The following is a 59,070-nucleotide window of genomic DNA, read 5'->3' on the forward strand; positions in this document are numbered from 1 at the left end:
ATACGTGTCCTTTAACTCTGTGTGATAAAACCAAGGCCCAAATGACGCTGTGCAATGTCTCTGTATGTGTGCAACCGAGCAGCCTGGTGGACTGGTGGATCACTGTGCAGTCACGTCCTCGTCTGTCCACGTCACACTCACAACAGAACACACACACACACGCAAATATTTACCCGTCAATTCAAGAGTCGACGGTGAAGCCTCGGTCTGACCTGAACAACAAACAACATCTGCTTTAGTTCAGGGATGTTAAAATCATTTTAGTTCAGGTTCCACATTCAGACCAGTATCATCTAAAGTCCATCAGACCAGTCAAATAATAACAGAATAACCTATAAATAACAACAACTACAATTTTTTCTTTGTTTTAGTGCAATAAAAACGTTAAATTATGAAAATATTTCCATTTACAAACTGTCCTTTCACAAAAAATATGTAAATAATCTGAATGAAAAAACTGCAATTTTAACAATATTGTGCCTCAACTTATCATTCATTCATGTATATTACACAAAATGTTACACAAACAGGCAGAATATTGTTAAAATTTCTTATTATTAACACAACTTACAGATCACAGTGGATCTACAAATACACAAAATATTTAGTAACAGGCAGAATATTGGTAAATTACACTTAATTTTCTTTAGACATTTCAGGTTGTTCAAATATTTTCATAATGTAATATTTTTGTCACATTAAATCAAGAAGGAAATTTGTAGTTGTCATTATTTATCGGATATTATTTTCCTTTCAGTCATATTGGTTTAAATGTGGAGCCTGAACTAAAACTACTTAAACATCCTTTACTGTTAATATCTTCAGTGTAAAATTTTGCACTTTCCAAATTCATCCCATGGGCTGGATTGGACCCTTTGGCGGCCGGTTTTGACCCACGGGCCACGTGTTTGAGGTTTTTTTTTTTTTTTTTTTAATCATCTGACTGTAATATCTGGACTTAAAGCTGCACTAACCTGACATTTTACATGAATAAAACCTCAAATGACTCACTTGTGTTATTTAAAGCGACAAACTCACAAAGAAAATTGCTTTTTTTTTTTTTGTTAAACATTTCAGTTTCCAATCTGAGGAATTTTCTCTTATTAAAGTCGTTTTAGCCATAACAGGAAAAAGTATTAATTATTCTACTTCACCTGCAATTAGTAGTGAAAGAGCCAGATGTTTTTCTGTTTTTAGGATCATTATTTGTCGTCACATGGCCCTAAATGTGTCAGAAAAACAGATCACTGCAGCATTAACATCCACTATTGGAATATTTGGACACTGAATTACTGTCTTTGAAAAAACTGCATAAACAGAGGGAGATTTGAGAGGACAAACTCAATGAAAATAAAGTCTGAACTGTTGTGTATTCTGGAAACAGTGCCTATTTTTATTTTTCTGGTGTTGTGATGATGACTGTCCTCTGTTTTATCTGTTGGATCTGAGTTCATGCGATTCCTGTGTCTGGACTGAACCTGGTGAACTTTAGATGGAAGTCAATGGGACTCAGAGAGCTGACGTGTATGTTTGGACTGTAGGGAAGTTCCATTTATTAAATATATTCATATAGAAATGATCCAGTTGGAAACCAGGACTTTACTCTTAAACTGGTTAAAGATTGTGAAATATCTATGCAAATGTGCAGCTGATTCTGATGATAATGGTCGTTATTTCAACTAAGAATATCACACTGAGACTACATTTCCACAAAAGTTGACACATTAGGTGCATTTCCATAAACATATTTAATGAAATTAGTGAAATTTCACACAGAAATTTCATTGGAAACCCAATTGTGTTGATTACTGCTATTTGTTCCAGGAGAGTAAATGCACACAGAGGGAATGAAAACGCCTTTTCAGAATAAATTCTGATATCGTGAACATTGAACTGATCAGCTGTTTAGTTGGTTTGGAGGGAATTATTCATCTGTGGAAAAATACATGAGAGCCACGTGAAATAGAAATGAGCAACACAGTTCTCTACTCCGTTTATTAAAATGAGAACCTTAACGTTAGGCAGTTTCTTTGTCAGACAGAAATTTGCATAAATGCGATTCACTTGCAAATAAATTTATTTGAAACCTATAAAATGCTTAGAATTGTTCATGAATGTGGAAATGTGGAGGGAAAAAAATTACATTTTTTGCTAATTTTTGTTTGTGTCACTGCCAAAACTGGTTTATTCCATTCTATGTGAGGTACTTTTCTTCTATCGTGGACTAAAAGGGTTTTGTGTTTTTCTTCTAATCTCTACTTTCTACTCTCTACCACTGTCAAACTATTTATACTGATTAGAAATTAAGCCTAATATTCATTCAGTATTTCAGCTGCACCTCCATCTTTTTGGATTTTATTTTTCTGTTTCGTGCCTTTGCTTTTATTCTCTGTCTAAGCACTTTATAATGATACTGCACAATTTTATAAGTTATAGTGAATCATTTTTCAGACCCCCTGGCTGTAGCTGGTGCCACTCTGAGAACCACCATCTGACAGCAGATACTAACGCAAACCAAAATCTAGGACTATTTGAGGTGGTTATTGGGTTTTCATGCAGGAATAAACTAAAGTGAATCAGAAGACTAAAATATTTTGTGTGTATTTTAGCTGAAATGTGAACAAAATACATCCTGAAGACAAAAGTAAAATCCACAGCAATGCCTATAATCTTGGCTTTTGATCCATCCTTGAAACTAATGGATTACTGGCCACTGTATTAGGTACACTTCCATAGTTCCATGTGTAGAGGCCACTATATTAGGTACACTTCCATAGTTCCCTGTATGCAGGCCACTATATTAGGTACACAAGGATCTATGGCGGCGTACCTAATAAAGTGGCCGATGTGTTTATAAATCCCCTAGACTTTTCTCTGAAGCTGATATCTAATCATTTAGTTCTCTTTCCACCTTAAATACCTTATCTCCCTTAAATACAAAAAAATAGTTATGATTCTCTGATCCGTTATGTTGCCTCCTGGTGCTGAACAGCATGTCAGCTCTCTGAGTCCAGCCACGGCAGGTGCACCACAGTAGGTTCTGATCCACCAGAAAGTGTCCTTTCTATGTGTTCCACTTCTGTGACTCTAACACCATGGGGATGTACTGTACATACGTCATCATCATAGATATATCCTGTATAGAAAGTGTATGTATGTTTGTATAGGAGTTATTATTGTTTGCTGTCAGTTTGACCTAAATCTGGGTGTAACATCGCATGATAATGATGTTGTAAAATGGAGACAAGATGCACAGAGTGGTGATTAGGATGAATATTCTTGTCAATAAATCACGTTTACAACTACAGGTGGAGAATTATCTTTAACCTTCCAGAATCCGGGTGAGCATATTATGCACACTTTGCACTTTATAAAACACGGGTTTAAAACAATTCCGACTCAACACCAAGTAGAAATACACAGTCTAAAAAATTACGAACCAATTCAATAATAAATATTGAAGAATAAAGGAGTTATAGATTAAGAATAAATAGCATAATTAGCTTTAGCATACGGCATTGTTTACTAATGATAGAAAAGTCATTTCCGGTGTTGAACGGAAGTTACGGATAATGGGACCGCTAATACTAATTTAATCAATAATTTTAAAAGTATTAAATTAGGATAAGATACGGTCCAAACAGGACGTCTGTTACACAATACCGATCATAAATACACAGTTTGAAAAACTACAAACGGACGTATTTTGTACATTTCAAATAAGATTTCTTAACGGATCACATTAACCGGGGAAGATTAGCCTTAGCTTATTGCATTTTTTACTAGCTATAGGAACGTCACTTCCGGGGAAGAACGGAAATTAGGGATAACGGGTAAACGGAGATTAATTATATTATAATTCTAAATTTCTTCAAAATATAGCCCCAAAAAATTCTCGATTCAATTAAAATTATTAATACACAAACCCAGAGACCGAACCAACTTATTATTCACGGCCCAAACAAAGAACTTACCTTAAATAGAACCTCTTCAAATCGAACGGCACGTGCGCTCTTAACAAGTCGGCCATTTTCTCTTTGTAAACGGGAAATTGATACGAGATCACATGATTAAAGAAGAGAGAGAGAGAGAGATCAAATAATAAAACGGGGTAAAGGAAATTAATTTATTTATATACTAAGAATAGCAATAGATATATTTTTTACACATATTATTAAATAAATAGAAATACGGAATTATTTAAAAAAAAATTCACAGATACCTTTTAGGAATCAATATTATTTATTTATTAATCTTTTAGAATTAAATATAATAAACGAAATGAATAAAATCCCGATTTTGACATTATAGTTACCATAGTTACTGTTTCTTAGCGACGCCAACCGGCCATAACCAGCCAACCCCCGGAACACGACAGGTAAAACAAATCTCAGCAGATTTCGGAAAAGTGATAATTATTTGTATAAAATATGATTATCTGACTAAAAACTGCACAATGATAGCTTGAAACACATTTTCATTCATTCCTAGATCCATCAATGAAAAGAAAAAAAAAGAAAAAAAGAGCATTTCAGGGAAGGGACCAACGTAAAATTAACAGCGCGAGGACATAACGGCTAAAATACGATCAAACCAAAGAAACGGTAAATTAGATATTTGAGTAACAACCCTAAATCTACACATAAAGAGAAATAAAAGAACGATCAAACATGATTTATTTTACATATTTACATATTTATATTATTACATATTTATATTACACATTTATTGCACGTTTAAAACATGTCACGTGACGCGTTATAAACGTGTAATAAACGTGTCGTCGCGTGACGCCTTATAAACGTGTCGTCACGTGACGCGTTATAAATGTGTAATAAACGCGTCATAAATGCGTCATCGCGTGACGCGTTATAAACGTGTCATAAACGCGTCGTCACGCGACGCGTTATAAACATGTCATAAACATGTCGTCGCGCGATGTGTTATAAACATGTCATAAACGCGTCATAAACGTGTCGTCGCGTGACGCGTTATAAACGTGTCATAAATGTGTCGTCGCGTGATACGTCATAAATGTGTCGTTGCGCAACGCGTTATAAACGTGTCATAAACACGTCGTCGCGCGACACGTTATAAATGTGTCATAAACGCGTTGTCGCGCGACGCGTTATAAACGTGTCATAATCGCATCGTCGCATTATAAACGTGTAATAAATGTGTCGTCACGTGACGCGTTATAAACGTGTAATAAACATGTTGTCGCGTTATAAATGTGTAATAAACGTGTCGTCGTGTGACGCGTTATAAACGCATCATAAACACGTCATCATGTGACGCGTTATAAACGTGTCATACACGCGTTGTCGCGCGACGCGTTATAAACGTGTGATAAACGCGTTGTCGCGCGTCACGTTATAAACGTGTCATAAACGTGTCGTCGCGTGACGCGTTATAAACGTGTAATAAATGTGTCGTCACGTGACGCGTTATAAACGTGTAATAAACGTGTCGTCGCGTGACGCGTTATAAATGTGTAATAAACGTGTCGTCGCGTGACGCGTTATAAACGTGTCATAAAAGCGTCGTTGTGCGACGCGTTATAAACGTGTCATAAACGCGTCGTCGCGAGACGCGTTATAAACATGTAATAAATGTTTCGTCGCGTGACGCGTTGTCAATGTGTAATAAATGTGTCGTCGCGTGACGCGTTTTAAACATGTAATAAATGTGTCATCACGCAACGCGTTATAAACGTGTCATAAAAGCGTTGTTGTGCGACGCGTTATAAACGTGTCAACGCGTCGTCGCGAGACACGTTATAAACATGTAATAAATGTGTCGTCACGTGACGCGTTATAAACGTGTAATAAATGTGTCGTCGTGTTATAAATGTGTAATAAACGTGTCGTCGTGTGACGCGTTATAAACGCATCATTAACACGTCATCATGTGACGCGTTATAAACGTGTCATACACGCATTGTCGTGCGACGCGTTATAAACGTGTGATAAACGCGTTGTCGCGCGACGCGTTATAAACGTGTCATAAAAGCGTCAGCGCACGACGCGTTATAAACGTGTCGTCGCGTGACGCGTTATAAACGTGTAATAAATGTGTCGTCACGTGACGCGTTATAAACGTGTAATAAACGTGTCGTCGCGTGATGCGTTATAAATGTGTAATAAACGTTTCGTCGCGTGACGCGTTATAAACGTGTCATAAAAGCGTCGTTGTGCGACGCGTTATAAACGTGTCATAAAAGCGTCGTTGCGAGACGCGTTATAAACATGTAATAAATGTTTCGTCGCGTGACGCGTTGTCAATGTGTAATAAATGTGTCGTCGCGTGACGCATTTTAAACGTGTAATAAATGTGTCATCACGCAACGCGTTATAAATGTGTCATAAAAGCGTTGTTGTGCAACGCGTTATAAATGTGTCATAAACGCGTCGTCGCGAGACGCGTTTTAAACGTGTAATAAATGTGTCGTCACGCGACGCGTTATAAACGTGTCATAAAAGCGTTGTTGTGCGACGCGTTATAAACGTGTCAATAACGCGTCGTCGTGAGACACGTTATAAACATGTAATAAATGTTTCGTCGCGTGACGCGTTGTCAACGTGTAATAAATGTTTCGTCGCGTGACGCGTTTTAAACGTGTAATAAATGTGTCGTCGCGTGACGCGTTGTCAACGTGTAATAAATGTGTCGTCGCATGATGCGTTGTCAACGTATAATAAATGTGTCGTCGCGTGACGCGTTTTAAACGTGTCATAAAAGCGTTGTTGTGCGACGCGTTATAAACGTGTCAATAACGCGTCGTCGCGAGACACGTTATAAACATGTAATAAATGTTTCGTCGCGTGACGCGTTGTCAACGTGTAATAAATGTTTCGTCACGTGACGCGTTTTAAACGTGTAATAAATGTGTCGTTGCGTGACGCGTTGTCAACGTGTAATAAATGTTTCGTCACGTGACGCGTTGTCAACGTGTAATAAATGTGTCGTCACGTGACGCGTTGTCAACGTGTAATAAATGTTTCGTCACGTGACGCTTTGTCAACGTGTAATAAATGTGTCGTCGCATGATGCGTTATAAACGTGTAATAAATGTGTCGTCACGCGACGCGTTATAAACGTGTCATAAAAGCGTTGTTGTGCGACGCGTTATAAACGTGTCAATAACGCGTCGTCGCGAGACACGTTATAAACATGTAATAAATGTTTCGTCGCGTGACGCGTTGTCAACGTGTAATAAATGTTTCGTCGCGTGACGCGTTTTAAACGTGTAATAAATGTGTCGTCGCGTGACGCGTTGTCAACGTGTAATAAATGTTTCGTCACGTGACGCGTTGTCAACGTGTAATAAATGTGTCGTCGCGTGACGCGTTGTCAACGTGTAATAAATGTTTCGTCACGTGACGCGTTGTCAACGTGTAATAAATGTGTCGTCACGTGACGCGTTGTCAACGTGTAATAAATGTTTCGTCACGTGACGCGTTGTCAACGTGTAATAAATGTTTCGTCATGTGACGCTTTGTCAACGTGTAATAAATGTGTCGTCGCATGATGCGTTATAAACGTGTAATAAATGTGTCGTCGCGTGACGTGTTGTCAACGTGTAATAAATGTGTCGTCGCATGACGCGTTGTCAACGTATAATAAATGTGTCGTCGCGTGACGCGTTTTAAACGTGTAATAAATGTGTCGTCGCGTGATGCTTTGTCAACGTATAATAAATGTGTCGTCGCATGACGCGTTATAAACGTGTAATAAACGTGTCGTCGCGTGGCACGTTGTCAATGTGTAATAAATGTGTCGTCGCGTGACGCGTTTTAAACGTGTAATAAATGTGTCGTCGCGTGACGCGTTTTAAACGTGTAATAAATGTGTCGTCGCGTGACGCGTTGTCAACGTGTAATAAATGTTTCGTCACGTGACGCGTTATAAACGTGTAATAAATGTGTCGTCGCGTGACGCGTTATAAACGTGTAATAAATGTGTCGTCGCATGACGCGTTATAAACGTGTGATAAATGCATTGTCGTGCGACGTGTTATAAACGTGTCATAAAAGCGTCGTCGTGCGACGCGTTATAAACGTGTCATAAACGCGTCGTCGTGTGACGCGTTATAAACGTGTCATAAATGCGTCGTCGCGTGACGCGTTATGAACGTGTAATAAAGGTGTCGTCGCGTGACGCGTTATGAACGTGTAATAAAGGTGTTGTCGCGTGACGCGTTATAAACGTGTCATAAAGGTGTCGTCGCGTGACGCGTTATAAACGTGTCATAAAGGTGTCGTCGCGTGACGCGTTGTCAATGTGTAATAAATGTGTCGTCGCGTGACGCGTTTTAAACGTGTAATAAATGTATCATCACGCAACGCGTTATAAACGTGTCATAAAAGCGTTGTTGTGCAACGCATTATAAATGTGTCATAAACGCGTCGTCACGAGACGCGTTTTAAACGTGTAATAAATGTGTCGTCACGCGACGCATTATAAACGTGTCATAAAAGCGTTGTTGTGCGACGCGTTATAAACGTGTCAATAACGCGTCGTCGCGAGACACGTTATAAACATGTAATAAATGTTTCGTCGCGTGACGCGTTGTCAACGTGTAATAAATGTTTCGTCGCGTGACGCGTTTTAAACGTGTAATAAATGTGTCGTCGCGTGACGCGTTGTCAACGTGTAATAAATGTTTCGTCACGTGACGCGTTGTCAACGTGTAATAAATGTGTCGTCACGTGACGCGTTGTCAACGTGTAATAAATGTTTCGTCACGTGACGCGTTGTCAACGTGTAATAAATGTTTCGTCACGTGACGCTTTGTCAACGTGTAATAAATGTGTCGTCGCATGACGCGTTATAAACGTGTAATAAACGTGTCGTCGCGTGACGCGTTGTCAACGTGTAATAAATGTGTCGTCGCGTGACGCGTTGTCATCGTGTAATAAATGTGTCGTCCCGTGACGCGTTTTAAACGTGTAATAAATGTGTCGTCGCGTGACGCTTTGTCAACGTGTAATAAATGTGTCGTCGCATGATGCGTTATAAACGTGTAATAAATGTGTCGTCGCGTGACGCGTTGTCAACGTGTAATAAATGTGTCGTCGCATGACGCGTTGTCAACGTATAATAAATGTGTCGTCGCGTGATGCGTTTTAAACGTGTAATAAATATGTCGTCGCGTGACGCTTTGTCAACGTATAATAAATGTGTCGTCGCATGACGCGTTATAAACGTGTAATAAACGTGTCGTCGCGTGACATGTTGTCAATGTGTAATAAATGTGTCGTCGCGTGACGCGTTGTCAATGTGTAATAAATGTGTCGTCGCGTGACGCGTTGTCAATGTGTAATAAATGTGTCGTCGCGTGACGCGTTTTAAACGTGTAATAAATGTTTCGTCACGTGACGCGTTATAAACGTGTAATAAATGTGTCGTCGCGTGACGCGTTATAAACGTGTAATAAATGTGTCGTCGCATGACGCGTTATAAACGTGTGATAAATGCATTGTCGTGCGACGCGTTATAAACGTGTCATAAAAGCGTCGTCGTGAGACGCGTTATAAACGTGTCATAAACGCGTCGTCGTGTGACGCGTTATAAACGTGTCATAAATGCGTCGTCGCGTGACGCGTTATGAACGTGTAATAAAGGTGTCGTCGCGTGACGCGTTATGAACGTGTAATAAAGGTGTTGTCGCGTGACGCGTTATAAACGTGTCATAAAGGTGTCGTCGCGTGACGCGTTATAAACGTGTCATAAAGGTGTCGTCGCGTGACGCGTTATAAACGTGTCATAAAGGTGTCGTCGCGTGATGTGTTATAAACGTGTCATAAATGTGTCGTTGCGTGATGCGTTATGAACATGTCATAAACGTGTCGTCGCGTGACGCGTTATGAACATGTCATAAACGTGTCGTCGCGTGACGCGTTATAAAACCAATGCAATGTATGTAGCACATGATACAAAAACCACATATAACCATCCACCTTCCACAACTGAGCACCAATAATCAACCATAAAACTGTAAGATAATGATTTGTTATTTATTGTGATTATTATAATTATCAGCTCATATGAAAATATTTATTATAGGAACAGTTTTTTCTGTATCTCCCAGGTGTTACATGTAAGACCAACTACAATCGACTGTCAACCACAGCTTCACATTAACCTTTGACCTCTGATTTTTCACAGATATCAGGATAACAAGTTCCATCTGGGTTCTTATTTCATTAGATGAAAAATTATGTAAGAGATGGTTGTTTGTGGTTTTACCTCATTTTTATCATCCAAACTAGAATTGTAATAATAAAATGTTAAACATCAAAGCATGCAAAATGTAAAATTAAGTAAAACAACAAAAGACTGAAATATTTTGTATGTGTTTTAGCTGAAATGTGAACAAAATACATCCTTAAGACAAAAGTAAAATCCATGGCATTACCTATGATCATGGCTTTTGGTCCATTCTTTAAACTAATGGATTTCTGGCCACTTTATTAGGTACACCTCTATAGTTCTTTGTGTACAGGCCACTTTATTAGGAACACCTCCATAGTTCTTTGTGCACAGGCCACTTTATTAGGAACACCTCCATAGTTCTTTGTGCACAGGCCACTTTATTAGGAACACCTCCATAGTTCCCTGTGTACAGGCCACTTTATTAGGAACACAGGGATCTATGGCGCTGTACCTAATAAAGAGGCCGATATGTTGTATATGCTCTAGACTTTTCTCTGAAGCTGGTATCTGATCTTTTAGTTCTCTTTCCACCTTAAATACCTTACCTCCCTTAAACACAAGGAATAATTGTGATTCTATGATCCGTTATGTTGCCTCCTCGTACTGAACAGACAGCGTTTGTGCTTCAGATTCCTACGCGCCTCTACACAACACTACTTCCGCCTCCCAGGCTGTGTACCTGACCTGGAGTCAGATTATACCACTTTGCTTTCAGTAGAGAAGAGCGGGTTATTGGATAAATATCTGATCCCAGGTCAGCCATTGCCATTGGAGTGATGACGTCATGACGACGTTGGAAGGCCCGCTGAAATTCAAAGTTGGAGGCGGAGTCTAAGAAGAGACGAAACTACAAGAAGCTCCGACCTGTTTTCTGTCAGTTAGTGTTCACCTGTCATTACTGTACATTTATTCAGACTGTTTCAGGTAAGAAAATAAACCCTGCTCTACTCTGATTCAAACGTATTAGCATGCTAGCAAGGGACGTTAGCGAAAAGTTGAATTTCATTGTGTTAGGCTAACGGTATGTTGATTTTAAGTACGCGAGTTAGCCTGAAATGAGTTAGCTAGAGTTTACTGAAAGTTTTGCCAAACGCAGATAAGCTAATTTAGCAGCTTGTTAAATAATAGACTGTCAGTGTTTTAGCTGAAGCAATGCAGAAATATTGTCGGGGTAGCAGTGACTAGAAGCTGTAATTGAAGCTAACAACTAGCTACGTTTAGTAAAATATGATGTAGGTTAAGCTAGCTGCTGTTTGAAAACACCTGACCTCAATCTGAATGTTAGCTGTTACACTGGGCGTCACCACCGCCTTAAGGATGTTTGGGTTAAACTGGAGCCATGTTTATCCAGTGACAGTGTTTCTTTGGGCTGTAAAATGACCAGCTTTTTACATCAGAATTATATTTTAACTGTATTAACTTTTGATTTAAACGGAACAGTTTTTGCAGGTGTGGAGAGATGATTAAAGTCTAGAGTGATGTCCTTTCAGACTAATCTGAGCAAATCAGAGGTGAAGTCATTCAGTTTATTTTGTCACTGTGCAGATCAGTATGGAAGCTGGTGAGGACAAAAGTGGCCTGAAGAGACAGAGAGCACCTCTGTCAGACTCTGAAGATAATGCCCCCACATCATCAGGTTTGCATTTGTTTTGCTGTTTTCCTGCAGGTTCATAGTCATAGCAGACATTGTAGTTGCAACGATTTATGACTTTCTTTTTCATTTGTCTTTCTGATCTCTCAGTGGCAAATGATGGCCAGAAAAGGCGACGTCTGGAGGTGACTGGTCAGGAGAACCGCAACCCTCAACCAGTGTCTTCTGGACGCTTAGCTGAGCGAGAGGCAAAACCAGACACCCCGATTGTTCCATCAGTCCGGTCCCGAGTCCAGCAGCTCACCCAGAGAAGAGAAGGTGCCAGTGGCTTCACCATTTAACATAAATTGTTAATATCATTGGATTAGATAAAACTTTATTGATCCCTCAGGCAGAGCCATTGGGAAATTAAGGAGGATTCACACATCAGAGAGGACAGAATCAATATCACACCTTATTTTATAACCATAAAATGGTACAACAGCAGCAAAAAAAAAAAATCCCACAAAGTTATTTGGTGAGATTTTATGGAAATTTGATCATCTGTAGGTAGGATGTGAATTTTTATGATGGTGTTGAGCAGTTTTTGTGTTACTGATACTTCTCAGTAACATCACATCTTTATTGTTTTTTCAGGAGGGGCTCTTGTTGCTCAGAGATGTGTGTCAGATCCAGGGACAGATATGGACAACAGACATCATCTGCTGGGTGAGGATGAATACACACTAATACTATTCTACTATTTTCTCATATTAAAACATCCTTTGCCTGGACATTGAACCTAAAGATTGAAATCAGTACAATGAATGTATGCAGGGGTCCTGTGGACTATGGAAATATGGACTGATTTTCAGAATTTACAAGAATGGAAAAAGAATAGAATATAGAAACAGGGTTGTGTTTTCAGATTGTTGAGAATTGGGAAAAAATAAGTTGATCACAAATGCAAGTGTTTCATGGTGTTGAGCAGGCAGCAAAGATACTGTCTCAGTAATTTTTGGCCAAATAATAGCATACTGAGTTGGAATGTAACATATTGGTACATGTTAATACTGCAGGTCATTTCTTCCCAAATTTATATACATACTTAAAAAACATTTCTTTTTTCTTTTTGTATTTTCTTTTTCACAAGTGTATATTTTCCGTCTTCTCTGCACTTTATTTTTGCATTACTTCTGTCAACTGTGTAATTTCCCCCATGATGGCATCTTAACTTAATTCAGATGGTTATTCTTGTGGCATATCTATTATTGTCTTGGTCTTAGTTGCATTAAAATTGAACATAAAATCTAAAAGATCTTTTATACATTTGCGTTTGCTGTATGTGTTTATACATACAGAATGCTTGATGTTGTTTTTTAAAGGTAATTTCTTTGCTGTAATGGCACCCTATCGCTGCATGAATACAGAGGAAACACTGTGTAGTCCGTTAAAGTATTTGCCACACCCAGGAGGAAAGTGCTCAGTTAAAAGAAAACAAATGAGCTGTGCCAAGAGGCGAACATGATACCAGTCTATAAGTAAGACTAGTTAGCATTTTAAGTGCGCATGTAACATTTGATTTTAGATGAAATGATAGAACTATAATAGCTTGTTTTACATAACAGCAGCACATTTTGCACCATTTAAACCTTTGAAAAAACTTCTAATACAATAAAAACTCTATCAGAGGCACTGGCCTGACCTTCATTAGAAGATATTCTGTGATTTATTTACACAAACAAAACAAAAATTAAGTGTTTTACAGGTCTGATGTACTTTTGGTCATATTGGTCTAAATGTGGAACCTGAACTAACATGAGTTTGACATCCCTGCAGTAAATGATGATGTTCCTGGTCCTTCTTCTATTTCTACTAACCTTGTTTAATTTGTCAGGTGAGGGAGAATTCAACCAACGAGTGGAGCGTTTTAAGACCCCGGTCTTCACGCCGAACCCTAACCTGTCTCCAAACCTGGGGGGCTCCTGCCCTCGGACCCGCTCTGACCTTGTGTCTGGGATTCAGCAGAAGCTCCAGGGCACCGCAACCCCCAGCTCCAAACAGGCGTCCCGCATTCGCCAGGTTTGATTTGGAGATTTATAATTCAGTCCATAAACTGTTACACAATCAAAGATAGATCAGGGGTGTCAAACATATGGCTTAGGGGCCAAAATCAGCCCGTTGAAGAGTCCAATCCAGCCCAAGGAAGTCCAACAATTACACTGAAGATATGAACAGCCCAGGTCAGGGGTGTTCAACCTGTGGCTCTGGGGAAACATTTGGCTCTTGGGCCCTTTTCAAGTGGCTCCATACAGCTTTGGTAAAAAACAATGGAAATTAATAACACTTTATTTTATACACATTTTTTTCTTGTTATTGTCACAACCATAAAATCATTCTGATGTTATGCACTTGTAAAAATGTAGATTACACTCCAGATTAATCTAGTAGTAGTAGTAGTAGTAGTAGTAGTAGAGACTACTTTTTATTTTATGACATTGAAGGTATTTATCTGTATATTTCATTGTATGTTAAACCAGCAGTGATGTCTTAGTATTTGTGTGCATCCTCAGCTTAAAGTCCCAGTAGTGTAAAATGCATGTGTTAAATCTGAACGTCTTTCTCTGATCAGGAACGGGAACAGGAGCTGAACCAGCTGCACTTCCAACCAATCAGTCAGAACGCCTGGTTGAAACGGAGCGCCTCCGACCAATCACTCAACCAGGTGGGTTCTTTCAAACTTCCTGCAGTTGTTGTCAAGGATACTAAAGCATGGGTGTCAAACATATGGCCTGGGGCCCAAACCTGTACTTATCCCAGAAAAATGATAAAACCAGAATATATCACTGTAATATTAGTGTGTCTTGGATGCCTGGGAAAGTGGGAAAATTTTCCTTTCAACTCTAGAATGATCCCAGATCAGATTCAGATTGAGATTCCTTTGTCATTTAAACATTACATCATAGATGCTCTATAAATAGAAATGACGTTGCATCAAAAAACAGATAGCTAGAACACTAGTAAGTAGGATAAAATAATCAGTAGAAAAAATAAAAATAGATATATTTGTAAATAAATAATGTGCATAATAAAATCTGTGATTAAAAATTATACCAGTTGTATTTTATGTTGTTGTAGTGCACTGAGTATGGTACAAATATTGTACAGTGTAGCTGAGATCCACTCAGCATAATTGTCTTTTTTTCTCCTAATGTTGTATGTGTTTATTTCAGTTAAAAATTATTACCATATTCAGCATAGCAGTGGAGTTGATTTGCTTTGACCACAGTGATATGACACACAAATGTATTGGGATTTTGACGTTCAGCATCAGTTGGAGGGGTCTTTAAACAGAAGCTCATGTAATTATCAGCAGGGTAGGACCCCCCCTGGCTTCTCCACCCCCTCCCCTTGGATTCCCACATCTAGAAGGAGAGCTCAGTGGCCTCCTGTGCAGCCCTTGGATGTGAGTCTGGACGAGTCTGTCTTAATGCTTTAACACACTGTCCTGGTGTTTTAGGAGATGTCATTCACTTCCCTGAACAGTGCACGTTTCATCTTATGATCTTATTTACATAAAATCTGTATGTGGACAAAGGCTGTGCTCACCTTGGGGTCTGAGGATGTGCATATTTACCATTATGTCCTATGACATTTACACACCTTTGTGTATTTATCACATTTTGGTACCTGGTTGTTTGCAGCATTTTTGTTTTCTATGTTGTTTATATTAAAGCTCTCATATGTTATTCATTCTGCTGTTAATGTGGTGATGTTGCATTTAACAGATTGATGGAGATGCTGAAGTGAAAGATGACAGTTTTACTGACACAGTGAAGCCACTTGGAAATACTACAGGTAAGACATGGAACTAACATTTGTTTTTGCAGTGACCATGTGCGGGGAAAAACACAAACTGGTTGTAAATGGGGCATGATCGGATGACATTGTTTTTGGAATTAGTTTGGTTGTTTCCAACATTTAGCTCCTCAAATATGTATCAAAACATTTAAAGTTAGTATTTTTCAATTATATTTTTGTGTTCTTGTTTGTTTAAAATATTGTCTTTCAACTTTTGTTACAACTGGTCTTTATTTGCTCTAAACTGATGCTTCTGCAAAGTTACTATGTGTATAGTGTATAGCATAGTTATCAAACATATGGCCTGTGGGCCAAAATTGGCCTGCCAAACGGTCCAATCCGGCCCATGGGATGAATTTTTGAAATGCAAAAATGACACTGAAGATATAATTAAAGGTTTCAGAATCATTTTATTTCAGGTTCCACATACAGACCACTATGATCTCAAGTGGGTCAAACCAGTAAAATATTATCATAAAACCCAAAAAATAATGACAACTACAAATTTTTCTCTTGGTTTTAGTGTAAAAAAATAAAATTACATGAAATTGTTTACCTTTACAAAGTATCCTTTCACAGGAAAATGTGAGTAACCAGAACAAATATGAACAACCTGAAATGTGGTGAAGAAAATTAAGTGTAATTTTAACAATATTCTGCCTGTTATTAAATGTTTTGTGTATTTGTAGATCCACTGTGATCCGTAGTTGTAATGCTCATGTGTAAATGATAAACTGAGGCAGAATATTGTTACAATTGCACTTAATTAACTCAAGAAATTTCAGGTTGTTCATGTAATTCACATTTTCATAATATAATTTTTCTTTTTTCATTGTTATTATTTTACTGGTCTGATCCAGTTGACATTATATTGGGCTGAATGTGGAACCTGAACTAAATGGAGTTTGACAGCTCAGGTTTATAACATTAAGACTCAGATATGACTTTGGTGGATGGCTGCAGCATTATAGCAGAAAGTTGTGTGTCAAAGATAATAGAATGTGAAGAGAATCATTCACAGCTTTTAAACTAAAATCTGTGTAGAAACAGAGAGAAGGAGTTTTGCTGTTTCTATTTAGAGTAAGTCGCCGCCTGCTGCAATAATACCTGTTTATTATGAGACGACATGATGTTTTTTTTTCCTTGATATTCTAATGAAAATTCACAGATGAACCATGTTGTACTGAAGGTCCTGGAACATCTTCAGAGCTCAGGGATCAGGAAGAGATCAGGAAAACTCAGACTGTACTGCAGCTGTCATTCAGTGAGGGAGAGAGTTCATCTCAGAATGTACCGGAACAACCTGTAGATCAGATGTGTTCAGTTACAGCCAATGAGTCAAACATACAACAAACAGAAGAGGTTCCCAAAGACACTGAAGAGACAGAACATGAGCTGGTTTCATTTGAGGAACGTGAGGACGTCGATGGTTCTTCATGTGGTGAAGAGGCGCTGGAGCCTTCAACAGATGAAGAGTTAAAGATATGGAGGTATCCTCGACATGAGGAGGATGTTGTAGCTGCACAACAGGCAGACAAAGAGGAGCTGGAGTCTTATAGAGTCATAAAAGGAGGCGATGTTGAAGAAAACATGGAGTGTCGTGCAGTTTGTTCACGTTCTGAAACAGAGCAGCATGTTAAGTCAGCACTGGATCATGTTCATTTAGAGACAGAGAGCTGCTTAAATGAGTGTCTTCAACAAAAACAGACAGTGGAGGAGACAGAGATGGACAAAGGAGACAGCAAAGAGTGTAAGGAAGATGTAGATGAGCAGGAAGTCACTGAGGCTGTAAAAGATGAGACAGATTCAGGTGATAGTGTTAAACCAGCAGAAGGATGTCCAACTCAGAGCAGGGACATAGAGGTTAAAATTGAAGATGTAAGACAGGCTGAGACAGAGGACAGTGACATTAAAGACGAGGTGCAGGAGGCTGTAGTTGATGAGAGGACAGAGGGACGTCCCATAGCAGAAAGAGGAGACGGCATTAAGAAAGTCACCTTTATCCTGGAGCCGGAGCTGATCAGCGAGTCCATGTCCCCTGTTATGGACACATCTGTGTCAGGTAGGAACAGGAGGAAGATGTAAGATCCAGGAGAAGCACAGTGGGATGACTGGTCTGTCACGTAAACACACTGGGTGGACGTTTGGAGCATCATGGGGGAACACTGGAGGCACACATGAAGCATGAACGGGTGTTTCACAGAGACAGCCTGTTGACATATACACTATATAGACAAAAGTGTTGGGACATGTTGAATTCAGGTGTTTCTAAATATTGATCTCTATAAACCATATTGACATAAATATTGGGACACGTCATGTCTACAGCTGTAAGATGTCCTGTTCATGATGATTTGAGATTAAAGAAAAAACATCAATATTTCCTTAAAATTTAATGGGAGATTTGTCTTCCTCAGTGAAATATGAAGAAAGTAAATGGTTAGTTGTGGTAGAAAATTGTTATTTACAGTCAGAGGACGAAAAATATTTTAGAAATTTAGAGGTAGAACATTTAAAATCAGTCATGGATTTAAAAAACAAAAACAAAAATGCAATCATTGTTGAGAAAAATGAAGTCAAAACCATCTCTGAGGCATTTTGAAAGCAAAGATAACAATTTATACCAAACTAACCAATGCAATGATATTTATCCCAATATAAAACTTTATGACATTAGTCATTATTGTTTTGTATCCCAGACCACTGTTAGAAAAGAAACACCTGAATTCAAAGTATCCACATACTTTTGTCCATATAGTGTTCACCTGGCACTAACATCTGTGGGTGATTTTCTTTTCTTTCAGATCCAACTTGCTGTGGAGCTCATGTTACCTTTTTGTCGTACTTTGTCCAAACTGATGTCAGGGTTATTTTATTTATTTGTAGAGCAAGTATCAACATGGTGTATTAAAAAGGTTATATGTAGTATTGATAATCATTCACAGTCATGTACCAGAATGTACTCTGGAACAGAATTGACTGTCATCAATATTAACACTGCGTTTCTGTTACTGCATCAGTTTACATTATAGCTCTGTTAGCTTAGCTCTGGTTTTGGACAGAAAACAGTGTAAAAATAATTGAAATGCAAAATGGCAAAGGTGTATCTGTAATATGGTTTAATAAATGGCTGAAATCATTATGTAAATAGATTTGGATTCAGGAAGGTGATAATGTTCACTCCTGTGGGTGTGTTGAATTAGAACTTCTACACTGTCTCACAGGCAGTCCAGGCAGAGTTAAAACCTTGTCCCTCATTTGTTTCATAACTTAATGTATGTCTGGTTCTGGTTCTGCCCTCAGATGCTGAACTGAACTCCCACGATGAGACCAACACTGCTGACATCATCGACCAGATGTTTGAGGAGGTGCTGGAATATGCCGAGAGAATTGAAGATGAGCAGAGGGATGATGATGACGGCGACGACCGAGACAGTGGCATCGGTGTCTGCACTGGGGAGAAGGACAAGATGGAGGAGAAGATGGACACTGAGTCTGAGAAGCAGAAGAGCGATAAAGACGAAGAGCACGCTGAGAACAATGGAGATGAGCTGATGTTTCCTCCCAGTGGAATCCTGTCTCCACTGAGCAAGTCTGTGGAGGCCGTGGTCACCCCTCTGGTATGACACTGTACCCTCTGGTACCCCTCTGGTACGACACTGTACCCTTCTGGTATGGCACTGTACCCCCTGGTACCCCTTTGGTATGACACTGGACCCTTCTGGTATGACACTGTACCCCCTGGTACCCCTTTGGTATGACACTGTACCCTCTGGTACCCCTGTGGTACAACACTGTACCCTTCTGGTATGGCACTGTACCCCCTGGTGCCCCTTTGGTATGACACTGGACCCTTCTGGTATGACACTGTACCCTCTGGTACCCCTCTGGTACAACACTGTACCCTTCTGGTATGACACTGTACCCTCTGGTACCCCTCTGGTACGACACTGGACCCTTCTGGTATGACACTGTACCCCTCTACATTTCTTAACAAACAGTGACACTTCCTTCATAGACAGACACACTGACAGACTGTTGGCTTCTTTGTTTTTCTTTCTGTATACATAATAAATTAAAAGTATAAAAACAGAACTGGTAAAAAAAAGTCTGGACAATCAAACAGTAAAATGCAACAATAAACTGTAAAGTACAAACTAAAATAGAATTTTTGCATAAGTAATGTTAAAGTACAGAGTGGAAATTGTTTGATTCATCATTGTAATCAATTGTATCTCTGTATTCAGCGTTTGGCGGCCGATCAGGAATCCAACCCTTCATCTTTGCTCCTGACCCCTGAAGACAGCACCACCCCTGTTGAAAGTGCTCCTCTGTACAGGTAATTCCACAACTGCATGGACGGTTCCACATTTTTAAAAGAATGTTTTTATCTTATGTAGTCTCTTAAGCCCAGTTGCCCCCAGGTCTATCTATGTTGCCATGGCAATGCTACGCAATTCTTGTTGCAACATACATATCCTATACATCCACATAATCAGAAAAACATCAGGTAAACACATTACTACTGGACATTACTACAATACTGTACAGATTATGTGCTTTTGGTGATTAGAAAGACCTCTATGGGTTTGATACTGAAGGGTTAAATATTTTTGTTTCTATGAATGACAGCATTGACGCCTACCGCACACAAAGGCAGAGCAAACCACCCCCCATTCAGAGCGTCACCCCTGGGCCTCAGAGACGAGCTGTTGACACATCCAGGCCTCAACCTTCTGTCAACACCAAGGAGAAAATTGCAGTATGTATCACAGCCCCGTCCCCCAAAATAAAATCTATGACGTATAAGAAATCAGTTCAAATATCCACTATGGATAGTCAGTCTCCTGCAGATTGATGCCAATTGTAGATTTGTGTGAAGGAGTGTCAAACAGGTGCTTCAGGAATTTCATACTGATCTAGGTAGTTTCTAATAGTTAGGCAAATCTGGTTTCTGTTTAGTTCCCATAGTTACAGCAATGGAGTTCGTGCTGCTTGAATGACATCTTTGTTAACTGTTCTGCAAAAGGGTGTAAAAAAAATGTGTGAATTCAATGAGAAAGAGTTAACACATTCATAAGAGATAAGTTCTGCTCTGCTGAAAAAGTGATGATGAAAACCAAGTGGATCCTAGGTTCTTTAAGCAGGTCAAAGCAATCAAGAAAAACTAATGAGATCAAGTGCAGGTACCAAAGGGAGTGTCTCAGTGGTTGCTACTGTCTGGTCCAGGCTCTGAATGAAGAAGCAGGGAAGCTGCAGACTGTGATTAACCAGACCCTGCAGGCTCTGAGCTGCTGCACCGATGAGGACCACGGTCGAGGGTCACTGGAGGAGGCCGAGGCCGAGAAACTGCTGCTGGTCTCCTGTATGTACAGCACACACACACACACAAGGAACACCCCAACTGTGTTTAGTTTTAATCCAGGATTTATGTAAATCCTTAAAATGTCCAGAACATTAATCTGATGTTTGACCTTTCTACAGCAGGGGGGTCAAAATAATCTTGGTTCAGGTTCCACATTCAGACCAATATGATCTAAAGTGGGTCAGACTAGTAAAATTATAACAGAATTACCTATAAATAATGACAAATACAAACCTTTCTCTATGTTTTATAGTGAAATAAGTAAAATGAGGTAATGAGAATGTTTACATCTACAAACAATCCTTTAAAAGAATGTGAATAACTTGAACAACCATGAAGAAACTGAAATTTAGTAAGTAAAACAAGTGCAGTTTTAACAATATTCTGCCTTTGTTTATCATTTACACATCTACATTACAGATCAGGCACAAAACATTTAATAACAGGCAGAGTATTGGTCAAATTATACTTATTTTTCTAAAGGTATTTCAGGTTGTTCATATTTGTTCAGATTATTCACATTTTATGTTAAAGGATAGTTTGTAAATGTCTGCAGTTGCTTCTTTGGTTAAAATGCGGTAAAGACAATGATCCTCCACCTTTAACATATGAGTCCAACTTCACTCACATGAGCATCTTTACAATACAACAGCAGACCCCTGTCCTGTTGGTACTGGCTAACATATTGCAAATCCACTCTATTTTATTATTATTTTTGTCTTTATACATGCACATTTCTTCATGCATTGTATTCTGTTGCTGCCTTGACCATTGAATTTCCCCACTGTGGGATCAATACAGTCTAATCTAATCTAATGTATTTGTGTTGTGTTTGAGGTGAGAAACGTTCTGCTCTGCTGGCCGAGGTGACCAGACTGAGGGAGGCGAGGAGCTCTGAGTCTGGGGAGGACGACACAGACCTCACCTCTCAGAAACCCTGCAGAGGAACTGTTAGCATCACTAACATCCAGCTGCCACTGAAGGTGGAATTTGTCTGTTCCTCGCACAACAGGCCAGGTACTGAGTCAGGAAGATATTTGGAGTTTTCAGTTTCCAGTTGCATTTAAAGTATAGTTTCAGTTTGGAATTTATAACTTAAAGCAGGGATGTCAAACTCATGTTAGTTTGGGTTCCACATTCAGACGATTATGATCTAAAGTGGATCAGACCAGTAAAATAATAGCAGAATAACCTATAAATGATGACAAATACACACTTTTGTTATAGTTGTTCTGGTTATTCGCATTTTTTGTGGAAGGAAAGTTTGTACTTGTAAACATTTCAATGTAATTTTGCTTTTTTTTTTTTTTTTTTTTTTTTTTTTTTTACACTAAAAGAGAAAATTCTGTAGCTGTTATTATGTTATTATTTTACAGGTCTGATCCACTTTAGATCATATTGATGTGAATGTTGAACCTGAACTAAAATGATTTTAACATCCTTTGATTGTTAATGTGTTCAGTGTAATTCTTGCATTTCAGATATTCATCCCCTTGGCTGGCTTTGGCCCACGGGCCGTATGTTTGACACCCCTGGCTTAAAACTACAGTGGTGGAAAAAGATTTTGGACACCCTTAAAATTTTATTGCACTTGCTTGAACAAAATGCCCACCTCAAATGAAGTGACTGATTTACCTAGAAAATATTCATATTTTCATAATTTAATATTATTTTTATGCACAACACAAAGAGAAAAAATTGTAGTTATTATGTTATTGTTTTACTAGTCAGATCCACTGGAGGTTAAATTGGGCTGAATGTGAAACCTGAACTAAAATGAGTTAAACGCCTCTGCTCTTGTGTATTAATTAGTTTAATGTTGGAGTTCTTAAAATGTTTGTATTTGTGTTGTATTTTAAGGTCGGCCAAGTCATTATTTCTTCATCCTGATCCGCTATGGACCTTGTAACATTGTGGCAACTCCTCTGGCCACAGCGGCAGACGCTCAGAAAGGAGACACCATCTTGTTTCCTACATCTGTCACTCTGTAAGTAACATGTCAGGAGCTGGTTGTGGATTTTTTTTAACCCTGGAACACAGACATTGACCCTGTTCCTCTGTCTGCTTCGTACTTCAGGAAGGATATTCGCTCAACCTTTGAAATTGACGTGGAAGTCTACAGCCTGGTGAGACCAAACTAAATCTGTTACTACACGTATGTCTGGAATAGAACCAGTCAGCTGTTCCTGTTGAATGCAGCCCCATTTACACACATTTAACTGGTGGATTGTTTTTGTTCTTCAGTCCCACACCACAGGTACCAACTGCAGTGTGGATCGCATCAACACCAAGTCACGGGTCAGTGAATGAGTCCATAAAACCAGATGTGTGTGTAGTTTTGGACGGTTTATTTCACATTTAGTGTTATTACTTTTTTAGGTCACCCCAAGAAAACTCCTAAATACATTAACGGTGAGTGCCTGGTTTATTGTTTTAGGCCAGTGTTGGTAAACTTTACAATCTTAAGAGACATTTTTAACTCAGAAACAAAGAAAGAAATCTGTAAAAAAATATTCAAACCCCATTTTACCATAAGGGGGCTGGTCTGTGGTCGCCTATATGTCATTAGTTTGCAATTTACCTTTGCATTTCCATTACAACAATGCAATGTTTAGTGCATTTATTAACTTATGGAACTACAAGAGGGGTGTGTAACATACAGCCCGTGGGCCAAAAGTGGCCCACCAAAGGGTCCAATCTGACCCACAGGTGCAAAAATTACACTGAAGATGTTAAACATCAAAGGTTCCACATACAGACCAATATGATCTCAAGTAAAATAATAACCCAAAAGTAATGACAACCCCAGATTTTCCTCTCGGTTTAATATGGAAAATATTAAAAAGTATGAATATGTTTACAAACTGTCTTTTCACAATAAAATGTGAATAACTAGAACAAATATGAACAACCTGAAATGTCTAAAGAATACAATACTTAGAATACTAGGACCACGGGTTGCAGACCCCTGTTTTAAACCCTCATGTTTAATCTATTTTCATTAATTACATCATATAATATCTAACTCATGTCCTTTTTGTTTTCTACAGAGATCCAGTAACAGTCTGACATGTGAGTCAGTTTCCGTTTTGATCCTTCATGTACCTGGAGGTCACATGTTTTCTGTTTTTACTCATCTGGTCAATGATCTGCTCCTCCTATGTGCTTCAGCTGCTGCTCTTCCTGCCCTGAACATTCGTCGCTCCAGTAATTTCTGTCTGGTTGGTTCTCATAAGATCACCCTGGCCTCGCTGGGACACAGCAAGTTCCCCCTGGATAAGGTAGGAGTCAGATGGATTGGACTGATGAAACTGGATGTTGGAACACAGTTATTCTGAATGAGTCACAAATGTGTTTTCAGTAGGATCAGAATATGTTCATACATCATTTGAAGCAAGTCAGTGTAATAGATAGATAGCATAATATTAAATAGCATGAGAACTACCTAAAACACATAAGATGAATCAATGTTAGTATTAGCGTTAGTTGTTTTGATTACTGTTTCTCATGTACATACTTGACATTTGCAAGTTAAACCAGTGGAAATCCAAATCAGACTGACTGCAATTGTCATGCAACCCAGTGTGTGGCGCTGTTCTGGCCTTTGTGTCTGTCATGGATTCAGTTTCTACATGTGGGTGGACTCACTGGTGATGTAACATCTCTGTCTCCTCTCTGTCCTGTTTCCTCCACTCAGATGAAACTTGAAGGCAAAATCAGGAGGCTCCTGGGAGATGAGTTTCAGGAAAAGGTTTCCCTGTTTCTGTCACATCACTGATCCTTTCCCTTTGACACTAACCCTGACTCTGATTTCAGACCCATGTGTCTCTGCTGTCTCCGTCCTTTGACTCGTCTCTGCAGCTTCTAGTCGACCAATTTAGTCAATGTCATTTTCATTGTATTGATTTTTTTTTTTTTTTTTTTCTGTCAAACTGAATGTGAAATGACGTGTGTCGTCATGGTGATAGTTGTCAACACCAACTATCACCTAAAACTAAACTATTAACTGATAATTTACACTAAATGGACAAAAGCATGTGAATTCAAGTGTTTTTTTTTTGTCCTACGGGCCTGGGATACAAAACAATAAAGACAAATTAAACTTTAACGAAATATTGGTGTTTTTATCTCAAATCCTCATGAACAGGACATCTTACAGGTATAGACATGATGTGTCCCAATATTTATGGCCATATAGTTTATTAACATCAATATTTCCTTAAAGTTTAATGTGAGATTTTTCTTCCTCAGTGAGATGTGAAGAAAGTAGATGGTTAGTTGTGGTAGAAAATTGTTATTTACAGTTAGAGCATGAAAAATATTTCAGAAATTTAGAGGTAGAGCATTTTAAATAATCATGGATAAAAAAATCAATGTTAAGAGAAATGAAGTAAAAGCCATCTCTGAGGCATTTTGGAAGCAACGATAACAATTTAAACCAAACTAACCAATACAATGATATTTATCTGAATATAAAACTATATTATGACTTTAGTCATTATTGTTTTGTATCCCAGACCCATGTTAGAAAAGAAACACCTCAATTCAACATGTCCACATACTTTTGTCCATTTAGTGTAGGTTTTTTTATGTTTTATTGAAGGAAGGTAAGATTTTATCTTTGGTCACAGTGTCATTTCACCTCTTGACAGTTTTCCTTTTCTATAGAAGCAGTAAATTAATCCAAACATACATGAAGACTTTCACTCCAGAATAGAACAGACTGAATCCCTGTTCCTTATATTCATACTTCATCAGATGAGAGAACTGTAAATATATTTACAGTTTAGGCTCTCTGTGCTGCAAAACTAAGGCCATGTAAACTTGTGATTGGGTATTTATAGAAACAGATATTTGTCCACCTGTTTTCAACAATAACATGGTACACACCAGATCATTTTCAGAAAGTTTTCATCTCCATGAATCTGCATAAATCTGCTGTAGAGCTCCATCATGAGGTTAAGTTTAGGATAAAGGTCACACACATCGTTAGACTCATGGCATAATTGCTCAAGTCATATTGAAACATCTGCTTTAGGTCACTGAAAACAATTATTCCTGAAAATTTGGGTCAAAGTCAAGATTTTGGAAGAAAAGTGGAGTTTTGTGATTGCAAATGTCACAGTATGTGACAAAAAATGCATCAATATCATGATGCATATTTTTGTCACATACTGTGACATTTGGGACCATAAAAGTCCACTTTTCTTCCACTTGTCTGTCTACTTTTGGCCAGAGTTTTCAGGAATAATTGTTTTCAGTGACTTAAACCAGAGGATTAATGTCAAAAATGCAGCAGACAATATCTGTTTTTCCAGATACTGGTTATGTGTTTACATGGTATAAGTGTAGAACATGTTGGAATGAAAACCTTCCAGATGTTTTTTCAGTGTTCTCTTGTTCACATGTTCCTCATCAGACATAATGAACATCCCTTTTCTCTTTTCTCTGTCGACTGCAGGTGCCTTTTCTTTCTCCTCTAGAGGGAAACGTTTACCTGAGACTGGACAGTGAAGGCCACTCCAGCGTACAGCACCAAGGCTTCCTGGTCAGTCTGGGTTTGGTTGGTTTGTTTGTCTGAGCTGAGGATGTAACCCACAGGTGTCAAACATACGGCCCAGGGGCCAAAACCAGGCCACTAAAGGGTCCAATCCAGCCCATGGGTTGAACTTTACACTGAAGACATTAACAATCAGTTTAGTTCAGGCTCCATATTCAGACCAATATGATCTAAAGTGGATCAGACCAGTAAAATAATAACAGAATAATTCAAAAGTAATGACAACTACAAATTTGCCTCTTTCTTTTAGTGTAAAAAAGTAAAATTACATGAAAATGATAATTATTGTTAAAATGTAACATAATTTTCTAAAGAAATTTCCATTTGTTCATGTTATTCACATTTTTTAAGCGATAGTTTTTAAATGTAAACATTTTCATGAAGTGATTTAATTTTTTTTCCCCACTTTAAAACAGAGAAAAGTTTGTAGTTTACATTATTTATATTTTATTGTCGTATTATTTTACTGGTTTGACAATTGATGTTTATAAACTATATAGACATAAATATTGGGACACATCATGTCTACAGCTGTAAGTTGTCCTGTTTTTGGTTTGAGATAAAAAGTTTAATGGTAGATTTTTCTTCCTCAGTGAGATGTGATGAAAGTAGATGGTTAGTTGTGGTAGAAAAATCATTATTTACAGTCAGCATGAAAAACATTTTAGAAATTTACAGGTAGAACATTTAAAATCATAGTCACTGATTAAAATAACATTTTTCTTATATTGATAATTTCTTCCCTGCTACTTTTTATTCAACTAGAATGGAACAACTGTAACACACAACACTCTCCCCTGGGTTTAATAAAGTATTCTGTATTAACATTGACAGTGAATGTTGAGAACAGGCTCCTATCATACTTATGGTCCCTCCTCATGTTTCCTCAGACCATGTTTGAGCTCATCAGTGGATTTGGGGTTTGGCATCGTCGATATTTTGTCCTGGAAGGCTGTAACATGTTCTACTGGAACCATCCCAACGACAGGGAAACCAAGGTAAGAACAGAACATCTGCACGTTGATCAGAATCTACAGGAGATGTCCTAGACCACGGGTGTCAAACATACGGCTGGCGGGCCAAAACCGGCCTGCCAAAGGGCCCAATCTGGCCCACAGGTTGAATTTATGAAAAGCAAAAAATTACACTGTAATGTTAGAAATGTATACATCACCTGACCTTTGTTCATAGTGGTGCTTACTTTTGGTTTTATTTATTTATTTAAAGCCTAATCTATATATTTTTGGAATCTGCTGTTACGGGATTATGGTTATTATGTCAACCAACCTCTTCTGTGTACAACCTTGTACTACAACAACTTTATTATGTTGCTGTATATTATTTTTTCCTTTTTTGTCAGATTGTAATTAAAGGTCATGTGATAACTTGTGCTTTTCAATACAGAGAAAGTTCCACAAAAATTACACTGAAAATATTAACAATGTAGGATGCCAAAGTTGTTTAGTTCAGATTCCACATATAGACCAATATGATCTAATATAAAGTACTAATATAATAACCTATACATAATGACTCCAAATGTTCTTTTTGGTTTAATGTGGAAAAAAAATGACATAATGAAAACATTTACAAACTATCCTTTGACAATAAAATGTGAATAACCTGAAAAAATATGAACAACCTGAAATGTTTTAAGAAAAATAAGTGTAATTGTCCCAATATTCTGCTTGTTATTGAATGTTTTGTGTTTTTGTAGATCCACTGTGATCTGTAAGTTGTAATGCACAAAAAACTGAGGCAGAATATTGGTAAAATTCACTTATTTTTTGTTAAGAAATTTCAGGTTCATGGTTTTTAAGATTATTCATATTTTCAAAATGTAAGTTTTCTTTTTTCACACTAAAACAGTGAAAAATGTGTATAAAATTATCATTTGCAGGTTATTACCTCCTCTAAGGAGGTTATGTTTTTGCCGGTGTTGGTTTGTCTGTTTGTCTGCCCGTGTGCAAGATAACTCAAAAAGTTATGGACAGATTTGGATGAAAATTTCAGGAAATGTTGATACTGGCACAAGGAACAAATGACTAAATTTGGTGGTGATCGGGTGGGTGGGGGGGGTGATCTGCCTTGGCAGAGGTCTGCACTTTGAGTGCTTTTCTAGTTTGTTTATTTATTTATATATTTATTTGTTTTTTCAGAAACAAATGCAAAGATTAAAAAAATTAATAAATTAATTGTCAGTTCACCAGATGCACAGGACATACAGAGAACAGCAGCAGATTTAACACATTTATTTTACTGGAGGGTTTGTTTTCCTTGTAATAGAAGTAAATGTCTCTGTTTGTGTTGTGTTTTTTCTGTTTTGGTGTATTAGGATGCAGAGGGCAGCATCTCTCTGTCCAGTTCTCCTTCTCAGTGTGTAAGGCCCGTTAAGAGGGACTCATGTGCGCGGCCTTTCACCTTCGAGCTGGTCAGCAGCGTCCAAAAGCAGCAGCAGGACAGCAGTCAGGATACGCCGGCCAAGTGAGTGTATGAACACACAGCGTCCGATGGTTGGAGCTGGTGGAGTTCAAATCATAATTTAAGATCTTTCATTACTGTAAAAGAAGCACTTTGAGCTTTTTATTTCACGGCCGATCGGCCATAGACTACTGTGGGGACGTAATTTCTTCAAACATCTTCTCTGATGTAACTGCTGATCAGATTCATTTCAAATTTGGATTTTTTTTTTACAAATTTTTGTAATATTAAAAACTTGCCTTTCCTTCTAATAGTCCTTATTTTGATGGTTTCTAGCATGTAAATGGTTACAGATATCAATATAGTTCCTAGTGATCACTGATAGAAGTCATATATGGACTTTAATTGAATTAGTTGAGTTCTCCTCCAGTGAAAGTACCACCCACTTCTATAAGGAGATTGATCTCCTGCATCCAGACCACAGGACTGGAACATAGAGACAGAACCTGGCAACCTCACAAATTCAACTGGGGATTCATTCAGATAGAACATGACGCTGACACACTGGGACACTGGAACTATTTTTATGATGAAGACTTGTTGAAGCTTCAGGGGCTCTTTTGGTTTAAAGTCAGATGAATACTGCTGTGCTTCTGGTTGCACCCAGTCCATGATGTCACACAGGGCTTTTCAGAGTGACAGATGATGGGAAACACCTCTGATGTCAGCATCGGGTTGGGCAGCATACTTATTTTGGGATTATTATCTTTTTTAAAGACTGAGACAAACAGCTCTTCATATTTATACTGCCTTTAATGTCAGATGTTTCTGTAGCTCCTCAGAGATAAACTGTAACTACACTGAGGACCAGAACCAGCCATAGAATAGAATAGTATAGAACAGAATAACCCTAACCCTTCTGCACAACACAGTATCAAAACATTTAGGTTATTTTTTTCCCCCTAAAATAAGAAACAAATGAAAAAAAAAAATACCGTCTATATGGAAGGAGGATGTAATTTCACATTGGTAGGTTCTTCAAAAACCACTAAACCAGTTTCCTACATGAGATGTATTGAGAATATGACTTTATTTCTACCTCAACTAAATGTAAATCACAAGAAAAAATAGCATTTTCTTAAAAACAAGTGTGTCCATCCACTGTCATTGAGCCAACTCCATGGGTTTTACTGGTGAATCAGTGTTGTAGAAAATGACAGTGTTTCCACGGTAACCACGGAGCCTCTGAACGTCCAAATGGGTCATATCTGATGACCATGAAAAGATGAAGAACTGTATTTTACACCATTTATTGACATGTATTAATAGGATCAGTGGATCAACGGGTATTAAACAGTTTATGATATCCAGTGACAGTTTAGGTGTTTGAGGGTTAAAGGTTAAGTCTCCGTTTTACCCATAATGACACACAGCACCTAGCATTAGCACTAGCACTGTCATATAAGGATGTAGTAGCTTCTTCTCTGTCGTCTTAAACTGATGAACGCTGCTGCTCTCTGGTCGTGCAGGTGCTGGTTTTCAGCCGACACCAAACAGGAAAGACTGGACTGGATGGACAAACTCAACCAGGCTCTTCTGGACTTCCACACATGGAACAAAACATCGACCACCAAACCCCAGAGCTCATCCGACAGCGGGAACATCAGGGAGAGCATCCTGTAACTGCAAACGCCACACAAACACGTCACATGACCCACAGAGGCCCCTCTCCATCCCGCAATATGACAATGAATCGTCATAAATCCAATTATAAACACATACACCAGTGAAAACTTTACGTATCTTGATTTTTTTTTTTGGGAGATATTGATTTGATTTGCGTGTTATTGTTTATTTCTTTTTATCTGAATCCAATCATTACTGTTGGTTTGGTCATTTTTATTTGTTTTTGTTGCCATTGGAGTATTGTTTTAGTTCTTTATTGTTATGACTGTTCAGAAGTCAGGTTTTATTTTGGCTTTTTTCAGTCAGCTGCTTTAGCCTGAGTTGGCTTTATTGTTCGGTCACTTTGGGTAAATAGGGACCTCATGTAGCTTATATTTCTGAAGTTTAATTTACGTCCATATTTAGGTTCACATTGTATTTTTGTATGATTATAACTGGAAGGATACACGTTTATATAGACACTAATGAAGATGTGTTTAACTTTACTAACAAATGTAAAATAAGGAAACACTACAAATGATTAAGAAATAGAAGAAATATGCCTGCTAGTGTCTGAATGGGACCTTTGTGTTAGACTTGCAGACGGACAGAGGCTCATGTGGAGCTGATTTTGGGCAGTTTATGGGGTGAAAGTAATGATATAAATCTGTCCTGAGTACATGGTGAGTTACTGCAGGTGTATGAACCCATCCATGTACAACAACAGATTCTGTTTCTGTGAATGTAGTCTGTTTGACGTTCTGTTCTTTTTCTGTGTTTGTCCATCTGTGAGTCTGTCATCTGTCTTAATGAATAAATTATTCCTATAAACTCCCATTCTATGCACTTATGGTACCAATAAAGGAAATAGATCAAAGTACAGAGAGAAATGTTTGATTGATTTGGCCGATCCAGAACGGGGTGGGGGGTGGGACCTTTCTGTGTGGAGTTTGCATGTTCTCCCCGAGTCTGCGTGGGTTCTCTCCGGGTACTCCAGCTTCCTCCCACCATCCAAAAATATGCACTAATAGGTTAATTGGTTAATCTAAATTGTCTGTAGGTGTGAATGTGAGAGTGTTTGTTTGTCTCTATATGTATCTATAACTGGTGACTTGTGCAGGGTGAACCCCGCCTTCGCCCATAAGTAGCTGGGATAGGCTCCAAGTGACCCCCGTGACCCTAGTGAGGATAAAGCGGGTTCAGAAAATGAATGAATGAATATTAATCATTTTAGTTCAGGTTCCACATTCATACCAGTTTGATCTAAAGTGGATCAGACCAGTAAAATAATGACATAACCTATAAATGATGACAACTACAGATTTTTCTCTTTGTATTAGTGTAAAAAATGTGAAATTGCATGAAAATACTCAAATTTACAAACTATCCTTTTAAAAAAAAAAAGGGAAAAAGTTAAACAATTATGAACAACCTTAAATGTCTTTAAAAAAATAAGGGCAATTGGATGAATTGCACAGGCGTAGTTTGGCCTGGGGGGTGCACATGCATGCATTTCGGTCAGTAACTGTGCTTGTGCATCAGTTTCTGTCCTACTTATAATACTATGGGGGTACAGGGCGGTGCGGTCTGTGCCCCCTGCAGAAATGAAAGTGAGACTTTACGCTCATTTATCTTTTCCTACCTCCTGAAGCTTTGCCAACTTTCATTTGAGGGGGCAGGACGTTTGTCCTGGCCTATTATATCTTATACATATATAATAAGTCTAATGCAACGGTGATTAATTTTTTGTATGAAATGTATGGTGTTGTGGCAAGGATTTTAGTTATTATGTCCAGTATGTTACTGGTCCAGCCCATTTGAGATCACACTGTGCTGTGGACACCCAAGGTCTAAACTGTAAGTTGCTGAATCCTGCAGAAGCTCTGAATAATTCCCTCTCAGTATTATGTTCCAGTGTCATTTCTCCTGTTTTTTCCAGTTGAATAGTTACATAACAGCAGAACTGAAGCGGGTCCGTGCACAGTTACTCCACCTGGTTCCATATTTACATCCTTATTTAAAGCCTGTAGAATGTGGGAGTTCTACATGTTCTGGATGTATATACGGAGCCTGACGGAGTCTGGCAGGAAGGCGGCTCAGGTCAGGAATGTCATCCAGGAAGTGGTCTAGAATTAGACTTCCTGTGGGTCCCATAGCTGCTCTGGGTGGAGGCTCTGCTCAAGGTGATGACAACAACGACAGAGGGTGGAGTCTGATTGGTCTGCGTTCAGGACACGCACATGCAGCTGCAGAAAACTGGCTTTAAACCTTCCCTCGGATACTCTGACCATATGTTTGGGTTAAAGACGGGATCAGTGGATGAACAGGATCTGAACATTTAACCCATAAACACCCACTGGTACTTCTGTGGCAGTGAACCATTGAACTTTACTGAACCTTTAAGAGATTTAGCACCATTTATTATTTTGCAGTGAAAAGTATGTATGTTCCTATATTTAATTCACTGATCATGTAGATGTTCATTAAGGCTCAGAGTAAAATTGATGGTTATTGTATCAGATACTGAAGAAATTTATTATATTATTTTATTATTATTATTATTATTTTTAAAAAAGAAAAGCTTTAAGGTTCATTACTGTCACCTGTTATATTTGACTTAATATGAGCCCAGAATAAACAAAACAAACACAGATCTTAAACATCGACAACCAGGAGCACTGAAGGTGGGTATGCAGGTGTATTTGCATGTTTTATTCTCATTTTAAACTTTTTTTTCTTCGTTTTTTTCTTTTTTTTTTTTTTTTTTTTTTTTTTTTTTTTTTTTTATAAAGTGCTTGGCTCGAAGGTTAAACAAAATGAGAAAGAATCTGATTGTTGTTTTTTTTTTAAATCCATGACTGATTTTAAATGTTCTACCTCTAAATTTCTATATTTTTCTTGCTCTGGCTGTAAATAATAATTTTCTATCACAACTAACCATCTACTTTGTTCACATCTCACAGAGGGAGAAAAAAACTCCCATTAAACTTTAAGGAAATATTGATGTTTATAAACTATATGGACATAAATATTGGGACACATGTCTACAGCTGTAAAATGTCCTGTGCATGATGATTGGACAAAAACATCAAAATATTTGATGAAATGAAAAAACTAAAAAAAACTGTAGAACTAGAATATGTAAAATCATAGTCATGGATAAAAAAAAAAAAAATCAGTGTTAAGAGAAATGAAGTCAAACCCATCTCTAAGGCATTTTGGAAGCAAAGATAATTTAACCCAAACTAACCAATGCACTGATATTTATCCCAATATAAAACTATTATTTATATTTGTCATTATTGTTTTGTATCCCAGACCCCTGTTAGAAAAGAAACACCTGAATTCAACAGGTCCACATACTTTTGTCCACATTGTGGATCTATCCATCACCATTAGATTTCACTAAATATCACTTGTTGACCCTTTAAATGATCCAGATGCATATTTTTCCAGTACTTCCTGTAATTTCTTTCTCTTGATGAATGACAGATATTTTTTAAATGTCCTCAACTGGACTCAGGGTCAGGTCATCAGACTGAACTCCTGATTTATGTTTTCAGGACGGCTGTGGAAGTGCACCACAGGTCCAGGTTCTGCAGACAGGAAGCCATGATCGATGCCGTGGACTGTGTTGTCATGGTGATGGGTCTAAAGAACAGCAGGTCAGAGCCGTGTTGTCCTCAGTGTTGTGGTCCCACCCTGACGATGGGGACAACATCCTGGTGTTTGACCCTCTGCTCTGGCCTTAAACACAACTATGAGGGAAACACTGGGTGGTAAAACCAGAGGGGGTTCGAAAGGAGGGGGTGGGGGTGTTGGTATGAGTTAGTTCACACTCCCACTAAGGTCAGACTGACACCGGCTGGGATGAAGCAACAAGGGACATGGATGCACAGAACGATCTAGTGTCCTATGAACCAGAACCAGAATACTTTATTAAACCCACTGGGAAAAATGATGTGTTACAGTTGGTCCATTCAAACAGAATAAAGAGTAGAAGGAAAGAAATGATCAATACAACAAATAACAAGTATGTGTGTATATTTGTGTCTGTATGTATGTACTGTACATAAACACTATTAAACACAATGTGAAGAGCAATTTGTAGAATATGTACTAAACAAATATACTATCAATATGATGATTAAAGAGTAAGTGACATTCCAATCATAGTCCCAACTGAGCCCCTCCCCCTCATTAACCCTCTCCGTTTAGTGTTTGTCAGTTCTTTCTTAGTTTGTTGCACAATAACGACCCAAAATTCTCCCACATTCACATTCTGGGTCTGAGTGTGATGGAGGTGTTTGTGCTCCGGCCTCAGGGTCACTGGGCTCGTTCCAGTGTTGAAGAGGTCCGGGAAGCCGGGGGGCGTAAACAGGGCAGGGGGTGGGGGGGCACGACTGGTCCGTTAATAAACAGGCGTCCCTCTGCAGTCTTGGCTGGTGTTGGTCCAACAGCTGCACGGCGTCACAGAGGTCTGAGAACCCTCTGGGGTCCACCCACAGAAGTCCCTCCTAATCACCAAAAGGACTTCATCTGCACAGTGGGGTACTAATGACACAGTGTTTTTCATACTATTTGTTTTTCATGTAAAAAAAATTATTTCATCAACTTGAGACATAAACAAAAATACCAAATACTCAATAACTCATATTTTTCTTAACCCTTTAAAAGCCATATTTGCCATTTTTTGATGCAAAAAACAAAAACTTTTTCCTTTCTTTGTTCAATATACTCCATAAAAATTGGACTAGTTTTTTTTTTCTCTTTTTTTCATTTGCAGCCTGGCATATGTCAATGATTAACACCAACATTGGTTAATATACATTATTATTTTTTTGTGCTAGGTCAAATGTTAAATGATAAAATGTGTCGGTGTGTATTTTGTACTCATTTCATAGAAGGGTACTAATGTACAACACTTACAGGAGAAGAAAAGGTCTTAACATGTACCACGCATGACTTAAACCAAACATTAATTTTAGACGACATTTAGGCTATATATATAATGTATATTATTATGGACGGAGACAGAAAAGTCAGGTTGAGATTGACTGTCCTTCAGAGTTTGTCATGTCTTTTATGTACTGTGGTTGTCTCTCTCAACTCACCATATATTTTTTATTTGTATGTTTTGTTTTTGTTTTTTTGTAACTTATATTTTATTAGTTTTAAAAGAACAACAACATAAATAAGTCTGGGTAGCACAGTCTTATCAATTATTTTGCTTATATAATGTCCATTTTTTCCACTTTTTGTTCATTTGTGGTTCTTGTAGTCTCAATCTGTGTGTTAGTTTTTCCATTAGAAATATGTCCTCCATCGTAGTTATCCACTGATCCTCTGGTGGTACGTTCATCTTCCCCCAATTCCTTGTTATACATTTTTTTGCAGCTATCAACATCAGCTTTACCAAATATTTATCGTATTCACGTATAGTGTCATCACCAAAGTTGCATAAATGAAGAATTTCAGGTTTCTTTGGAATTGTGTATCCTAATGCTTGACATAGGACATTGCAGATCATTTCCCAATATTCCAAAAGTTTTGAACATTTCCAAAAAACATGAGAATGGTCAACATCCATCTCCCCCCATTCTCTCCAACATTCCTGATGCCTCTGGAACTGTTTACTTTTAAACTTGGGTGTAATAAAATGTTTTTTGTTTTTATTTAATTTTAAAAATTTTTTTTTATCATTTATTAGAAATTTCAGGCGACTCCATTTGAATTCCAGACGACCCAACGTGGGGTCCCGACCCCAAGGTTGAAAAACACTGGATAAATGACTGACTGACAGACCAGTAAAGTGCATGGATCTGAACAGTACCAGTCAGAGTCCATTAGTCCTGCTGTTTCCCTCTCTGACAGTATTGACTTAGAATGCATTATACATTGTCTCTTCCTGGTGCTGTGTGTTAAATCAGTTTTCCCATGTGACTCCAGTACTTTTAGTTTCCCAAGAGTCTGTGAGGAACACAACCTCCACTTTCTGTCCCCCCCACCCCCACCCCCCCTGCCACCATCTGGATGGTTTTCCTGTCCCCCTCCTTTGCCACGACTCCGTCAGGGCTACTTTTATGTTCTGTAGGACCCACAGAAACAATACAGAGACCATGGAGACAAAGACAGTTTGTGTTTTCAGGCTCTTCATTTTACAAACATGGAATCAGTGGTGTTGCATTAGAGCAGGGGTGTTAAACATACGGCCCCTGGGCCAAAACCGGCTCACCAAACAGTCCAGTCCGGCCGTGAGATATAAAATGTAAAAATGACTGAGGTATTAACTGGCAATTATGTTCAAATCATTTTAGTTCAGGTTCCACGTACAGAACGATATGATCTAAAGTGGATCAGACCAGTAAAATAATAACCTATAATTAATGACAAATACACATTTTTATCTTTGTTTTAGTGTCAAAAATATGAACAACCTGAAATGTCTTAAGAGAAATAAATCCAATTTCACCAATATTCTGCCTGTTATTAAATGTTTAGTGTATTTGTAGATCCACTGTGATCTGTAAGTTATAATGTACCTGTGTAAATATTGATACAATTGAATGTATTTTGCATAAGAAATTTCAGGTTGTTCATGTTTTTCATATTTTTTAAAGGACAGTTTGTAGAAATACACTTTTTCATAATGTAATTTTACTTTTTTCACTCAAACGCATAGAGAACAGTTTGTAGTTGTCATTATTTATAGGTTATTCTGTTATTATTTTACTGGTCTGATCCTCTTCAGGTCATATTGGTCTGAATGTGGAACCTGAAATAAAAGGATTAGACCCTTTGATGGGCCAGTTTTGGCCCACGTGCTGTATGTTTGACACCCCTTTAACAACCCTTCATATCCCACCCTCAATATGGACAGGATGGTGTACAATAATGATTTTATTTTGTTTAATTTTAAAGTCTTCTTATTTTCTTATTTATTTCTTATCTTACTTCTTTTATTTTACTTTTACTACTATGCAGCTTTTATTTATAAATACCTGAACATACTTGCTGTATTTTTGTTATTCTATTCTATTCTATTCTATTCTATTCTATTCTATTCTATTCCCCTGGGATGAAATTGAGAAATGCAAAAATTACACTAAGATATTAACAATCCTTTTAGTTCAGGTTCCACATTCAGACCAATTCAATCTCCAATGGGCAGGACCAGTAAAATACTATCATAATAACATAGAAATAATGACAACTCCAAATTTTTCTCTTTGTAAATGTAAATATTGTCATGTATTTACACTAAAACAAAGTATAATTTTGCAAAAAATGTGAATAAACTGAACAAATATGAACAACCTGAAATGTCTTAAGAGAAGTAAGTACAATTTTAACAACATTCTGCCTGTTACTAAATGTTTTGTGTATTTGTAGATCCGCTGTGATCTGTAAGTTCTAATGTACATGTGGAAATGATAAACTGAGGCAGAATATTGTTAAAATTAGTTATTTTTTCAGTTTGTTCATGTTATTCACATTGTTTGAAAAGACAGCTTGTAGATGTAAACCTTTTCATAATGTAAATTTACTTTTTTTGCTCTTACACAGAAAATTTTGGAGTCCAAATTATTTATATATTATGTTCTAATGTTATATATGTTATATTATTTTACGAGTTCGGCCCATTTCAGATCAAATGTAGCTGAATGTGGCCCCTGAACTAAAATGAGTTTGACACCCCTGCACTAGTCTAATCATCCAACTTTTCATTGTGGATTGTTTTGTACAACCTTCTGCACAGGACCCTGAATGCATCAGATCTGCCTCTACCCTCCTTGTCCCTGCCCCTCCCCCCCCCCCCCCTCCCCCCCCCCCCCTCCCTTCCTGCCGGCCTCTGAGTAGAGGATGTGTCCGGGAGAGAGAGTGAGTATGAGGGAGAAGAGGAACGCCGTCAGTAGAATGGATGTGATCCTCCTGTTCTTCACTCCTCCTCCTTCTTCTTCTTCTCCTTCTTCTCGGTGTCATCTCTGTTTTGCTTCAACCACCTCCAGCAGCAGTGTCGTACCCTGGACCCCTTCCCAGCCCCTCCCAGAGGTAAAAGGAGACCCCTCAGGTGGACTCAAGGCTGAAAACTGAACTTCAATGTCAGCGGGACAGCAGCAGAATGGTGTCGACAAACCCCAAGGTAAAGGACACACACACACACACACACACACACACACATACTCACACACTTACACACTTACACTGTCCACATGTGCACACGCTGTTGACAGCATTCGTGAAAGGCCAACACCCACCACTCCAACACTAACAACTACAAACCAAACCCACATATGCCAGGCTTGAATAGAATAGAATAGAATAGAATAGATCTGTATTGTCACTGTTACAGGAACAAGGGTTAGCTGCTCTGTATCTGTTTAACAGCAGACAGTTAAAGTACAAAAAGTAACACCATATAAAAATATCACACAAAATTATATTGAAAATATATACTGAAAAACACTGACAATATACATAAAATACAAAGAAATACTAAAATATACAAAGAACCAGCTCTATGCTACAGATAAAAGTGCATATATACAAAATAGAATAGAATAGAATAGAATAGATCTGTATTGTCACTGTTACAGGAACAAGGGTTAGCTGCTCTGTTTCAGTTTAACAGCAAACAGTTAAAGTGCAGAAAGTAACACCATATAAAAATACCACGCAAAATTATACTGAAAATATATACTGAAAAATATTAACAATATACATAAAATACAAAGAAATACAAAAAAATTGCACAATATTCCACTCTGTTGTAAATATGTATAGAGTGTTTTTTTTTTACTTATTCCAACTATTGTTATTATTATTATTATTTTATATTGTTTGTCATTTGCACTATGTTTATGCTGCACATTTTTTCTTGCTCTTTATTCTGTTGCTGCCTTGACCAGTGAATTTCCCTGTTGTGGGATCAATAAAGTCTGTAATCTAATCTAATCTAATATAATATAATATAATATATACAAAAAGGTGATTCTATACCACAGATAAAAAGGCATATATACATATATATACAACATATAAAGGATATATACAGGTAGTAGAGGATGTGTTCCCTGACATGTTCTGGGGAAATGTTCCCCTTGTATCAAAACCTTGAATGAACTCTTCTCTTCCTTCCATGCAGGACTCATACTGATACATATGTGTGATCAGTGCTGCCCTGTCTGTGCATTGATAACATATTGAGGATCTGCCAGAGTTACAGAGTCAGGAACAAAACGGTCAAAATCCAGCATTTTACAAACTCAGCCTTTTAAAGTGAACTTTTTGGAGTGGATGACAACATGATGTACTTTGAATCATCTGAGTAAAAATGTTTATTTAAGATAAAATATTTGTTAAAATCCATGTGTTGTTCTGGAGTTTCCACTCATCAGTAAATGACGTCCAGTATCTTATCATGGAATTACACATGTTCACATTTACATTTACTCATTATTATTTAATATCCTATTATGTTAAAGGCCTTGAGATGTTATTGTATTGACTTGGTCATATAGATCTAAACTGAACTGACATAACAACAGGCCATCTGGTATAATCTGCAAAGCTCCAGAACAACTGTTGATTGAATGTTACTGTGAGATTTACAAAATATTGTTTGTCAAATCTATAAATAACTTAAATTTCAAGCATTTAAAAGTGCAATAAGTAGGATTTGGGTATATCTAAATGACAGAAATGGAGTTAAACACATAACTAGGTTGTCATTAGTATATAATCACTTTGAAATAAAAACTGTGTTTTCATTTCCTCAACATCTGACAATAATAAGCCACTGACTGTAATTCAACAATTCAGTTTAATTCAACAGCCGCCTTAGTTTGTCTTCTGTCTTAGAGGGTGAGGTCAGGGGTATTCAGTTATTAAATCCAACACACTGCATTCTAAATTAAAATATGCACCTTGATAACTTTGAAGAATGAGTGTTTGGACTAAAAACAGCCAAAATTTCCTCCAGATTTCTTGCATTTAGTCATATACCACACATATGTCCAATATGATGGAAATTAGTTGAATTGTACTAAGTTAGCTTAACGAAGTTTCTTTTTTCATCAGTTCAATAAGCAAGTATTAAGCACTAACTAACTTACTCATGGTCCTTATGTCTAAATATGGTCACTTCAACAAGGTGACGCCCAAGTCCCGGTTCTTCCATCCACTGATTATATTCAGTCTGTCCTTTCAGCTAATGTAATCTGTCTCTTCCTTAGGACAATGTCTACAAAGTTTGTTCACAGTTTTGAGAAATTTTTATTTTTGAATTTTTGATAATTTTTTTGAAATATTAAAAATTTGCTTTTTCTTCTAATGGTCCGTATTTTGATGGTTTATAACAAGTAAATGGTTCCAGATATCAGTATAGTTCCTACTGATCACTAATAGAAGTCATATATGAACTTTGACTGAATCAGTTTAGTTTTCCTCCAGAGTGCCATTCACTTCTATTGTTAGACTGATCTGCATCCAGACCACAGGACTGGAACACAGAGACAGAACCGGACAACCTCACACATTCAACCGGGGATTGATTCAGATAGAACATGCTGCTGACATACAGGGACATGGGTTGTATGTAGTTGTTGTGTAGTTGTGTTTTCCAGTCGACTCTGTTGCAGCCACAGCATTAGACTCATCACTTTCCTGACTGAGCTTTATTGTTTTACAGAATTGCTGATGACGACGTTTCAGTGAGTCTCAGATTTAGTCCCATGATGTCAGCTCTGTTTGTGAAACTGAAACACCCAAATATCTGCAGCTCTGTCAGACAAACCCTGAAGCTTTAGTCTTATACGGTCGAGTATTGTCGTCCTGAATGTGTAGAAGTCTGTGCAAACCTCCAACACAGCACATTACTGTGTGCTGAGTCACCAACCAGTGCATTATTCAATTAAGTCCAATTGACAGGAGTAAATCCTGGTCATGTGACTGTTGATGGTTTCAGACTCTGTGGCGGTCTGCCCATCTGACTAACCTCTGAGAAATGGAATCCTTCATACCTGAGTTTTCAGCTGAAACAGCAGCGACGTTCACTCTTCTATAAAAAGCTCTCGTCCATTAGAACACAGAGAAACGTTTGAGTCAGACCTAACAGCGGATCCCATTCCCTAAACATCGATTCTGCTGCTCAGCTCAACACGGGGACTTCTACGGGTAAACTGGGAACCCCATAGACCAGCGGTGTCAAACATACGGCCCACGGACCAAAACCAGCCCACCAAAGGGTCCACAGGATGAAATTGTGAATGTTAAGGATGGTTAACCCTTTAAAGGTGCGGGAGACTTTTGTGACCAATTTTTCATCAGATCAGTCAAACCTCAGTCGTATCCTCAGTATCATGAATCTGTAAGTCTGTCTGTCATTACTCACCTGAGTCTCTTGTATTACAGTGAACAGTTTCTTTGTGCCATCCACCATAAACAGACCTATGTTTACAAACAGAGCCAGGAGGTCACTCAGGCATCTTCGGAATTTTGTCGCGACGTGCACTGTGGGAAACACCGGTTCGCTCCGCTGTCTGGCAGCTGCTACAGACACGAGGCGGAAACGGCAGGAGCTCCCTTCCTTCTATGCATATTCCTCCAGCTGTTTCTGCATTTCAGCCGTTTCCGCGTGTGTTTTTTCATCCATATAATATCATATGGTCACGCTGCTGCTGCTGCTGCTGCTGTCAGGCGAGCCTTCGCTTACCACAACGCACGTCGCGACAAAATTCCGAAGATGCCCGAGTTACCTGCTGGCTCTGTTTGTAAACACATGGTCTGTTTATGGTGGATGGCACTAAGAAACTGTTCACCGTAATGCAAGAGATTCAGGTGAGTAATCACAGACAGACTTACAGATTTGTGATACTGAGGATATGACTGAGGTTTGACAGATCTGATGAAAAATTGGTCACAAAAGTCTCCCACACCTTTAAACCCTAAGCCTAAAATGGTCTAAAATGGACTTTTTTCTTGTTTTGATTAACTAAAAGGTTAGAAAATATGCTGTGAGTGAGTCCGTTTGCCTGTTTTTCCAGAGGACTTTTTTTCCCAGATCTTTCAAAATCTAGCAGTCATTTACAGTTTACTGCATGTTATAACACTGCTAAAACTGATTCTTCTTCAGCTCCTAGTACAGGCACAAGTGAATTTACTGTAATGACCCGATAAAACCTTTACAGTGCAATGTCTCAAGTTTCAGAAACCATTGGAATTTTTCCAATCACACAAACAGTGAAAGAGTTACAGCCACCCAAACTGCATATGCACAGGGTGTGTCAGTGATGACACGTCAGGTTTTAAAGAGTTAAACTCATGTTAGTTCAGGTTCCACATTCACACCAATATGATCTGAAGTGGGTCAGACCAGTAAAATAATAATAGAATACCCCATAAATAATGACAACTATAAATGTTTCTCTTTGTTTCAGTGTAAAAAAAAAAAGAAGGTACAATTACATGAAAATGTTTACATTTACAAACTTGCCTTTCATAAAAAATGTGAATAACCTGAACAAATATAAACAACCTGAAATGTTTTAATAAAAACCAGTGTAATTGTACCAATATTCTACCGGTTATTAAATGTTTTGTATACTTTTAGATCCACTGTGATCTGTAAGTTGTATTGTACATATGTAAATGATAAACTGAGGCAGAATATTGGTAAAACTGCGCTGATTTTTCTGGTTGTTCATGTTATTCACATTTGATTGTGAAAGAGTAGATTGTAGATATAAACATTTTCATGTAATTGTATCTTTTTTTTACACCAAAACAAAAAAATGGTGTTTGTCATTATTTATAGCTTATTCTGTTATTATTTTACTGGTCTGATCCACTTTAGATGATATTGGTCTGAATGTGAAACCTGAACTAAAATGAGTTTAACACCATGGACATTTAATATCTTCAGTGTCATATTTGCATTTCACAAATTAAACCCATGGGCCTGATTGGACCCTTTAGCGGCCAGTTTTGGTCCGCGAGCCATATGTTTGACACCACTGGTCTAGACTTTCTGTAGCATAACATGTCTAACAAAAGTGGGAAAGTGGACCTCTGAGAACACATAAGACAGATGAAGTAATTGAATCCATAATTAGTCCTGACAGACGTCCTCCCACATGGGAAATGACCTTCTCTGGATTTTATTTCACCAAATATTTCTTTCAAGCAGAGCTGCAGCTTCTAAGAAATGTTCTTGTTAACCATGACTGAGTGAGTTTGACCTCATTTGGCAGATAATCTGGTGAATTCTGGCTCTTTGGTTTGGATGTTGAAAACCTTCAGACCCATTTAATCTAATTTAATTCATTTAATGACGTAGTTTGAATGAATATCTGGTGTTTTATGAGTGAAATCTGCTCATTTCCATCTTAGGTCATTGAAGTGTTGGATGTTGGTAAAATGCATATGAATGTTCTGTGTTGTGTCTGTAGTGTCTCTGTTTCAGGTTAGTTTGTGTAAACCACGAGTGACTTAAAGATGTTCAAGCAAATATCCAGTTAAAGTCTGTGGTGTTGTCTTAGTACTTCTGTTGTAACTTTTAACAGATCTGAAGTGATACTGGGCTGCTTTTGTCTTACATATATTTATATGAATATCTGAAAGAATTTAAAGCTCATATATAGAACACATGTTTCTGTAAAGCCTGTTCTGATACATCCAGTATAATGTCCAGTACGTTCTAAGTACAAAGGAACACATTTTGTCAACAGATGTGATGCCAGTGGCTGAAGTATGGCCGGAGGTGGAGAGGGCGGAGCGTTTGGCCCGAGGCGCCGCCCTCAAGTGGGCATCAGGTGTTTTCTGTCGACCTGAGCATCTGGAACGACTGAGTCAGTACAAGAAGAGGGAGAGTCAGAGAACCACGTCCATACACACCAGACTGAAGGTGACACAAACACAGCACAAAGACTATACAAACAGCACAAACACAACATTACACACACACACACACACACACACACACAGCACAAACACAACATTACACACACACACACACAGAGCTCAATACAACACAAACATATGATAAACACAACACAATACAACACAAACTTAACATTTACTACTACTGCTACTACTACTACTACTATTACTACCACTTCCACTACTGTAGTGGTAGTAATAGTAATAGTAGAAGTAGTGGTTGTAATAGTAATAGTAGTAGTAGTAATAGTAGTAGTATTGCTAGTAGTAGTATTATGCACTGATTGTGTCCCTTCTGGGTTTCCAGTCCATGGTACAGTCGTACCTGGAGGGGGTGGGCTGGGGTCTGGAGCAGCTCCGGGAGGCCAGGGCGGAGCTGAGGGAGGTGTCCCACGCATTGAGGAAGGCGGGGCTAGAGTCCAGTCAAAACACAGAGGGCGTCAAGTCTCTGGAGAAGCTGAGAGACGTGTCTGTGAACCACCAGCAACTGCTGGCCGCTGTCAGCAACCTGCCACGACTCTACTCAGGTGAGATGGATGGATGGATGGATGGATGGATGGATGGATGTTTTCTGACATATAAAAAGCACAATACAACCACCAACAAAAGCAAATGCCCAAAGCAAATTATCAACATAAAACAAACAAAACAAAAATACATTTATAGTATTATACAAAAGAACAACTGAATACAATTAGATAAATGTGTTTTGCTTAAACCAAGGACGGATGTGGACTCTGTTTTTGATAATTTATTTCCGCCTACTTTAAATACACTTGCGTGGAGCAGCTCATTAGCCTGATATCATAATTAGCTAATTCATACACAAATGGACAAAAGTATGTGGACACCTTGAGTTCAGGTGTTTCTTTTCTAACAGGGGTCTGGGATACAAGACAGTAATGACTAATATAACATAGTTTTATATTGGGATAAATATCCTATTAATTATTAATATTGATGTTTACATTAAATCCTCATGAACAGGACATCTTACAGCTGTAGACATGATGTGTCCAAATATTTTTGTCCATATAGTTTATAATCACCAATATTTCCTTAAATTTTAATGTTAGATTTTTCTTCCTCTGTGAGATGTGAAGAAAGTAGATGGTTATTATAATTTACAGTCAGAGCATGAAAAATATTTTAGAAATGTAAAGGTAGAACATTTAAAATCATAGTCATGGATTAAACAAAAATATTGAGAGAAATGAAGTAAAAACCATCCCTGAGGCATTTTGGAAGCAAAGATAACAATTTAAACCAAAGTAATGATGTTTATCCCAATATAAAACTATATTCTGACATTAGTCATTATTGTTTTGTATCCCAGACCCGTTAGAATGAAACACCTGAATTCAACGTGTCCACATACTTTTGTCCACATACTGTATGACTTAGGTAATTATGATATGAGTATGACAAACTGTAACACACAGTAATTCCCTCTGGGATTAATAAAGTATTCTGGTTCTGTTCCTGTTTTCCAGTGCGGACCATGGTGTTGGAGACGGAGCGCCTGGTGGAGTCCCGCAGGCTCCTGGAGGCCCACGCCCGCCTCATGGAGCTGGAACACTGGCAGGATGACATCCTCTGGCAGCTCCATGGGAACGCTGGGACGGCAGGAAGTTCACTGAGCGCCGAGGACAAGGAGCTGGTGACCAAATACTTCTGTGGAGTGGGACGACTGGTGGAGGCTCTGGGTGAGGAAGCCACACCCACAACCACATCAACCACTTAAACCATGTCGTTCAAGAAAAACAGAAACTGTACTTTAATGTGGAAGTTAGAGGAAAACATTTAGTTAAGTGGTTTCTGACGGTGACAACAGGACTTAGGTCAGGGCTGTTAAAATCATTTTAGTTCAGGTTCCACATTCAGACCAATGAGATCTAAACAATAACAGAATAACCTATAAATAATGACAACTACAAACTTTTCTCTTTATTTTTGTGTAACAAGGAAAAATTACATGAAAATGTTTATATTTACAAACTATCCTTTCACAATAAGATGTGAATAACATGAAAAACCAGAAAAATAAGTACAATTTGAAAAATATTCTGCCTCAGTTTGATTTACACAACTTACAGATGACAGTGAATCTACAAATACACAAAACATTTAGGCAAGGCAGATTTATTTATATAGCACAATTCATACACAGGGCAATTCAGTGCTTTCAATAACAGATTTTATAACAGGCAGAATAACAGCATGCAATGTCTTAAGAATTTTTTATTTTTTTTTATCCAAATTCTCTGCCTGTTAACGGTATCTTTCTTGGGACAATGAAAGTTTGTTCAATTTAGAGAAATTTTGATTTTAAAAATTTTGACAAATTTTTCAAATATTAAAAATGTTCATTTCCTTCTAATGGTCCAAATTTTGATGGTTTTATAACATGTAAATGGTTACGGATATCAATATAGTTCCTATTGATCACTGATAGAAGTCATATATGGACTTTGATTGAATTAGTTGAGTTCTCCTCCAGTGGAAGTCCCGCCCACTTCTATAGTTAGATTGATGTGCATCCAGACCACAGGACTGGAACATACAGACAGAACCTGACGACCTCACACATTCAGCTGTTGTTGATTCTGATCGAACATGTCGTTGACACACACGGACACTGGGACTATTTTTAACCCTTCCGTCCACATCTGTGCAGGTAAGGAAATGTGGGCGGTGGTCAGCAGTGCCTTGGCTCTGGCCCGACAGAACCCCACCCCCTTTGTGTCAGCGGTGAGGATTGTGGAGCGGGAGGAGGCCTTGGACCAAGCCCTGCTGGAGGAGAGGGGGGGTCCGGGGGGCGTGTCCAGACCCCTGCCCCCGGGACGCCCTCGCTGTTGGAGAGCCTGCTTCTTCCAGGTCACCATCAGCTGCTCCACCCATCATCCTTCATTCTGTTTTATACTTAACCCTTTAAAACCATTTGTATCATATATGCTACGCCAGGTTCTAACACTTCTATCTAATCAACAAGATCAATACTTTTCTTAAAAACCTGCTGTATGTGCCGTATTAGGCAGAAATGGAGGAACAGCGTGTATAAAAAAAAAACAAAAACAGGGTGTGTAATATTCTGGCAGGTGTAAAAGCGACGTGCATAGCGCAACGGTATTATCAGTCTGCTGCTGCCCCCTGAAAGATTTCGGACTGGGTGGGGGGGTGTACGGCTGAAAAACATATTTGAGACTGGGGTGGTGTCTGATAGTTAGCATGGCTTTGAGCAAGCTGTGCACCATTTTTTTGGCTGTGCTTTTCGAAAGGTTAACCATGCAAATCACAGGTGCACGGCTCACTGCCTAATACACTGGCTGTGTGTGATCTGATGTGTTTTCTGCCCCCTGGTGGATTATCAGCCTACTGCAGCCAGTGGAAGGGCTTTTTTTTGGCGTTTTCAATATGGCCGCTATTGTTAAGTCATCCACATACTTTCTACAGGAAAGTCTTTGGTAATTTTCAAAAAGTTACATTAAGAAGAACATTTATATCGTTATTTTTTTAACCCTTTTGTACTTCATGCACTAAAACAATGCTTAGTTACTTGATAATTGATTATTTATACTCTTACTCAGTAAGGTACTTAATAAGGTACTTTATAAAAACACCCAATGTGTCAAATATGATACAAAAATATAAAGTAACCAAAATGATATGGAAAAATGTTTGGCTTGGATTTTGTTCAAATGTCTAATAAACATCTAAATTCCAAATAATTAGAATTTCGTGGCTAATTTTTGATGGCTCAGGTTTTACAGGGTTAATGCCGGGTCTTTTCTTATGCCCGTGGTTCAGGTACTAGAGGAGGCGGTGTCTGCTCGGTTCCGCAGCGTTTCGTACCTGCACACCCGAGGTCCAGGTCTGGCCGGACACCTGTCTGCTCTCCAACACGGCATCATGGCGGATCTGGCCACAGTGCGCCACCTGCTGGAGCACTGCGTCCCGTCACACTACAGGTTAACGGGCGCCTACCTGAGGGCCAGTCACCGCTGTCTGCACACGCACCTGGCACAGGTCAGTGACCAGACAGAGAAATACTCTAGTTTTATTTTCTGTTATCAGCTAATCAGCAGTTTCCAGTGTGTTGAGCTCATTAACCACATGTAAGTGATGCTTGTGTCTTAGGTGAGCAGCTGGGACCTGGAGAGTGGGGAAATCTTCGCTGTGCTCAACTGGGTTCTGCACATTTACAACAGGTGAGAAAAAAATAATAATCAATGGTTTCTACTACAGCCTGTTCATGGTGGTGTTAAACCTTTCATGCATGAATTATGAAAACCTTAGTCAAGGTTTTTTTCCTGTTTTTATTCCTCTTTAGGTATGAAAAAACTATTTTGATTTTTCATGCATTATTTTATTCAGTATTCATCTTTTCTCTCATAGAGAAAAGTTGTTTTTACTTTTTTTATTTCATAAGATGTGATGTTTAAGGGGTCAGATGTGCAAAGGTCAGTGTGTGACCGTTCTGCTTTTCCAGCCCAGACATGATGGGACATCCAGAACTGGTGCCCGAGATGGAGAAAGAAGAGCTGGGACCTCTGATCTCCACTGAAGGCCTGGAGCAGCTGCAGAGCAAATATGTGCAGAGTGTTCGAGTGAGTTAAGGCCCACTGTGACCTGTTCACAAGATCCACAGATGCATTATCCACACACACACTGAATATACGGTGTGTGTGTGTGTGTGTTTTGCAGAAGAGTGTGTCTGAGTGGATGCATAAAGCTCTGCAGGTGGAGTTACAGGACTGGCAGAGAGAGCAGGAACCAGATACAGACCACGAAGGGTTCTACCAGACCAGCCTGCCCACCATCATCACACAGGTACACGATCAATACGTCATCAATACATGATCAATACACCACCCACGCATCAACAATACATGATCAATAATAAATCATCAATGCATCATCAATTTCATTTTGTTGTTTGTTTTTGTTCATTATTTTATTCATTTTGTTGATTGTTCTCTTCATTTTGTTCACTTTATTGTTTTCTTCATTTTGTTTTTGATTGATTTTCCTGTAAAATTCTCTGAAACTATTAAAATTCACTTCCTCAGAGATTAAATGTTCTTCATACAGACTGTATGTGTTGATATTTATTTACAGATGTTGGAGGAGAACGCTCGGGTGGCTCTGATGATCGGACCGTCACTGAGAGACCAGACCATCCACATGGGTCTGTACGAGATGGAGAACCTGCTCAACAGGTGTGTGTGTGTTATTACCCTTTATATCTGTGTGTGTGTGTTATTACCCTTTATATCTGTGTGTGTGTGTTATTACCCTTTATACCTTTATATGTGTGTGTGTTATTACCCTTTATACCTTTATACCTGTGTGTGTGTCGCAGCCTCAGTCCTTTCACGCCTTTGCCTTCAGGTTTCGAGAAGCATTAGTAGAATTTGGGAAAGAGAGACGCAGAGATCTGACCAACGGCAGAAACCAGTTCTACCTCCACTATCTGCTGGCCTCCATCAGCAACTGCATCATCCTCAAGTGAGACTCAATGTTCAACTATCAATGTATTATTTTATATGTATATATGTATATATGTATATATATATATATATATATATATATATATATATATATATATATATATATATATATGCACAATTTTTTTTTTTTTCCCCCCACACCTAATGTGGGCTCACTCTTAATCCAACACTTTGGTACCATTGCTTTTTCCAAAATTTGGGTTAAATTTGGAATATTTGTACTTTAAATCATTCAGAATGTACCAAAAACTATTATCAGCGTGAATATAGCCACGAGTTGTATTACAGAGATACATTCACTGGCCACTTTATTAGGTACACCTCACCAGCTCCAGGTAAAGTGGTGGAAAAACATTTTAGTTCCCCCTATGCATTTGTGATATACTGTATTAACAACCATACTCAAGTCATTGAACTGTGCCCAGTATTGTTCTATTCTCCAAATCCACACATATCCACAACCCACCAACTGTACTGCAGAGGTCACTAATACTACTGCAGAGGTCACTAATACTACTGCAGAGGTCACCAATAGTACTTATCGTAAACAGACATGAGGCATTTTCTCTTTCTTTTCACCTTCAGAACCATAAATCTCTAGGTTTGTTTCCCTTTTATTTAGAAAACACTGTGTCTTTCATTCCTTCCTTTTAGTGGTGGATCCAGTATCAGACTGAACCACATATGTGCAGGTCTACAGAGTCTTGTGTTTCCTCTAGGAAGTCGACTGAGAGTCTGCAGCAGCAGCAGTCGTCCAGGGCGGGGGGTCAGTACTCTCGGACCCCCCCCAACCCTCTGGCGGCCCTGGACCGGGCTGTGAGGCGGGCCTGTCGCCTGGTGATGGATCAGCTGCTACTGGACCTTCAGCCCCTCCTCCCAGGTCTACTGACCCGACCCTGGCTGGCCCAGGGAGACCCCACCCCAAAGCTCTGCCGGGTCCTGGAGCACCACCTGGACCTGTACAGCCGAGTCCGACCCCCCTGCCGGCAGGTCACACCTGGGTTCTGTCTGTGGTTTTACTGACGTTTCAGACAGAGAAACTAATCTGACTGGAAAATGTCAAGACAAAATAGTTGTCCTTAAGTTTTTATGAGTCTGGGTTGGATTGGATACCAGGGGTGTCAAACATACGGCCCGTGGGCCAGAACCGGCCACCAAAGGGTCCAATCCAGCCCATGGGACAAATTTGTGAAGTGTAAAAATTACACTGAAGATCTTAAGAATCAAGGATGTTAAAATCATTTTAGTTCAGTCTCCACATTCAGACCAATATAAAATAAAATAAAATAAAATATAAATATTAATAAAATAATAAAATAAAATATTAGCATAATAACCTATAAATAATAATAATAACTCAAAATGTTTCCCTTTTTAAAATTTTTTTGTGTAGAAAAAAGTAAAGTCACATGAAAATATTTACATTTACAAACTGTCCTTTCACAAGAAATAACTTGAACAAATGTGAACGACCTGAAATGCCTTAAGTGTAATTTTACCAGTATTCTTTCTGTTACTAAATGTTTGGTGTATTTGTAGATCCACTAAAGTAAAGAAACACTGTTTCCAGTAAATTTACAGGTTTCCCTGTACAATGAAAATCTTACTTTGCCGTCCACACTGAATTCAAAGAGAATTTTAGACGTTTAAAAATAGAAATAGAATAATTTAACTAGGAAATCAAAACAAACAAAACAAAGTACCATCTAAAAATGACATGAAAAAGAGAATGAGTATTAAATATAAAGTACTAATGTGCAAAACTGTCAGAGATATATGGTTTGATATATGTGCAATTATTGAGTATATTATTGTGTTTATTTATAATTTCTTGGTGTTTCGTGTATATTTTCCAAACTGTTCTCTACTGGTTTCTAGTCTGACAGTAGATGTGTCTATCAGGGTCTGGTCGACCCGTCCAGTCCTTGTCCAGTAAATGACTGGTCCTTCTACTGTGTTGCGTGTCCAGCGGCTGCAGGAGGAGGCCCAGTGGCTGATGGTCGTTGAATACGTCCGGGCGCTGATGCAGAAGAGGCTGGTGTGTCGCGGCGCTGAGGAGAGGAGGCAGCTCGGCCAGCAGATGGTTCAGGACGACCAACAGTTCAGGGAGATCTTCCAAAGCCTGGTGAGGAGTTTACATCTACGAGAATACTCCGATCATCATTTGACATCTGGAGTTATCAGATTATTCCAGTGATCATAAATCTGTGTTTCATTACATTAAGAATGGGACCCCTCAGGGCGCCGTTTTAGGCCCCATCATTTATATGTTTACATTAATGAATCTTCAGATGTAGGTCTACACATGTACACTGATGACACTGAACACGTTTACATTCACACTAATACTCTGAACTTTATCTGATTTATAGTTATCAGATTATTACTGATCATATAAACAATGTAATCCAATATGTTTTATCAGATAACAGCAGCAATCTGATTTTGAGACATCAGATCAAACTATAAAGAACCAAACATTCACTGGTGACCAAAACCATCTACTGATGTAAACTGTTTAATACCTGCTGGTCCACTAATCCTATCAATACATGTAAATAATTGGTATAAATACAGTTTGTCCTCAAGGTCCTTTTGTTGTGTTTGTGTGTTTGTGTAGGAAGGCGAAGGCTCGGTACCGGAGGTCAACCCACTGGCCTTACTGCCTATCCTGGCTGATTTCATCCGACTCAAAGACCCCATGATGCTGACGCTGGAAGTGTCTGGACTCATAGCGAAATACCCCGACATCAGGTCGATTTTCACTGTCATTAACCCTTTCATGCCCAGTGTTCAGTCCGGTGTTCATCTATTCTCCAGTTGTTCTCCTCTATATTCATGGGTTTGGTTGTTTTAGTTCCATATCAGCCGACAGAGTGGACGCTGGTGCATCGTCCCATACACTGACACCTATTGGCCAGTCGTGAGAAATTTTTTTTTTTTTTTTACTCATAACCAAGATGGCTGACAGGAAGCCAGAAATACTGAACATCCCAGGAATATTTAGTAAATCCATTTATACCAGGACACGCATGAAGGTAGAAAAAATATGGAAGCATCAAGTAACATCTAAGGATTAATATCATTGGTCAAAATTACACAGATTTATTTTATATTGGAAGAAATTTGGAATTAATCCCATGTCGACTAAATTGGACTCCATGCATCAGTGTCTGTATTTACACTGAAATTCATACCATAACTGAAACTTTACTGTTCTGGATAAACCTGATCTGCACTAACAGGTTTTTAGTGGAAACCAGTTAATTAACAACTTAAAATTTTTGTTTTAACAAAAAACAGAATCAGAATACTTGATTAATCCTAGGGGAAATTATTGTGTGTTACAGTTGGTCCATTGAAGTAAAATAAAAAGTAGCAGGAAATAAATTATACATACAACAAAAAATATATCAAACTCTAAATATATAAACATATATAGCTCTGAATCTATCTATCTATCTGTCTATCTACCTATCTATCTATCTATCTATCTATCTATCTATCTAAATGTGTGTATGTGTGTCTGTGTGAAGTATACCCATTAAAACACTATTAAAATACAATAAGAACAGCAATTTGTTCATCATCATGTACATATTATCAATACGATAGGTAAAGAAATATAATTAAGAACTATTGTGTTATTGAAAAATTATGTGGTATAACAGCTAATATTAGAACATATTAAAATGTGACAAAACATCAGATTATCAGGATTAATTTTTTTTTTATTTTATAGTTTTCATCATTTTCTGGCATTAGTTTGTTAAATTCATAATTCTTTGCTGCCAGCTGAGTGGACATTTATGGAACTCCAGAAATAGGTTCATAAAAAAATTCAATTCTTTTGTTTTTTTCAGGCCTAAAGTGGAATAAAAACAGAAAAAACATCTGGACTAAGGTTTTCCTCATTTATCCATGAAAGGGTTAAAGTCCATGTTCAGTCCCAGAGTTAGACCCTCTGTAGGTGTTTGTCTCCTGGTTCTGGTTCATCGTCCTGTTCCTTCTGTCCTCAGTGAGGAGCATGTGTCTGTGCTGCTGGACGTCCGGGGGGACATCAGCAGGGACGTGAGGGGGACAGTCCTGGACATGCTGGAGCAGAGCGCCCCCCCTCTGCCGCTGGGATACAGACCCATCTTCACAGACATCCTGGTGCCTCCGTCCACCCTGGCCTTCTGTCTACCCACCGCCAAGTGTGCATGAACAGCCTCAAAGGTCAACGTGTAACATCCACATTGGTTTAGGAGGGTGTGGTGGGAGACGGTCGTTTGCTGTCCATCCCTGTGTCCTCTAATCGCCCCTTTTCCACCACATTCACAGGAACTTTTATTACCAGAAATGTATTTACCAGGGAACATCTGCGCTTTGTGTTTCCACCTGAAAGTTCCTGGAAATGTACTGAAATGAGACTCAGTCGTTTCCGGTCGATGATGACGTAAAGTCCTGCTGAATTTCTTTTGAGCATCTTTGGCAAATACGTTCAACGAGGTCTGTTTTAATTATCAGTGTGTGTTCAGATGGACAGACAGATGTTTACAAGGACAGGGGAACATTTTTGAACTCACCAACTGATTAGCAAGTACTTCAAACATCTTCTCCAACAAAACTACTGGCCTGATTCATTTAAAATTTTATATGTATCTTCCTTGGGACAATGTCTACAAAGTGGATCGACAATATTGAGAAATTTAGATTTTTGAATTTTTGACAAATTTTTGAAATCTTAAAAAGTGTGCCTTTACTTCTAATGGTCCATATTGTGATAGTTTCTAACATGTAAATGATTAGAGAGATTAATATAGCTACTATTGATCACTGATAGGAAGTCATATATGGATTTTCATTTGGGTCCATGACCTTTGACCTTGAGTGAACTTAAAGGGTCAAACTCGAGGTCACCAATGTCTAGATTTCAACAATTTTCTCAAAACTACCGATCAGATTAATTTCCAAATGTAACTGTATCATCCTTAGGACAGTGTCTGCAAAGAGTGTTCAAAGTTTTGAGAATGTATGAATTTTTGCAGATTATTTGAAATATTAACGATGTGCCTTTCCTTCTAATGTCCATATTTTAATGGTTTATAACATGTGAATGGTTACAGATATCAATATAGTTCCTATTGATCACTGATAGAAGTCATATATGGACTTTGATTGGATTAGTTGAGTTCTCCTCCAGTGAAAGTCCCGCCCACTTTTATTGTTAGATTGATCTGCATCCAGACCACAGGACTGGAACATAGAACAGAACCTGACAACCTCACACATTCAACTGGGGATTGATTCAGATAGAACATGACGCTGACGTACAGGGACACTGGAGCTAGGTTTTAAAGAGTAATTTAGGCATAAATGCTCTGAGGTTTTTCAACTTTCTTGGTACAGTAAGTGGAAGCGGCCGATACGTTATCATTCTGAACGCTGTACAACACAAGCTAACGTTAACTCAGACACTGCATTCACTAAAAACACTGAGAGACTGAGTTTTCAGCAGGTTCGTAGCTCACTGATACGAAGTACATCACAGCAGGTAAACGGGTACGACGTGGATGCAGACTAATGGGTCGGTCCAGAACACATGGGGAGTTCTAACTGATCCAGGAGCTAAATCTGTGTCACAGTCACGTCACCAGATGTTTTCAGGTCATTGAGGAACAGTTTGGGTGTTGTTTAACCTGCCTTTTGATCAAACATACGGTCCATGGGCTAAAAGTGGCCCGCCAAAGACTCCGATCCCTCCCATGGATCAATTTGTGAAATACACCAATTACACTGAAGACAAATGTTAAAATTATCTTAATTCAGTTTCCACATTCAGACCAATATGATCTAAAGTGGGTCAGACCAGTAAAATACCATCATAATAACCTAGAAATAACACTGGGTTACAAAAAAAATGTTTTTTGCAAGTTGTCTAGGTTTTTTCAACTGAATTAGGACCATTTTGCACCGCTAAATCCAAACATGACATCGGTTTTTCTCAGTCAGGTCAGGTTTTTTTGCTAATTTGATTTTGAAAAATTTGATCTTCTCACAAAATTGATTACATTTTTGTGACTTTATCAGTTGATTTTTTTATATAGTTCTCACCCAAAATAGGTTTTAAGAGAAAAAAAAAACATTTTCTAACAGGATGTATTTATTAATTGTTACAAACTGTAGCAGAATACGTCAGGCTTATTTTTGCAAGATCTTCTAGTCGAAGCCATTTCATTCACCTGTAATATTAAAAAAAACATTAATCATAAATTGCCAAAAGTAAAATCTTCAGAACTCGTTTATTGCAAGAAATATGAAAGAATTTTGTATCATATGATGTGAAAATGCCCATAAATGTGAGCAAAAATGTTAAAAAGCCAATATGTAGCATAGTTCAGAAAGTTGACCTGATGGAGCAAAATTAATGTGATTTTTGGGTTCAGCACCAAAATGATCCTAAACCAGCTCAAAGAACTTCAACAATAAATTTGTTGTTGACCAGTGTAATGACAACTACAAACTTTTTTCTATGTTTTTGTGTAAAAAAGAAAATTACATGAAAATGTTTATATTTACAAACTGTCTGTTGGGCGACTTTTAATGAAACAATGTCGCTGAGAGGCTAAGCGAAGGAAAAAGAATCTTTATCTGCCGGACTCGCTGCTAAACAATAAAAAAACTGAGCTCCAGAGGAACATCGTTCCGTATGTTCATTAGGGCTAAAAAACAAACGGTGAAATAATCCAGCAATATTTAAAAACATCCAAGACAGTATACTTTTGGCGGCGGTCAGCAAAGTAGGACCTTCCCCCCTCACCCCCTCAGTTCATTCATTCAACAGGTGAAACAGCTGATTTTACTACTGTAGTGTCGTAGGTACCACCCTCACATGACTCCTCCCCGGATGTGACAAAGAAAATACCACCTGGCACTTACACTGTCCTTTCACAATAAAATGTGAATAACATGGAAAAACAGAAAAATTAGTACAATTTTAACAATATTCTGCCTCAGTTTATGATTTACTCAACTTACAGATGACAGTAGTTCTTTTTTTTTTTTTTTTTTTAATTAGCTCTTGTATGTCTCCAGTAAAAATGACATAAAATGAAATAAAATCCCAACTCCAAACTGGATCAGAAACATGTATGAAGTCCAGTTCAGTCGTATTTTATTAAACTTTTAACCTACAGCACAGAGCTGCTTTAGAGCTCAGGTTTTGATGTTTTTTTTTTCTTTACCACTGCTGCCTTAAAGCTCTTATGTAGAAAACCCTCATGGTTCATTTCACATTAACTGAAGGTCGGTGGCTTCTTTACATCAAACACAAATTTCTGAATTCTGTTAGATTTTTCACTTTAATTTCTGCTCTTTCTGTATCAGTTTACAGTGAAGTGTCTTTGAAAGCACAAAGTCCAGTATAAATCTGCCTGTTTATGTCCAATAATGAACCTTTAATGTCTTTGTCATTATGTGAGTTTCTGTACGTTGAAAACACATCACACACATCCATGTTTTAAGGGGATTTTAGGAACATTAACAGGAGAACATGGTTGTGTCAGCATCCCCAATAACAGCAAAAATACACATGAAATTAAAAAAAAACAGTTTTCACCTAAAAACATCCATTTTATGTCTCCTCAGTAGGTTTACAAAATACACCATAAACGTCTACATTTTCACTGTCGATGTTAAATGAATGCATTTTGATGCGTCTTTCGGGTGTTTATTTTGTCGTATCGAGTCTTTTAGGTCATGTTTGGCTTGTGTTTTTTAGGTTGTTGTCGTCATGTTGCATCTTTCAGATCATTTTCTTGTGTCTTTTACTAAATTTTCATCTTGTTTTTCAGGTCGTTTTCATCTTGTGACCTTTAGATCATTTGTCTTTTGTTGCTTCTTTTAAGTCATTTTCATCTTTTTGCATCTTTTAGGTCTTTTTGTTTTGTCTTGTACTTCATGTTATTTTTTTTTTTTATGTCTTTTGGATTGCATTTGTTTTAGCTGCATTTTTGAGCTCATTTTCCTGTTGCTGTGTCATGTTTATCTTCTGTCTTTTATATAGTTTTCATCGTTTTAGGTCGTTTTTGGCTTGCTTTACATAGTTTTCATCTTTTTGACTAAGGCGTCGTCTCTCCTGCGTTTCACTTGGTTAACGTTTATAGACTCCTGTATTTGCACTAGGAAAATGAATTCACATATCGCGTTGTTCTGTGTTTCACCACAGCTGTGCATCCACTTTTAATCCCATCACATGACATTAACTAGTGTTTGTCTGAGCTCATAAGAACCATGACCTGTAACGTGTTTCAGAACGTTTTCACCTCCAAAGATCCTCATTTTCTACGTCTGTTAAAGAAACACACTCTGGGTTTATGATGCGCTGTTTTATTGAGGTGAAAAGTCGTGTGTTCAGAGGAAGCCGTGATATGAAATAACAGATGTTAAATAAACCTTATTTTGTGTATTTAACGCTCCTTTTCATGAGGTCGACTGGACTTCAGCTGCTAAATCATACAGTTTTTTGACATTTCAAACATGTTTTCATTTACTTGCCTTGACATGTTATTTTGGTTATGTTTTACCTTTTATTGTTGTTTATTACAGTGTATTTATTGTATTTATGTATTTGTTCCTGCTTTTTCCTTTTGCGTAGTGTTCATGTCTGTGGTTAAATGCTAACCTCTAAAACACACTGTAAATGTAGTGTTTGAATAAATGCTCCAGTAATACACATAACTCTATGTCTTTCATTTATTGCCGTGTATTTACTATAATGACCCCTTCCGTGTTTGTCCAATGACAAAGAGTCATTGTATTCTGGTAGTAATCAATGCATCCATCTAATTTACTTCCCATGTGCTGAAAAAGTGCTATAAAGTCATCATACATCAACTTTTTTCTGTTTTGTCAGCAAAAATCTCTTAAACCACTTTAGTTCTGCTTAAAACTACCATATGTTCAATAATTTTCAGGATTT

The 59,070-nt window shown here is 38.2% G+C and overlaps 2 protein-coding genes and 1 long non-coding RNA gene across 3 annotated transcripts; 2 read left to right on the top strand and 1 right to left on the bottom strand.

Moving 5' to 3' along the window:
* Positions 1 to 891: 891 nt before the first annotated feature.
* Positions 892 to 10,830, bottom strand: LOC115421205 (uncharacterized). Its single transcript, XR_003935645.1, has 2 exons — positions 10,777 to 10,830; positions 892 to 2,920 (listed from the first exon to the last, which is right to left on the bottom strand). It is a non-coding gene; the product is annotated as an uncharacterized LOC115421205 (long non-coding RNA).
* A 228-nt stretch (positions 10,831 to 11,058) lies between these two features.
* anln2 (anillin, actin binding protein 2) lies at positions 11,059 to 31,531 on the top strand. The gene is made up of 23 exons (XM_030136977.1): positions 11,059 to 11,142; positions 11,764 to 11,854; positions 11,960 to 12,127; positions 12,446 to 12,517; positions 13,686 to 13,870; positions 14,421 to 14,513; positions 15,577 to 15,646; positions 18,953 to 19,269; positions 19,897 to 19,988; positions 20,282 to 20,411; positions 20,879 to 21,014; positions 21,852 to 22,031; positions 22,875 to 23,001; positions 23,092 to 23,140; positions 23,259 to 23,312; positions 23,394 to 23,426; positions 24,065 to 24,086; positions 24,186 to 24,295; positions 24,712 to 24,765; positions 26,476 to 26,562; positions 27,465 to 27,572; positions 28,910 to 29,058; positions 30,525 to 31,531. The coding sequence occupies exons 2-23, from the start codon at positions 11,770 to 11,772 to the stop codon at positions 30,676 to 30,678; spliced, it is 2,475 nt and encodes an 824-aa protein (XP_029992837.1). The 5' UTR covers positions 11,059 to 11,142; positions 11,764 to 11,769; the 3' UTR covers positions 30,679 to 31,531.
* A 7,026-nt stretch (positions 31,532 to 38,557) lies between these two features.
* Positions 38,558 to 55,245, top strand: exoc3l1 (exocyst complex component 3-like 1). The gene is made up of 15 exons (XM_030135674.1): positions 38,558 to 38,803; positions 44,388 to 44,563; positions 44,906 to 45,125; positions 46,092 to 46,304; positions 47,276 to 47,475; positions 48,406 to 48,624; positions 48,736 to 48,806; positions 49,088 to 49,205; positions 49,303 to 49,428; positions 49,717 to 49,817; positions 49,990 to 50,106; positions 50,828 to 51,098; positions 52,078 to 52,233; positions 52,729 to 52,862; positions 54,128 to 55,245. Exons 1-15 carry the CDS (start codon positions 38,761 to 38,763, stop codon positions 54,312 to 54,314), a joined length of 2,352 nt encoding a protein of 783 aa, XP_029991534.1. The 5' UTR covers positions 38,558 to 38,760; the 3' UTR covers positions 54,315 to 55,245.
* The last annotated feature ends 3,825 nt before the right edge of the window (positions 55,246 to 59,070 follow it).

Source organism: Sphaeramia orbicularis, chromosome 6 (assembly GCF_902148855.1).
Source record: "Sphaeramia orbicularis chromosome 6, fSphaOr1.1, whole genome shotgun sequence".
Taxonomy (NCBI): domain Eukaryota; kingdom Metazoa; phylum Chordata; class Actinopteri; order Kurtiformes; family Apogonidae; genus Sphaeramia; species Sphaeramia orbicularis.

Excerpts from the sequence above, each read along its gene's own strand:
- exoc3l1 (XM_030135674.1), top strand. The coding sequence starts at position 38,761 with ATGTCAGCGGGACAGCAGCAGAATGGTGTCGACAAACCCCAAG. Across the intron at positions 48,625-48,735 it reads TGCACACGCACCTGGCACAG|GTGAGCAGCTGGGACCTGGA; the intron begins GTCAGTGACCAG and ends CTTGTGTCTTAG. Across the intron at positions 51,099-52,077 it reads TCCGACCCCCCTGCCGGCAG|CGGCTGCAGGAGGAGGCCCA; the intron begins GTCACACCTGGG and ends TTGCGTGTCCAG.
- anln2 (XM_030136977.1), top strand. The coding sequence starts at position 11,770 with ATGGAAGCTGGTGAGGACAAAAGTGGCCTGAAGAGACAGAGAGCACCT. Across the intron at positions 12,518-13,685 it reads CAACAGACATCATCTGCTGG|GTGAGGGAGAATTCAACCAA; the intron begins GTGAGGATGAAT and ends TTAATTTGTCAG. Across the intron at positions 14,514-15,576 it reads CCGACCAATCACTCAACCAG|ATTGATGGAGATGCTGAAGT; the intron begins GTGGGTTCTTTC and ends TGCATTTAACAG.